The sequence below is a fragment of the Mchenga conophoros genome, linkage group LG3 (assembly GCF_057382185.1).
Source record: "Mchenga conophoros isolate Kocher_MC1m ecotype Shallow Benthic linkage group LG3, M_conophoros_male_GT1.1, whole genome shotgun sequence".
NCBI classification, from domain to species: domain Eukaryota; kingdom Metazoa; phylum Chordata; class Actinopteri; order Cichliformes; family Cichlidae; genus Mchenga; species Mchenga conophoros.
This window is the reverse complement of record NC_140528.1, coordinates 39,699,509-39,771,597: the sequence shown is the minus strand read 5'-3', so window position 1 is coordinate 39,771,597 and position 72,089 is coordinate 39,699,509. Positions and strand designations below refer to the sequence as shown.

The window sequence follows — 72,089 nt, the reverse complement described above, 5'->3', positions numbered from 1 at the left end:
ATCTGTTTAGAACAGCCTACTATGTTGCAAAGAGTGAACTACTACTGGCACGATTTAGCAGTCTTTGCAAACTTCAAAAAAGCAAATGGCCTAGATCTTGGTTCCACTTGCCTCTTACCCGTGACTTCAGTGGAAATTTTAAATTCAGGATCTGACACAGACTGATTCATGTTCTACAGTTCTTACAAGTTCATAGAAATTTCTGTTCAAGTAGAACCAAGTATTTGAGTTGATGATTGTAATTTTTAAACAATGTTGTAATTTGTGTTTCAAAGATTTTTTGATTAATGTTTCTGTTACAATATTATACTTTAATGTATAATATTGTAAAGGAAACAAAACAGGAAACAAAACATCAATCAAAAAATTGCTCTCTTTTTTATTTGGGCTACTTAAATTTGTTTTGGGCTACCAAATACCCTTCCCTGCCCGAAGGGTTACCAGGGATTTTGAGATTTTGCGAGCCCTGCACTGAGGAGTGTAGTAATGTTTATTTGCTCTGCTTCTTTTTGTCAGGGATAAAATATGTCTATATACTTTTTGTGTCCCAGCTGAGTAAAAGGAGGAGAAGAGTCTGGTGGAGCAGCAGAAGGACAATTTCAGCCAGTTGGACTCAGCTCAAACAATGACTTCAACACAGAAGGTGAGAAAAACATCACAGTTACACTGTTATTGAAACTGTGTGCAACTGGTTGGTCTTTAAAACACAATTAACAGCAGCTTTGTCTTTTGCATCCTGGGCTCCTCCATATATACAGAATCTACATTCACAACCAAAAACCACAGAAGTTAGAAGAAAATACAAAGATCATATTTTATCAGCACATATTGAAACAACAATATCATCAGTTGAACTCAAAATATTTTATGAAGTAAAATATTTTCTCCACTTATATATTTCTTCAATAAGGTAATTTTCATTACACCTCTCATTGTGTCACATCATTGTAATGTGACACCATCACCAGAAGGTGGTGGAAACACACCAACAATGTGTTTGTTGACATGTTTGTTTCCACTGACGGAGGGAGTTTCAGTTTGTTCCACGACTGCATTTCACTCACTGCCTCTGTTTGTATCTCTGTCACTGCAGGACCAACATGGAGCAAGAAGTCAGCGCTCTCAGGAGGCCGACAAACGTCAAAGAAGAAAGGGAGAGAAATCCTACAGCTGTGATGAGTGTGGGAAGGATTTTACCCGGAGTGACAGCCTAAAAACACACCAACTCATCCACAGTGGAGTTAAACCTTACAGCTGTGAGTTGTGTGGAAAGTCTTTTACCCTGGCTCGAATCTTAAAAAAACACCAACTCGTCCACAGTGTAGTTAAACCTTACAGCTGTGACTTGTGTGGAAAGTCTTTTACCGAGGCTGGAAAATTAAAAAAACACCAAGTCCTCCACAGTGGAGTTAAAGCTTACAGCTGTGACTTGTGTGGGAAGGATTTTGCCTGGGCTAGAGGCTTAAAAATACACCAAGTCATCCACAGTGGAGTTAAAGCGTACAGCTGTGACTTGTGTGGGAAGGATTTTGCCCGGGCTGAAAGCTTAAAATCACACAAACTCATCCACAGTGGAGTTAAAGCGTACAACTGTCACTTGTGTGGAAAGTCTTTTACCCACGCTCAACCCTTTAAAACACACCAACACGTCCACAGTGGAGTTAAACCTTACAGCTGCAAATTGTGTGGAAAGTCTTTTACCCACGCTGGAAACTTAAAAACACACCAACTCATCCACAGTGGAGTTAAAGCACACAGCTGTGAGTTGTGTGGTAAAGCTTTTGCTCAAAAGCACGACTTACAGAGGCATCTAGTTACCCACTCTGGAATTAAGGCGTATAGCTGCAACTTTTGTGGAAAAAGTTTCAGCGACAAACACTACCGAAATAGACACCTACGGATTCACACTGGAAATGATGTTTCCCGCTGTGATCAGTGTGGGAAACTGTTTATAACAGACGCACAGTTACAACAACACATGTTTACCCACACTGAGGAGAGACCTTATAAATGTGACCTGTGTGAGAAGACTTTTAAATCTCCACATCACGTGAGAAACCACCGACGGATCCACACCAGAAAGTAACTCTACAAGTGCAGTTACTGTGAGGAAGTATTGATTTTTTTATCTTGTAATTGTAACCTGATTGTTTGGAAAAAGTCTGATCAGTAAACTTATGGAGTTATACTGAATGAACTGTTTGGGAAAATTGAAGAGTCATTTTTGTTCAGTAAGCTCAGTCTTATAATGTAAATGGTAAAATGTAATTGGACGTTGGCAGAGATGCTCTTTGTTTCAGGCGACATTCAGGATAAAAATAAAAAAGCAGAGCAACACAGATGGATCCATTTCTCAACCCTGTCGTCACTGTGGTGGTGGGAAAGAGTTTCTTTGTGACCTTTGTAAAAAAAACTTCCTATCATCAATGGGACCTAAAACCACATCAACGTAGACACACTGGAGACGAAATGAACTACTGCAAAGAATGTGGGAGAGGCTTCCACACACAAGTACATTAAAAATACATGAACTCTTCCACAGTGGGGTCAAAAAGCACATCTGTGACCAGTGTGGGTCATCCTTCACCACTGAACGTGAGCTCAATGAAAAAGCATAAGGGAATCCACACAGGAGAGACACCATACAAGTGCAGACACTGTGACAAAAGCTTCTCACAATCAGGTCATCGTAACAAACATGAACGTACACACATGGAAGTGAACTTCAGCTGTGACCAGTGTGACAAAAGCTTCAGGAATCTCAGTTCATACTCCGAACACAAACGATCCCACGCTGTAAATAAACTGTTTCACTGTTACCAATGTGCAAAAACCTTCACTTCATTATCTGCTCTGTGCAAACATCAGCCTGATCATGCAGGACTGAAATCACTGGATCACAATGAATCTGAAGAGAGAGAAAGATCCTCTTCTGGTTTCAGGGTCAGACTTAAAAACCTTGAGATCAGGCTCCACAGAGTTCAGATGGAATCTCCTGTAAAGAGTGTCAGCTGATGTCACACTTGGATCTGATGAGGTAGCTCTGATTTCTGGACCTGCAGTGAATAATCCTGAATATTACATTTAGGAAGCTGCATGTATAGATATGTATATCAAGTTTATTATTTTTCCTTTGAGGGATCTTAATTCTCTAAAATGTTATCCCTGTTACATTTTAACCTTTGTTCCCTTAGGACACAGTAGTGTTTAGTAGTTGTACTATTAAAGTTATAGGAATGTCTTTTTTACCAAACAGACTTTTTATCAAAATTGCAGATATGGATATATATTTCAATTTCTTTCATTTGAACTTAGTGTTTCCAAAATTAACTTCTTTTTTTAAATGTATTCATTTAATGTGTTACCTCAGTTAAATTTCAATTCTTCATTCATATTTAAACTTTTGCTTCTTCTTCTTTTGAACCTTTTCTCCCAAAATTGCAAATATTTTCACAGCAGTTGCTCTTAAAACTTCCAAAATGAACTAAATCTGTCCACCAGCTTTGAAATGACACCTGCTGTGACTTTATGTCCAGAAAAAAGAAACTCAAGCTGAACTGGTTTTGGGCTGTACTTCCATGTAATACCAGTTTGTACCAGAAGATGGAGCAGTGAGTCAGAGTAACCTTTATTCAATTAGGCAAAGACCACATTCATATTCACAGTGGCAGCAAAGAACTGTTACAAGATCAAAAATTCAAATTCTATTAAACCTCTATTTTTGGCTCCTTTAGTGTGTTTACTGTGTTCTTGAACTCCACATGTTGTTTTTTTAATGAATTCATTTCATTTCCACATGTTCTGCAGCTGTTTTCTTGTTGATTTGAAGTTTGTATTATGAAATCGTGATTTGATTTGATCCTATATTTGATGAACTTTGAAAAATAAAGAAATGGTCTCACAACAAGTAGTTTGAGCCCTGATTTCAGATTCAAAGTAATTTAACTGTTTTCAGTCGTACATGTGGAGGTTTATCACAGGAGGAGACTTGGCTGTTCTCCACTCACAGCACAGGGTTCCTGCAGCTCATTAAAAACTCTGAAATGATCTTCAAGGACAAAGATGTTTGATTTTTCTTAAAAACAAGATTGTAATGAACATCTCACACAAGGCAAATGTTCCTGCATTGCAACAGCGGTTTGCAGATGTGTTCTCCCCCCTGCCCGGCTGCATGACTCTCATGGAGCACCACTTTGAAACGCAGCCTGGCGTGAAAGTGCGTTCATGACCTAACATATTGTCTGAGCACAAGAGACCAATTGTGCAAAAGGAATTGGCTGAAATGGTGAAAATGCTGTTATCATAGGATGAAATGAGGATTTGTTCCTCAGTGTTTGGTGTCCTATGTTTACCTTTTCTCCAGATGATTTGTCGCAGCTGTTGAGAGGGGCCGGTTGTCTTTAAGGTGCTTCCAGGTAATTAAGAAGTGAGTGCAGGGTTTTATACGGTTCTGTGATGATTATCACAAAGTGAACAAGGTTTCATGGATTGATGCTTATCCCATGCCCCAGGTTGACCTGGACTGGTTAAGCACTGCTTATTTTTTATCATGTTGGATTTAACCAATGCCTACGGGCAGATTCCCTTGTCTGCAGAGTCCAAAGACAAAAACGAGCTTCTGCACTCTGTATGGTTTGTACCATTCGTCACTCTTCTGTTTGGCTTCTTTGGAACCGCGGCCATTTTTCAGCACGTGCTGGAGCGATAGCTGCGTCCTCACACTGCATATGTTAATTCCTACCTGGATGATGTTGTCATTCATAGTGATACCTCGGTGGATCATGTGCAGTGGTTGGTCACGGAGTCTGTGAGGCAGGCAGGGCTGATGGCAAACCCAAAGAAGTGTGTGGTTGGATGGAGGGAGGTACAGTATGATAAAACTGGCACAGAGCTTCCCCCATGTATTACCAAAGATTCACATCAAACTTATCCCATTCTTGGTTGGTTTAATGAACATTTTTTATTGTCACAGTTTGATACTGATGATTTCTTGTGAACACTCCTTCAGTTTGAACCCAGTGACAGTATCAAGTTATTATGTTTATGTCTTCTCTCACCCCCGTTCTCTGCGGCCCGCTGGAGCGGGGGGGCTAGGAGGAGTTGGCCGTCCGACTGCAGTCTGGAGTGTGGGGCCTCCCTGCTGCTGCGGAGTCGGCCTCTCCCCACCGCAGGGAAAAGGGTAACACCACCTGGGTCTGGGTGCAGTTCCCCCCTCCAGGGGCAAGGGTACCTAGACCCGGTTTGTAGAGTATGCTTGGGGAGTGTGATCGTGTGTACAGCGTCTCTTTATGTCTGTCTCCACGTTGGTTGAGTGTGGAGTAAGTGCATATGAGAGCATGAGGGTGGGAATGGATGTTTGTGTCTGTGTGTGCCTGTATGTCTGTGTCTATATGTCAGGTTGGGTATCAGACGCCACCTCTCTGGGGACACCTCAGGCCCTCCAAGGTTTGGAGGCCTCTCTCCCCCCACCACCACTTCCCCTGCCAGTGGCGGACTCCCTCAGACATCGGTGCGTTGGTGGTTCTTTGTGTCTGGGGATGGGCGTCCAGGTACACACCGGCTCACTCCTTGGCAGCCGCTTGTCGGGGCCTGGAGCCTGGGGCTCGCTCGGGCCACTTCGGGGTGGGGTGGGGTGCCCCCGGCCTCTCGGCCTGGGGCTCGGTCACTCAGGCACGGCTGGCTGCCGGCGGAGCTCACGGGCGCGTCACTGCAACTCCCCCTGGCTTCTGCTCCGCGGCTGCTGAGTGACCCCTCATCTGGGACTCTCCTCAGCTCTTTCTGGGACAGTGGCGCGGCTGCCCCTCTGTTGGTCTTCCTTGGTCTCTTGTGTTCTGGGGGCCTCTGGATGTCTGGAGTTTTGATCTCCTCCATACCTGCTTCATGCCCTGGAGGACGGGGCTGTGGCCCCCCCACACCCTCTAGCAGATCATTACATGAAGGAACCTTTTAAAAAACAAGCGCGTCCATGCTCACAGGTGTACACACGGGTGCTCACACCCACAAACTACACCCTTTTTGGCTCCTACCTCAAAGCACACTGTGTTCTGTTGATCTTATGTGCTGCACAATAATGTTTAATATTTAGTATTTACTGTCATATTCCCATATATCATTGTGATGTTGTTTATTCTATTACTCTTGTTCTCTTCTGCTTGTTTTCTTTTTTCTTTCTCAGCAGGTGATCCAGGTGATTGATAGATGCATTTTTTTTTCTCTGCTCTGTTGGTTTTTGTCTTTTGCCCTTCTCCCCCGTCCCTCTTCTCAGCTGTTTCTCTTTCCCTCTTTCTTTCTCCCCTTCTTTCCCCCAGTCAAGTCTGTCCCGTATTCAGTAAGTGAAAATAAAATAAACAATAAAAGGTGAATCAAATGGACCATAATGGCAAGGCTGGGATGGTCAATTTGGTAAAGTAAATCCGTTGGGCATCTTTCTTTACCTTTAGACAATAATTCTGATGGCAAAAGAGCCAAACGGGACAGGCAAAAAAAAAAAATAGTTATTATGTTTATTTTCATGTTAGTGTTTTCATTTCCAGCCTTAAAGTATCTCCACGTGATGTTCCTCTTTCACGTTTTCTGAAAATAACTGTTCCAATTCAGGATCTGCATCCTTCAAGACCCAATTTGAAGGCTGATTACGTCACGGCAACATGATGAAGCCTGTCCCAATTCGAAATGCAGCCGAAAATGCGCCCTTCATTTCCCCAGATTTGAAGAATAGGTTGGGTGTATCATTTGTGGCCCAACATATCCCAGAATTCATAGCGCAGTGGCTGTGGCCAATTTTTTCTAATAAAAACGGTGGATGGCAGAACTGTGGTGAAGAAACTTTTCAAAAAAAGCATAAAATATTATCTCACTTATTTATGTGCAAATGTTAAATATGGAAGAACATTACAATATTACTGTTGGCCAGTGATGGCCAAATAAAGCTTTCTATCTGGCGACCAAAAATATGAAGCACAGTTTGAATTTTCAAATGAAAGTGTACTGCTTCATTATGACTGCCCACTCTACAGAGTGACGTTCACAATTTTGTTTGACATTGGCCCACTGTTGTGTTGCTTTGAACAGCTTTGAAAATTGTTATGTTTATTTTTTAAATATTTTTTATCAATACTTTCCTTTTTAAAGATTTACCATGGTGTGGTCTTTCTTTGCTTGTGACTTCTTGATGTTGGTAAATGCAATAGATGAAAAATACATTTAATATACATATAATAATGTACAACACACTGTGACGTGCTGTGAGGTCTGGACAGGTATGTTTAATAATATTATATTAGGTCAATTTTCTTGCACATAATTTTGACCTGGGGTTAGAATTGATCGTAAACTGAAAATGGAGAATGCTTATGAACTTGTTAAGTAAAAGCATGGTGCATTTAAGGTAATCCTGTTTCAAATCTATTTTTATTTAAGAAGAGGATTTGTTCCATTCTGTTTCTTTTCTTGGAGATAATTTCTTCTGCCTCAGAAAATCATCTCACATGGAACAGAAGAGGCTGGAGTGCACAGAAACTGCAATGTAAGTTGATACAGACTCTTCCTGGGTACCACAGACTATCAGCTCAAAAATATTAAACAAATTTAATTGCTGCTAATTTTGTAGAATAACATTTTAAGTTCATTTTAAAAATACATATCTTTTGATTAGATTAAATTCAAAGAGTCTAAGTCTTTCTAAAGTTAATAAATGATATTCATATTATGAATATTATGATTTGTTTTGTTCAGACATTTTAAGTTTCTTAAGCAAACAACAAGAACAGAAAGCTGGCAAACCCGCCCGATGTACCAAAATCAAAATACTCCCACACAACAAAACCTCCTGTCTTCCTTGCTGGCTCCATGTCTCTTTATAGAATAATCAGTGGTTTGCTGTCTCTCACCATCAAAACACTCCATAAATCCCACAATTGACTTCCTTATAAATCACTGAATCAGTTACTTTCTAAATGAAGCTTCGGACGTCACTGATCATGTGACTGTGGCCAAACAAATTAAGCCTCGACACAGTGCTTCTGAAACAGTGTGTTCTTTTTTTTCTGACACACACACCGGAGCCTCAGGTTCAAGTGGGCCATCACTACTGTTAGCCACATGTCGGCAAAGTTAGGTGACATTAGTGATGTTTGTACTTTCAGCTTTAACTTGGTTTTAAAGCCTTGACTTTAAAATATACACCGTTAAAAGTTGACCTTAATCTTACAGAGAATGTGATGATTTTATGGATAATTAAAGTCAGTCATATCACCGCACAAGCAGGGTTCACTGCACTGTTAATGTTAGCTACTGTATGTTATATTGTTGCCTCTGTTCGGTGGTGTTGAGCCAAACAAACTTTAACGTGTGTGTTACATCCCCCAGGAGGATGTCTCTTCTCCCTATTAACCCTTTGTTTTGTCCATGCTCCACCTCCTCTGTTCTGATTGGATGTTGCGCAGAGTCCGGCTAATTGGTAATCAGCAGAGCACTATTTAAGGCCTGTGGAGCTGTGCTTCTGTGCCCTATGGCCGTTTTGGTTGCCATACTTGTGCAGGCTTGCATGCCTTTGTAGTTTGTGTGAGCATTGTTGTTTCATGTTCAGACTGCTTGTAGGGGAGAGCTGCCTTTGCAGAGACAACAACACAGTATAAACAGTGTTCTCACGGGTACTGATAAAAATAAATAAATAAATTATATATATATATATATATATATGTGTGTGTATATATATATTATTTATTTATTTATTTATTTTTATATGTAACAGACTGACACGGAGTTACACAGACGAACCGGCAACAGGCAGGAGAACACACAGGGCTTAAATACACACACCAGTAATCAGGGGATGAGAGACAGGAGGGCAACACAGCTGGGAGGAATCTGAGCTGACGGGACAGGGGAACCGTAAACTGAGCACACTCACATATGACACAGACCTTCACAATAAAACAGGAAACTCAGACACATGGAACCAGACAAGACATTGAACTAAACAGACAGATTCACAAACAGATGGGGAGACACCATAGACAGACAGATACAGATGCGGACTCAGAGGCAGACTGAATATAACACATAGAACTTAAACAATCATCATCAAGAAAATGATAACGAACTAAAAGCGCTGGGTCACCGACCCAGGACCATGACAATATATATACTTTTAGCTCTTAATTCTGCTTCAGTTTGTTTTCTGTAACCTTGAACTTCACATGTTAAGTTTGCAGATGGTGAGCTTAAGTTTCCAGAATGTAAATTTACTACAGAAAATATGTGTTTACCTGTGTGAGTGTTTTTACTGAGGAAGCTCAACAAAGCCAGTCCTTCTTTGTATTACTTGACCTGACAAAACCAACAAACCCAGGCGAGAGATAAAGGGTATCACAACAGCAGTTATCTGTTTTCTCTTATTTTGTTTCAAAAACAGGAGACATTAAAGTCACTTTAGCAAAATGTATTTAAATAGTTAAAGGTTATTGGCAATAACCTACAAATACGACTGACCTCTGTTCTAATTTTAGCCCTGCTAGCTGAAAATCACAATATTTTCATCAATCAACAAAATGCAGTGAATGAACAAAAGATGCATCTAAATCAAATCAATACTTGGTTTGAACAACAAGGGAGGAGGAAAAGAGTTCCAATGGATCACAACAGTGAATTCTAAGAAAACAAGATGTATTTAATTTCATCCAATCCAAACCATCTTTATTTATAAAGGACTTTAAAATACCCAGCACAGGACCAAAGTGCTGTACAATAAATGAGTTAAGAACAATAGAATAAAAGAAAACAGTAAAAAAAAAAAAAGCACATAATACATAAAAATGAAAATAGCCTTATATTTAAAACAAGATAAAACAGTACAGAATAATTAAATAAAAACAAAACAAAAAAAGAAAAGAAACAGAAGTGGCCTGTCTTATCTCTAAAGGCAGATTGTTCCACAGTTTTGGAGCTGTTACAGCAAAAGCACTGTCTCCTCTACGTTTACACTCAGTCCTGGGTAGACTCCCAAACAGCTGATCACCTGGTATCTAAATACACATTTTGGGGTACCAAAAACCATCACTGCAGTCAGGTCTGGACTGCGACAAAAAATTGCCCTGGGCATTTTGACTGGATATCGGCCCACCAGGTATTAAAGCCATAAAGTCTTTGAATGAAAACAAACACAGCTGTGACAGTGATTTACACAGTCTTCTTGGTATATGTATGATTTCTATACATTTTACATCAGATAAAACTTTGGTTCAGATAATTATTTATTAAAAGTTACACATTTTAAAAGAGAATAAGAAAGAAAAGTATTTCTTTGTGCCCCCTTTCCCTGTTAATGCCCTACCTGGCCCCCTGGCAAAACTTTGCTAGATCCACCCCTGCACAGTTACCAGCTGTCAGCTACGTAGAAAAGGATCCTGGTGTTATTTGTCTCTCAGAAACCTGTTCAGCTCTGATGATTCAATAAGGACATCTCCTGGTTCCATCTTCACGTTTCCTTCTCACCACATATCAAACCAATATCATCAACAGCAGCTTTTACAGCTGTGGCTCCAGCAAACATCAGCTGATCAAGCTGCTTAAACGTGCTGCTGTTGTTTAGCGCGACATCTGCTGGTTTCCTCTTTCTAGCGCAAAGTGGGCGATAAAAGAATAAGAGAGAAAAGCCGAGGAGAGGGGAGGGGAGAGAATGAGAGAAGAAGAGGCAGCTGACGGCATAAAGATGCAGAATAACTCCAGCTTTGTGTCTTTTTCCATTCTAACTGAAGTCCGGGACAAACTGTTCCGTTTCGCCTCAATACAAAACACGTAATATTTTCTCTGAATACCAGACAATTACGTTTTTTACGGGACAGTTGGCAACTTTACTAACTAGCCTTATGAATAAAATAAAGTTCACTATCAGTAACATCATAGAACCCGCCCAGCCGTATATAAACTCTGTCATGCTAGCTAGTACACAGGACGCGTTATTGTAACTGTAAAAAGTCAGCACAACAAAAATAAACTACACCTAAACTTGGTTTATATCTGACCCAGATCGACTGCAGGTCATAACTTCTTACCTGAAGTTCAGTAAGAAGCGGACCGCGGCTTCCATACAACCCAAAAAAAAGAAGAAAATAATAAATACCCCTTAAAACCCAAGTGTACATATTTAACCCAGTGTGACTCCAATGCAATAAGACAATCCTTAGCAATAATGTTCGTAGAAATTCAGACAAAGACCTGAGAAACATGACAAAATACAACAATGCAACCCATTCAATATTATTGTACTGTGAGATATGATATCAGATATGATAGTTATCTATTTAAGAAAGAGGGGGGGGGGGGGGGCAGGAGGGGGAAGAGAATAAAGATATGATGCACCAATGCAGACCAGTTCATTGCTATTAAGAAGTTGGATATATATCAATATACTTTTCCCCCCCTACACTTTTTACGTAGCCCGGCTGCTCCAGTTTATTTGCTGATGGGTTTACCGCGACTGACAACTCGTTCAATTAAGGTAAATACAACCATGTCACTGTTATGAAAAAGGCACGCAACTTATCATCTCATAGTTCTAAAACATCTAAAATCACTCTGTTATTAATTTGTTTGCTAGATTAGTCGCTAGCATACGCAATGGGTTGGAGCCTTGTTGCTAGCTAGTTAGCGATGCTAGATGCAGATGTGTAGCGATGTAATGCTGTCCTTTGAGATTTTAACATTTAAGACTGTGAGTGTAAAGGATCTAAAGCTGTTTAAAATCTTCAGAGCTGTCTACGTCCTGGTAACATGGAAACTTTAAAAACAGCAGCAGGTTTCAGTGGTGTAGTCTAATTTGTTCTTTTCATTTAATAATAGAGTCCATATTATATCAATAGCTACATTCACGCTGGGGAGAAACTAGTGAGGGAGACTATGAGGACTAAGCTGGGTTTCCTGGGTCCAGAGGTTTGGAGAAACTTCTTCCCTTTCTTTCATCACAGCTGTCCTGTGCCAGATGTTCTGTTGACCCACTGAGAGAGGCTTTATTTAAGAAACACCAGGAACACTGAAGCTCATCGCATGGATCAAGCAGGACTCATGATCTTCACCAGCAGCTCCCTCACAGGGAAATCTTCAGCACTCCCAGGAGATGGATAAACCCAGCATTTCATGAACACTGTGATGATACCTTTGGTCTGTGTAATGCTATAAATACTTAGATACTCCCCAGAGGCTCCGGACTTTTACATACAGATATTATATTCAGTCCTGTAGAAAGTTATATATTTAAAAATATATGATCCTCTCTGGTTACTCTGGTACAAATACCTCTTAATCACTTTATGGTAAATAACAGACTATCTGCAAAAACTGTGAAAGAATTCCAGATCACAAGTTTGTAGTTCGACATACAAGTGACGACCTTTGACCTTCATCAGATTTTATTTAACTGTGTCAGAGAAAATCAGCTTGTGCTCTTCATGCAGCTGAGTACATCAAGTGTTTAAAACAGAAGCTGTGCAGGTCTGAGATCAGCAGCTTTGTGAAAAACCAAACTGAGATCCTGTTAATGCTGATATATAGTGACACAGTTACATGGATGATGAATTCTTTGTCTTTAACTTTATCAATAAAACAGCTGCAGCTTTCACTGCAGCACGTGTGGTACTTTAACCTTTGTACTGTTTTCATCAGTTAATTTTGCTGTTAACATGTGAACATGATGGATGATCTGTCTGCTATCACTGGGTGGTGCTGAGGTCTGAATCTGAGGGCAGCTCCTGTAATCACAAACAGAACAGAATTATCACAAACTGAAATTCAAATCTGAAATAAAGCTGATCCTTCTCTCACCAGAGTTGGGCAGTAATGCGTTACTGTAATCTGATTACTTTTTTCAAGGAACGAGCAAAATAAGGGATTACTATTGCAAAAAAAAGTAATTAGATTACTGTTACTTTCCCTTAAGCATCTACATTACTGCGTTATGAGGAATATTTAGCTGATGTAGAGTTTAGAAATGTGTTATCATAGAATGTAGAACTATTGTAGAGACACTGTCCTTAAAGTAATGAAGGTCTCATTGTGTTGTGAACTTAAGAGTAGATTGTAGAAGGCTTCTCCCCCACTGAGTGGAAATTCCCCAGAGGATGTTTTAGGGTGGGGGTCTCTACATGTGTAACTGGATACCTGTGGTCTGGAAGTGAGAGGGGTTTTATGACCTCTAGGGAGTTACCTACACCCACAGTGTTTTAACGGTCACGCACACACATCCACACGCACACTTACTTACGTGCTCGTGCACATAGACACAGACACAGAGTTTGCAGCACACCGTGGGGGGGTTTATGATGGGGTCGCCCTATAAAACTGTGTTTCACAGACAAAGGGGTGAAGATTTTTGCAGAGGGGCACCGGCCTCGTCTTCCCTTCTAGAAGTGCATGCTTAAATGAAGATGAGTAAATGAAGATGAATAAAGGTGAATAAAAGTTTTGTGAAAATGACTACTGAGTCCGGTGCCATCTCTGGATGCTCGAGGAATAAAAAGAACCGGGGTAAAACTGATTTCCCGACAGTTTTGGTGCCGAAACCCTTGGGAATTCGCTCAAGGCCCAGAGATGAATTGGCAGAGCTGAGATCGTGAAACGAGGCGAACAGAGAGCTAGCTCACATGATTAAAAGGTAAGCACGACCTGTTTATTTTCGAACCGTGCATATTGTTTAAAGCCTAAATTATCTGTTCGCTAAGTTGAACGTATCCCAGTGTAAATTCACTCAGTAGAAAAAAATAAAAGGCGGCTAGCGTCCGTCTCAGTGCGTTAAAGCAAGAGACTTTTGTAAGAACTCCAAGTTGATGTTTAGCGCCCCGTAAGAAAATCTCAGTGCGTTAAAGCAGCAGATTTTTGTTACGGATTAATAGAATCGGTGTTTCATCCGTCTTAGTTATTAGGAAAAAAGTGGCGGTGATCCGTCCTCTTGCGTTAAAGCAGGAAACTTGTGTTACTATTAGTTAGAAAGCGGGGCTGAGAGGCCTCGTCGCCAGCTGAGCGCTGTGCGTGTCACGGGTTTGGTTACCCCACCTAGTCTCGAACGCGGGGCTAGGACCTGAAGGCAGGAGATCCAGGGTGGTGACCTGGGGATTCGTGGCTCCTTAAATAACTAAGTCGGGGAGAGGTCCCTGTCACAGTCTGAAGTATGCATAAAAGCAGGATCGGTTGCTTTCGCCGGTTAGATTCCAAGCTGAGTTGAACCGGTGCCTGATGCAGAAGGAGGACGGTGTAGTGTGTGTGAAAGCGCCGTTAGAGTCGGCGTCTCATCTGAAGTACGGGAGTCAATTAAAGTAACAAAAAGAATTCGTGTCTAAAAGTGTGTGTTTATGGTGTGCAGAAATCGCGGCAGGCGGCCGTGTCGCGAATTGTTGCAAACTGTGAAGTTAATTGGGGGGTTTAATTTGGTTTTATATTTTTTTGGGGGAGAGTAGCTGCGGTATCGAGTCCGTGGCGCAGTTTGAATGATTTGTGAAGTGTACGAGAGCGGACGGCACCCGCTCTATGTGCTGATTGGGGCGTTGTCCTGAATCAGCAGAAGTGTCTCGCAGAAAGTTTGAATGGGACTGCGAGAAGCATGAAGTGTGCCAGCCTCGAGGGGGCGGGTTCACAGGTGGGACAAACGAAGAGTAAAGTGTGAGTGTGTGTGTGAGAGAGAAAGAAAAGATGGGGGCGAATGATCAGCCCGTGAGTGTGTGTGAATTCCTTGATGACAAATGGCCTGCATTTATATAGCGCTTTTCTAGTCCCTAAGGACCCCAAAGCACTTCACACTACATTCAGTCATTCACCCACAGGCGATGGCAAGCTACATTATAGCCACAGCTGCCCTGGGGCGCACTGACAGAGGCGAGGCTGCCGGACACTGGCGCCACCGGGCCCCCTGACCACCACCAGTAGGCAAACACGGGGTTAGTATCTTGCCCAAGGATATTTGGCATGCAGCCAGGAGGCAGCCTGGGATCGAACCACCGACCTTCTGATTAGTGGCTGACCTGCTCTGCCACCTGAGCTACAGCCACCCTTTATCTCCCAAAGAGGGAGATAAAGTAGATTAGTTGATTTTCTGTGAAATAATAAGAGTCAAGAAATCGTAGTGATCAAAGAGGAGAAAATGAATTAAAAGTAAATAAAGCAAATTAAAGAGTGGATTAGTGCTAGAGTAATGATAAATAAGTTCAAAATAATTAACAACAACATCAAGAAGATTTTTGTGTTTGCGGTTAAGAATAAATAAAATTTCATTTTTGGGGTTTAAAGTCAGTAGAGTTCAAAACAAAATAAGCAGAGATGTGTTGCTTTAGGAGTGATGAAAACATATGCAGTCACAGTGAATAATGAAAGTCTCTCAGTCTGTCGTTTACAGGTGGGGAACGGACCTGGATCAATTCTCCACGGGCAGCAGTCGGAAGAAAATTATAGGTTGAAATCATTAGAAAAAATAGAAACACCCAGCCAGAATTTTTTGGCTGAATTGTTTTGCAGTTTCCCGTCCTCATCCTGAACAAGCAAGCTCCAAGGAAGCTCTCCCTGAAGACACAGAGTGCAGTTTCAGAAGCACGAACATCAACAGTGGACAGAAGTCCAAGAGACAATACCAGAGTTCTGAGCAGAGAGGTCCAGCAGCGCTGTGGGCAAACGGCATCAGAAAGAGAAGAACCACCATCTAGATTGAATGGATGGAGATGCGTTTCCAGCAAGCTGCAACCTCACTGTGTGTGAAGGACTTTTGAGAAGACTGTCTGAGTTTGACATTTGCCATGTTTGGAGTGAGATGGCAATGAAAGAGACAGTGGGACAAAGAGAGACACGGGACAAAGCTGAAGAAAACTGACTGCCATTGGACTGAAAAGTGGGAGAGAAGGAAAGGAGCAGAAGAGGACTGAGGCGGCTGTTTTAGTGTGGGGAATCAAATTAGGTTAAGGAATCCGGGGAGACAAGCGACTGCCTGGGAGTGGAGGATTGACACAGTGTCCAGACCACCACAAAAGGGGGAGGAAGACAAGCACTGAGGTATGCAAGTGTACTGTTAGAAAGATGGAAAGGTGACACCACACATGCAGCTAATATGCACCAGAGATAAAAAAAAAAATGATACACAAAGTGTTACACATTAAAAGAGGGCATTTGTAGAAGGGGTTAACAACACACAGTGTGGTTGCCGATGGTAACCTGCAAGCATTTGGGGTTTAGCTGTGCCTGACTATGACAGAGTTTTTCATTTAGATGTTTCTGAAACAAACTTTGGAGTGAACGGAGTTTTGTTTCAGAAAAAAGGGGGAAGGTACATAAAAGGATACATAAAAACAAAATGTATTAACCCTACTAACACACACACACACACACACACACACACACACACACACACACACACACGTAATGAAGATCAAACACAATTTTAAGTAGGTAATACTGTCACCATCATCCTGTCTGGTTTATTGAGTGGGTTGAGAACTGATACATAGACGACTGAATTAGTATTATTTTGGGGAACATGATAGCAGGGGTGAACAGAATCCTGCAGCCAGAGTTTAAATGAGTGAAACTAGCAGATTTTTTTGTTTTTGTTTTGTTTTTTGTTTTGTTTTGTTACTGAACTATGGGTGTTTTCTCACCTATAAGAGAAAGAATATCCTGTGACAAGTCCTAAGACCGGGCTTCTGTATTTTTTCTTTTTATTTTGTTTTTCAGTTTTATTTGTCATTTTTCATTTTATTTTTATTTTTTGAACAGTGCACTGATTTTTGTTTGTGAATTTCTTTTCTTTAAGCAGATCTGCACGTCGGGAATTAAAAGTGCTACACGTCATCGAGAGAATTGTTGCAAGTGAGTTTCTCCACATTAAAATGGGCTCTGGAGAAAGCCACTTATTTGGGACAATTAGAAAATGAGAGTCTCTGCCTAAAAAAGATTCAGCGAGGTAATCCGATCTAAAGTTCTTCTTCTTTTTCTTTTGAAATGACGTCATTTTGCTGAAAGTGGAAACTAAATGCGACGATAGGTTCCACTATCAGCAAAGAAAGGAAGAATGGATGAATGAATGAATGAATGAATGGAAATAAAATAAAAACAAACTGACTGACTGGTAAAAGCTGACAAGACTTAACCACGACTCAAGGTTAAGCTCCACCTAGACAGGACAAAAGGGTGGATGAATTTATGTGTTTCCTTTTACAGGAGCAGAAAGATGACAGCAACATCTGAGGTTGCGTGATGGTTTCACCTTTTAAATGCCATTTTTATGTTTGTGAATCTATCAGGGGTGTGTTATTCATGTTGCTCACAGAAGTTACTGTGAGAAAGTGTGTACACACCTGCGCAGCGCTAATATTTGCATTCTTTTCTACAGCATTACAGTTCTTCATGTGATTTGATGATGTGATTTCTAACAGAACAATTGGTGGATGTTTGTTTCTCTACTACAGGTTATGAGTTGGTGATGCTGTTACACTGTGTTGTTGGGAAAATGTGAAGGCTACTTTGATGATGTGAATAACATGTGAGAAATTTCCTGTGTTGAAAACTAGTGTCACTTCTTTCCACAGCTATGGATGGCTAACTTTATGGTCTTTTTATGGCACCTCTGGAATGTGGATGGCCGACGCCTGCCCACCACATGAGCCATGTGTGTTGCTAATGTTTGTTTTCTTTAAGAGTGCATGTGGAGGATTCAGCAAAAGTGGACAAGTGACATGAGAAAAACAAATAAGGGATGCAGTGTTTATGGAATAGTTGAATATGGGCTCATTAGCCTGCCACTATTGAACTCAAAGTGATAAAATGGGTGGAGTGAAATTGTTTAAGGAAAGTCACAGATTAAATTGTGGAATAAATTGGGATGATTCATGATTTGGGACAAATTATGGTAATAATAGTGATTTCATGATTGGAGAAAACCTGCACATGATACTTGTCTGTTATGCTGAGTACTTTATCACTCTCATGATCTATAGTTGGTTGCAAATGTGAAGTTTGATTTAACAGATTTGTCTTCCAGGTTACAGGCTCCAGGTGGAGCTGGGAGTTAAACAAGCTTAACATGTGACTGCTGATTAATGTTTTTACACAGGGGTACAGGTTGGAGTATGGCTGCTCCAAGTGGGAAACCCTGGAGATTGCTTTAGAGAGAATGTGCAACATTCTTGTACATGTCTCATTGGGGAGTTGACACATGGCGAAAGCCGTGTGACGAGAGGAGTGTCATTTTTGAATTTGTAGATGTCGTGAGGTGCCATGATGAGAAGGAGTGGCTGAGAGGATCGTCCACAAGATGGGAGCTGAGGCCAGGAGAGAGGCTTCAGGAGGATCAGAGATCATCTTCAGCACAGCGGACATCACACAGAGAGCTGTGCTACTGAGCCTCCAGGAGATCAAGAGGAGACTTCCCACAGCAAAATCTTAAATAAAATGAAAGATTCAATGTTGACGCTGAGGAAGACGACTAAGGTGTACGACGTGCTCTGCCTTAAACCTTCAGCAGCGTTGGAACATGAGAACCTGAGGGATGGAGAGAGCGTGCCAAGCTCCAAAAGTGACGGTGCAGAGGAAGTCCAGCGATGGAATTGTGTTTCTGTGTGAGGCACAAATACTAGGAGACTGGGAAATAGTTGACACCACTTTTCCCAAGGATGAAGATCACCTAAAGTGTGTCACTTTGCCATGCAGATTTGATGCTCTGCAGAGAATCCTTCTGTGAGGGAGAGATGTAAACAGACGAGCCTTTTATTTACATTTAAATCATGTTAACTTCTCTAGGCTGGTTGAGGGGGAATTGGAGAGAAACGGTAGTGTTAGGTGTGACTTTTTGAATCAGTTGTTCTGTTAAAACATTTTTGTGGGTGGATGTTAACCAAACTGTAACCATTACAAATGAACTTTTTGCTTTTTACATAAAAAGGCTGAAAATGATTTTTAAAAAGACAGCTAACACTTACTTTTAGTTATTCTTAAGAAATTCTTAAATCCTCACTCTTCTGATCATCAGGATGGAACAAAAATCCATAAAGATAAAAAGTGAGAGTTTCTCTGTCGGTTAAAAGGGGCCCGATTAAGGTTTGTTCAACACAAGCAATTTCTTTTTTGTAAAAGTAATCTGTGGGTGAACTGACCTTTGTACTAAAAAGCTGAACGAACTGATTCCTGTTCCTCTTCAACACCACTGTGTGTGACATCAAAGCTCACATCCTCATTTTTTGACAAAGATCTACTGTATATGCAAAGCAAGTGTCACAGTTACAGCAATTGGATTTGTTTCCAAGGAAACAGGTAGATATGTAAAGACAAAATCTGTCTGTCGCTCAGTGAACTGCAATATACTTGTTCTAATGAATAAAACCACAGCTGTTCTGGAGAACTTTGTCCACCTTTGATTGTCTTTAAGTTGTGTTGGAGCCACAGAGAGCAAATCTTTGTTCTTCATGGAGAACCAGTGAGGCTGTTTGGACTTTCCTATGAAACATCAGTGCAGGAGTCTCTCAGTACATCTGTCCTTGTGCAGTTTTTGTGTGGGTGACTGGCACTCCTGCACTTGGCATGGGGAGCTCCATCTGGGCCCTCCCTCTTTCCCCTGCTGGGATGGACGAACAGTTGTGATTGAGATGTGTGACTCTAGGTCTTCAGCACTCTCGGGGGTCCATGAACAGCCTCAACCTCGTTTCCAAGTTCATTTTCATGACAAATGCTCAACACAGACACTCACATTCTCTCTGTCACTTCTAATATCTTAGCGTTCTTCTCCTGTCTTCTCCCAAAGTGGCTTTCATCCACTTTTTTGCTCTGGAAGTGATAATGAATTAAATAGTAATAAAATAAATAAATAAAACAAAAAGATAAAAAAGAGAGGAGCCTACAGAGAGTCCATAATGCATCTCTTTGTGTTTGGCACAACAAAGCATTCAGACGATGATTCTGCTTCTAAAACTGCCAGACAAAAAAAATATGCTCATCCACAGACTGTATGGGAGCATCACACAGACTCAGATACCTGCTAATTAATGCTCAGTATCATTTAAATCAAATCCCAGGATTTCTCTCACCAAAACTGGGGAATTATATATTGCTAGATTTCTTAAATTTTTTTAAGTGATAGAAAGCAGCTCTGATACCCTTAACAAAACAAAACCGTGACTGACTTCCTCACTGTGACTCAGAGACAGAGATAAATATGACCACATTTTGTGTCTCAGACTTTTGGACCAATCACAAATATGTCTGTCTCGTCTCTTTTCAGTTCCATTTCTTTCAGACAACCAGCTCATTGGTTTGTTATATTATCAGAGGACAATGGTGAGTAAAACTGCATAAGTGTGGTAAAATACATGAAAATATTTATGATAATAATAATAATAATATCAAGCAAATGTATGTAAAGGTTGAACAGTTAGAACCTTTTTCCCACTTGTACCTAATTGAATCCACTCAGTTTTGTCCATTTTCCATTAGAATTCATACCTCCTAATATGTGGGGTTGTTAGAAATGTTGCCCAAAGTCCATTTACGTATCTGACACAAACACAACACAAAAATAGAGGACCCCTGATTGCCTCCGATTGCTTTGAACCCTGTCCAGTATAAAAAAATTACCTGTTATTAGTTACTACCCCCTAATGGAAAACCTTAAAAACAAAGTCAATCTGACCCGAGTAGATACTCGTGAAGCAGGGCTAATAAGAACGAAGGACTAAACTTTGCAGAAGACCTGATTGAATTTCTCTTTGAGCAGATCTAAAACTAATTACAAATGCTAATTCAAACATAATGTCTTTAATTTGGCCTTCAGTGCTACTTTCAGGAACTATCGTTTTTTTGGCTGATTTTTTACTGGTTTTTGCTTTCTGCTTCTTCAGCCAGGTCTCTGCAGCAGGTCAGAGAGTATTCCTCGTGCTCTTTACCAGAGCAACTTTTATCCAGCCAGCCTGTTAGTGGATCGGGTTAAGCTCACAGATGGTTTGTAAGGAATGAAACCATCATTTAGCATGTGTTTAAAATACAAACAAATCCTAACCTTACCTCTAGGGTCACCAGGTGGGCACTGAAAGCTCAAGCTATAAATGACTGCTGTCATTTAGAAAGAAGCTGCTATGCTGTAACACCCAGTATTACCAGTAGATGGCAGCAGATTTCAAATGTTATTCCTGGGATCACTGTTAGTAAGAGGAGCTCTGAGCTGAATCACGAGTCACATGTTCATGAGTCTACTTTCTCTCTTCAGCTCTCCGTTTTCATGTTATGATATTTTTTATTCTCCTGTATCACTAAATAAGTAAAATATTTCCTAAGAATAAATACACAGTGTACTGTTTTCCCCTTTTTTGTCAGCCAGTTAATAAAGAACCTGTGATACATTTATTGGTTAGTTGACCTCGAACAAGTCAAATTTTCCATCTGGCACCTTTTTGAAACTGCAGACAAGCAACAGACAAACCAGGTCCCCAAATGTAGTATCCAACAAAGATAAAGAAAATATAGAAAACAGTAAAACTCCAGAGGACACAGCATTATAATAACAAATGACTTTTTTAATGTAAGACTTTTAAAATGGTGCTTTTACCAAAAGGCAAAAGTAGAAAATCCAAAGGGTTTAATAGAGAAATTAATGAAAGACTGAAGGCTGGTAGAGAAAAGACAACTAATCAACTGAAAGTCGGTGTTAGATTCTATTCAATGGAAACATATTCAATTATATTTTATCTGATTCAGATTTATTTCTAATGTCATGGATTATATGTGGATGTCCTCTGGTCTGAAGTGCTGGGGGGACCAGTTAGAGACCAGCAGCTGGACATCAGTGGTTGGACTGGTGGACTACTTCAGTGAAGAGTAGACGACGTCTGGCTCTGGTTTAAAGTCTGAACACAAACACACACAGTTCAAACAACAGGAAACATAATTACAAGCTTTGTAGTTCAACCAAGACCTTCAATCTCCACCTCTCTGCATCACACACAGTCCCAGTTCAGACTTTACTGGGAACCAGCTCAGGTACAAATCACAGAGCTTCCATACTGCTCACATGTTAACTGCTTCTTCAAATTCAAAATCTCAAATGTGGAGCTCACAAATCTGTAACCGTTAGCTGAAGAAATGCCTGAAAAGTCATTTTTTCCTGCTTCCACCTTCTCTCTCTCTTCTTTCTCACAGTCAGAACAATGTGACTTAAATGTGACTTAAAACAGGAACCATTATTTAGTTTTTATTAAAATCGTTAACAAATGGAAACTGTTACACTGGAAATGATACATTTGTCTTGTGGATTATTTACATAACTCATATTTTGGGTTACAAGCATCAACAAGGAGATATTTTAAATAAACATCAATGTAGAGACCCAGGCCCTGCTGACAGGTACATGAGTCAGGTGTTACATGTTATTATTATTTGCAATGTTGCATCACAATGCCAGTAAGTTTATTTTAAAAGAGCAGCTGGTTTTCTGACAACAGAGAGATGTTGTAACAAACACACACAGCCTCTGTTGTGATCAGAAGCTTCCACTGTGGTTAAAATGTGTTAAATGTTCACTGTGTTGCAGATGTTGAGAAATTAGAGTAGTGTGACAGACACACACTGTGTTTTCACGGCGTAGTTGTTATGTTGTGAAGGTGTTATGCACCATGTTGGTGTTTGACACATTAGCATGAAGGTACTTCACCACAGCTGTGTCACAGCTGTGGTGAAGTACCTTGTGTTTTTCCCAGCTGTCAGCACTTCTGCTGTGAACCAATGAATGACGGACAGAACGGCGAGGTGTTTGTGTGAACAGGAAGGTAGCGTCCACAAAGCTGCCATCTTCTTTCAGTGCAGAGTGAGACGCCTCACCACAAGCTGGAAAAACAGTGAGAACTCTCACCAGCATCAGACTAACTGCGGTCGTCAGCAGGATGTTGCTGCTGTTTAACATGCAGAACTTTAGAAATGATGCTGTAACTAAAGGACCGTTTGAGAGGCTGAAAACACACATTTGATGATCTTGGGTCTCTTTATGTGTCTCAGGCCCAGATCTCGTTCACACTTGTTTGTGAACGACATCTGGGCCTCATATGTGCCGCTACGGTACTTCCAAATACTCTGTGATCCAGATGTGGCCCAAAAATCATGATATTAAAGGTTAATAATTTCAAGTCTATATGACAGCTAGCAAACTACATACAACAGCTGCCATCCGGCATCACAGATGCTAACAGAGTAGCAAAGACACCAAATCTGAACAAAACAGAAGAAAATATTTTCGATTTTTCTTTAAGATAATTTAAGTGCTGTGGTTTAAAGAAACTATCAAGCTAAACTATTTATCTTCTGTCCCCTGTAGTAGGCATAAGAATCTGTCTCATCTTATTGAATTGACCACAACTAAGAGCCAGTAAATTTGGATTCTAGTTTATCTGAATCATGCTGTGAACACATGATCTGAACTTCTAGTTTTTTTCTCTAAAACCTGGTTGCCTATTTTCAGGTTTATGTAAACAGAGGGTCACCTGTTTGGTGGTTTGGGGCAATGTTGTCCTTTTTCTAATACTAAAAAACAATTTCAACCCAGTTTCACTTGGTATTAATGGTACTTCCCTTCAGAGAGGAGAACCACGCTCTGGTTTGTGCCCCCTTTTTTTTTCTGTTTGCTATAACCTGAGGACCACCTGTTTTTTGCATAGTGTTTCTTTTTCACTCAGCATGTGTTTATACACCTCTCTGCATTTAATCCCGAGTTACTATTCATCTCACAGTCTGCTCAATAGCATGTCTTTTATCCTGTCTCCCTGCGCTCACCCTCAACCGGAATGTTTCCTCCTGTTAAAAGAGTTTTTTTCTTCCCACTGTCACCAACTGCTTGCTCATAGGGGTCGTCTGATTATTGGGGTTCATGTTGAATATTGTAGGATCTGTATTGGATGTGCTGATATGCTAACATCCAAATAAATCACTCAAAAAACCTGTGCAGAGCAAAAAACTGATTTGATGGTCTCCTCTGCACAGCAGCAATAATAATAATTATAAGCAGGCTGAAAACACACATTTGATGATCTTGGGTCTCTTTATGTGTCTCAGGCCCAGATCTCGTTCACACTTGTTTGTGAACGACATCTGGGCCTCATATGTGCCGCTACTGTACTTCCAAATACTCTGTGATCCAGATGTGGCCCAAAAATCATGATATTAAAGGTTAATAATTTCAAGTCTATATGACAGCTAGCAAACTACATGCAACAGCTGCCATCCGGCATCACAGATGCTAACAGAGTAGGAAACAAGCTGAAGTTGTCTAGAATGGTTCATAAAAGGTGAATTTCCATCATTGTTCACGACCACATGTGGTTCTAAGAAAATGCAGATGGGCCTCACTTAAATCGAACAATTCTGAGATATTTTACTCCTGCTACAGCAAGTCAGCGAGCTGCACTGTTGAACTGACTCCTTCATCAGCATCAACACAGACCCGTTAATGATGACGTGAGTCTCACCTTAAGGTTTCCTGTCAACATCTTATCTCACCAGAAGAACCAATAACACCAGTAGACTGATCCAACAGATGACAACACAGAGAGAACAGGAGGAGAGAATGATGGAGGAGAGATGGATGTAGGTGTGGTGGTGTGTTTGTCTAAAATAAAGCAAACGCACTCATTAAGTTCTCGTCACATTGTGAATGTTGAAACCTCTTGATACATGCTCAATCATTCAGGTAAGTAAATCTCCAAATATTGATTCTGTTCATCGGCACGTAGCGTTTTTAGTGGGAGAAACGTCATGAGACCGATTGTCTGTATGATCAACTCAGTCACCTATAACATCTCCAAGTCTCTTCACTTGTATCCTAGTCACAGAAGCGTTGGAGGTAGTCCGTAAGAGATTACAGGATGACCCCAACCTCAGCAACAGGACCACTCTCAGCATCGACCGAGTGTGTTTGCTTCTGGAACTGTGTCTTCATTCCACCTACTTCACATACAAGGGTCAGTTCTACAGGCAGAAACGTGGGTGTGCCATGGGCTCCCCAGTTTCACCCATCGTGGCCAATTTGTACATGGAAGAAGTGGAAAAGAGGGCTTTGCTATCCTACCCTGGAACACCACCAAGCCATTGGTTCAGATATGTGGATGACACCTGGGTGAAAATCAAATCTCAGGATGTACCACAATTCACGGATCACATTAACTCGGTGGACCGACACATCAAATTCACCAGGGAGGATATGAAAAGTGTCAGGTTAGCCTTCTTAGACTGTGAGATTTCCATCAGTAATGGGGGACATCTAAAAGCTGACGTGTACCATAAACCTATGCATACGGATCAGTATCTAATGTTTGACTCATCATCCACTGGAGCACAAACTGGTTGTCATCAGGACGCTACAACACAGAGCGAACACCATCCCCACTGACACAGCGGCCAGGGAGGCAGAAGAACATCACATCAAGAAGGCCCTGAGTAAATGTGGTTATCCCAGCTGGACGTTTGTCAAAGCTGGAAAGGCACCTAAAGAAAGTTCCAGCTGATCCAGGAGAGAAGAACAACCGCTGCCTAAGCGAAAACCTGTAGTGATCCCATATGTGTCAGGAGTATCGGAGCAGTTGAGACACATTTTTTCTAAACACCGTGTCTCTGTGGCTTTTAAACCCCAAAACACGCTGCGCCAAAAATTGGTCCACCCCAAGGATCGGGTCCCCCGACACAAACAGAGTAACATAGTGTACGATGTTAAGTGCAGGAGGATTGCCAGGATTTATACATCGGGGGAAAACAAACAACCTCTGGCGAAGCGGATGGCACAGCACAGAAGAGCTACCTCGTCAGACCAGGACTCTGCAGTCTATTTACACCTACAGGCCAGTGGACACTCTTTCAATGATGAGGATGTACACATCCTGGACAGGGAGGAACGCTGGTTTGAGCGCGGAGTCAAGGAGGCCATTTACGTGAAAAGGGAAAGACCATCTCTGAATCGAGGAGGGGGCCTAAGGGGACATCTTTCATCATCTTACAATGCTGTGATTGCAGCCATTCCCCAACTCTCTGTGAATGGTACTCATGGCCATTGATCAGTGGTTGTTGATCAGTGGGTTTTGGTCAGTGGTCATGTGAATTTGCATAATTATGATCAAGGAACTGACCTCCCAGCCCATTGTTCCTTCAGTGGGCTGGTTTCATTCATTATGCAAATGTACTGTTTATAAGTTTGGGGAAACCTGCCGTCAGCTGAGACTGAAGAAGTCACTTGGATGAGTGACGAAACGTTTCTCCCACAAAACGCTACGTCCAGATGAACAGAATCAACTTTTGGAGAATGTTGAAAGCTGCAGAAACACAGACAGGTGAGTGTGTCACCTGTGACAGTGATCCAGCTGGATGGAGACTCTCCATGACCGCTGATGTCACACTTGTAGAGGCCTTCATCAGACCTGGAAACATGCTGGATGGTCATGTGACCTGTAGGCTGCTTCCTGATGAGGGAGCCATCTTTATAGAAAGCAGCTGGGAGGTTGGAGGGAGTGGTCTTTGTTTTACAGAGCAGAGTGACGTCATCTCCCTCCATCACAGGGAGGACAGGACTCTGCAGGATCACTGATCCACCTCAACACAGACAACAACAACAACAACAACAACAATCTTTATTTATAGAGCACATTTAAAAGCCAAGGGCATGCCAAAGTGCTTTACATAAAAGAATAAAAGAATAAAACAATTAACACTATAATATCAGAGTCATATAAGTGTGGAATTATGTTCACAGGTAAAAACCACTAATAAGAGTAAACTATAGCACATAGCTATAGCAAAGTAAAGCTGTACTTCGCCTTATTTCTAAGGCGAAGTACAGCTTCAGAGACAAACTACAGCATTTCATCCATTTACACACAGCTTCATCAACACTAACTCCACACACTCAGCTTACCAGTGACTGTCAGCTTAACCATGTTACTGATGGGACCCTCTCTGGACTCACACCAGTAAACTCCACTGTCATGCTGTTTCGTTATACTGATGGTACAGGAAGAACCAGCTGGTTTTCCCCACCCATCTGTTCCACACTGAGTCCTCTGTCGTCTGCTTGTGTTTCTCCTCAGAGTCCATCCAGCACAGCTGTCGTCCTCCTCACAGCTCAGAGACACAAAGTCTCCTTTAAAGATCTGAGAGCTGCTGGGACTCACAGTCAGACGAGCTGTGAGGGTTACAATGAAAAACTGATGATCACGTCTTTGAGATCTTTACTGAAAGTTTTAATCCAAATGTGTGAAACCTGTCAGAGTTTATCAGGTTTAAACTGTGACAGAAGAAGGTTACTGACCTTGGTTTGTTGTGCAGCTCAGCAGTGAGATCAGAACTAAAGAGAAATGACACTCAGGTTGATTTGACATAAACACACAAAGGTGATCACTCAGAACAACTTTGTATTATTTGATGTTTCCCTCTAAGACAGAAACATCAAACTCTCCATGTCGTGTCGCCTACAGCCCAGTTTGATCTTCCTGTCAGAGGAAACGTGGATCTAAACCAGGTCAGCAAAAAGCTGCTCGTACTAAACCAGAGACTCCAGGATTTCACTTTTCAACTTCTCGTGATCAGAATTATTAAATAAAACTGATCACATCATTTCATGCTTCATGAGCTGCTTCTGGAGTTACTGTAGAACAAGGAAGTCCTTCAAGTTACATTATAGTTACACTGAATACAGACAAACAACTAGTACTGAACTAAGGTCTGTCCTCTGCTCTGTTCATACAAACACCAACATTTTATTTCAGCTTTTCACTCATAAATTCATCAGTAACTCTGTTAAACTTCAGACCTGCAGTTGGTCCTCGTGGTGTTTGAACTTGAATTCAGCCTGATTTGTTTTTCATGTCTTCTCCTCCATCATCAGTTATCAGGAGAGCAGACAGTCAAAGTACAAGAATTCAAACAAACACAGAGATTCTACTTACAGCGCAGACACAGCACAGATGTTTCCTTCATCGTCCTTCTCACTCACTTTTTTTCATTTCTGTCACTGACACCAAGTAAAGCCCGCCCTCTTCCTCTGAGCTCCAGCTTTCTATTGGTTCAAACACAGAGGTGAGAACTATTTCCTTTCCATGTAGTGGACGTCCCCTCAGTGAGAGAGGCAGATATGAGCTGAAACACAGGAATCAAACCAGGGACGCTGCTGTTATGGAGCTGAACTGGAACCATTCAGACACTGAGGCCCTCTGAACACACTGAACACATGCAGAGAAGTGTAGAGGGAGTAGAGCAGTGGCGAGAGGACACATCCCTGAGGTGCTCCTGTGTTGATGTTGATGCTGTTGGAGAAGCACCTGCCCACCCTCACCACCTGAGTTCTGCCAGTGAGGAAGTCCAACACCCATGCACACAGACGGCTGTTAAGTCCCAGATCCCTCAGCTTTGTGAACAGTCTGCAGGGCACTATTGTGTTAAACGCTGAACTGTAATCAACAAACAGCATTCGCACATAGTTACCCTGTTTCTTGTCCACATGGCTGAGAGTAGTGTGTAGGACGTGGGCGATGGCATCCTCTGTGGATCTGTTGGATCTGTAGGCGAACTGCAGCGGATCTGTGGTGTCTGGGATGGAGGAGGAGATGATGTTCTTCAGCAGCCTCTCAAACACCTTCATTACTACCGAGGTCAGTGCAACTGGCCGGTAATCGTTCAGGGATGAGGGTTTGCTGTTCTTGGGCACAGGGATGATGGTGGATCTTTTGAAGCATGTGGGGACCACAGACTTCGCCAGGGACTCGTTGAAGATGTAAGTGAACACACCTGCTAGCTGGTCAGCACAGCAGCGCAGCAGACGGCCGGTGATGCCGTCTGGCCCCGCCGCTTTCCTTGTGTGTGTGTGTGTGTGTGTGTGTGTGTGTGTGTGTGTGTGTGTGTGTGTGTGTGTGACCCCATAAACGACTTCCGTAAACCTGCTGGTCTGGAAGTCCAGCAGTTCATCTAAACAAAAGGCACTTAGACTAAAACTGACATAACTACGTTTATCCTACCACAAAACAATAGGAGAAGGTACGACCTGTCGCATGCTCCCAGGATGTGGGTGTGAATGCTGGAGCACTCTGAAATGCACACGAAGTCTTTGCAGACTATTAGGGATCAAACCTCTACCAACATGACATTGATTATACACTCTAAGCATATATGAGTAGATATTTCTAAGCATAAATGACAATCAACAATACAAATCTAACAGGATGTGAGTGAAAATTTTCTACTTAAAAGCTCGTTAAAAAATCACCTTGCTGCATTTACATATAAAGGATCTTCACATACTTTGCCTCCCCATGTAAAATTTCCTAGATCTTCCGCCAGTCAAATGGTATACCTGGGGTATCATACTGTTGCTATTTGTGTAGCTGTTCCCTCGCTGCCTTGGTTTCATAAATGACAGTGTTAATTTTTGTGAAGGAGATAATAATAATAATAATAATGGATTGCATTTATGTGACCCGTGGTAGGTATAGTAGGCCACTCACACTGAACCCCAGCTGGGCAAAACACAGGCAAATCTTCAGTGGTGTCTTCACTCAGGCGGTGCATGCAAAAAGCGGCAAGACCAAAGAAAAAAGGATTTGTATTTCACGCAGCGTCTTCACTGTCTGCAACGATATATATATATATATATATATATATATATATATATATATATATATATATATATATATATATACATATATATATATATATATATATATATGTATATATATATATATATATATATATATATATATAAAGGTGTTTTCATGTAAAAAACTAAAAGACAATCAATATCTGCTGTGTCTACTGATACAGAAAAATAAAACAAGAAGCAAACACAATCGACAGCCACAGCAGTCACAGTCCATCGATTTACACCACGTTAAAACAAATTAAAACACACTGATGTGTCGGGTCCTTTGCCGGCAGCCAGAAATCCACTTGGCAAAGCAGCAGCTCGGTACTCTGTAAATGAAAGCAGGAGATGACTTACGCTGGACAGTAAAACACAGGAATATCCCTCCAACTGTATTGTTTTCCTTACCTGTCCACAAGTTCCCGTCACACCCTAATAAATATTGGTCAGTGGCGGTGGAGTCCACTACACATTTCTCACAAGAACGCAATGTTTCCCACCTACAAGGGTGCAAATAACTTTAAATCTCTGCTAAACAGCCAGAACTCATCTCATGACTCATGAGATGCCACTGACAGCCAGTTGGTGGAAAATAGTCTGCTCATGTCACATTTTCAGATTGCTTAGAGCCCCAACAAAGTAGGTACTACAGAAGTACCCGGTGCCAGGAACTACCACCTAATGAAAAACTTAATTGGAACTTCAGTGGAGCAAAGTTTCAGGTCAGACTCAGTGACACTCAGTGACATATCACAGCACTTCCACACTCCACAAACGTTAGCTGTGAGACATGGATGAAATAAACAAAACCCAAACCTTTAACCCACAGAGACCATCAGCTTGTGTCTCTCTTGTCTCCCCCTCAACAGGCCGAGCTGTGAGACTTAAACACAGGAACCACCAGCAGAGTCTGCAGCCTCTCTGTCCAGAGCAGCTTTGCAGAATTCATAGTTCACAATAATTTAATCTGATATTGGTGCAGCTCCTCAGTCCATCCTCAGTCTGACAGAAGCAGCTTTAGCTGTGTGGAAACTTCTCATCTGGGTTTTATCTTAAATATTTTGCATTCAGACGAAGAAGAAGATGTCTTGTTCACACATTTTTATACACTAACTGCATGTTACAGCTGTGTTTAAACAGTATTTATAATGATGCATCGGTGGGTGAGTGCAGATATTTTTCCAAAGAGCCAGTGGTTCCACCTCTGGGCGGAGTCACCGCAATCCAGCGTGCAGTCCACACCTGTTGGCAATCAAGCTGTTGGTACTTAAAACCAGCGATGGTCCTTTGCCAGATCTTCCTCTAACCTCTGTTAGTGTGGGCCGCCACAGCGCTCGTGAAACTTTGCTCATCTTGTGCTCTCTCTGTTTACAGTAATCCACCTGGTCACCTCGCTGAAACATGACTCACCTTCAACACTCACCTTCAGTAGGATGCTGGTCTTCTTGGCAGCTTCTTGGTCACTCCTTATGCTCACTTCACTCACCTAACTCGACTACTTGATTCCTCTAGATTTATCTCTGCTCACCTGGTTCACTTACCCTCTCCACGCCATCAATCCACCTGCAATAAGTGAGACATTTCACGACCTCGTTTTCACTCACCTGAACTGCATCCAAACACCTTTTGAACCTCGTCTCCTCTCATTACTGTAACTCTGAGCCTCCTGGTCCAACCCCTCAGTCTAACTACCCCTTTGCCCGAAAGTCACAGTGTTCAAGTGAAAACTGCTTCATAGTATTTCCTGTTTATTTCATAGCTCACGTTTGCATCATAATTCACAGTTCATGGTTTGAGTCTCAAGTTGTATATTTTGTTATCATGTTTATCAGTGCCTCCATCTGTGTCTGTGAGTCCGTTCTCCTGGTTTGGCCTCCCAGCTGTGACGCCATCTTCTTTCAGTGCAGAACGACACACTAACCACAAGGAAGAAAGCCGACACGTTCTCGTCAGTGTCCTCAGATTCAGTCTGACTGCAGCCAACAACAGGAAGCTTCTGCTGTCGTTTCACTGAACTCAGTTTGCAGAAGTTAAAAGACGTAAAAGGTTTTAAAATGTTTCACTGCGTTATTGGACAGTTCAGGAGGCTGAGAACACTTTGTTTTGTTCAGCCTTCTTCTTCTTCATATAACTCATATTAACAACTAACTCATCTTTTTTAGAACTTATGTGTGAGCTGAAGTTGTGCGACATCTGAAACACACTCGAACACAGACGGATAAAAACCACATGAACATCCTCAGGACCTTTTTATGCAGAAGTGAAGAAGAGCAGCTTTACCTCTCGTCTGTGATCGTTTGTTCTTGTCTGTGATGATTTTTCCATAAGTGACGTCTTCAGTTCTCACTGCTGAGTAAACTGCAGCTGGATCAGTGTCTGCACAGTAAAACACACAGAGGACGTCACTGCAGACAAAACAGCTGATAACAGACATGAAACTGCTGCCACTCACAAATCTTTTTATAAAACACTCCGAGTGTTTTCATTTACTGCTCAGGTTATTTTAGAAATTTAAAATAGTTTAACATGAAGTCAAATGTGAGGTAAACACACCTGATAAAGGAGGAACTGAATGATCTGCATTCAGTTCCTCACAAAAGCTGAATGTTGGTTATTTACACTAACAGGATATTAAAGTCAGCTCACACGTTAGCCAATCAGACTAACAGGCCGTCACTATTAAAATATTAACTTTATCAGAGGTAGGCTCAGAATTTAGATACTGAGACAGAAGGAATGTAAGATGCTGGTGTCATAAATATGAAAGACTAAATGTTAAAAGGAAAACTGTGAATAATACAGCAGGAAATGTGCTTAATTTACACCAATAATAAAATATATTTTCATGTTTAGTAAATATGATAACAGTGTCTGACCTGTGTGAGTTTACAGAAATGCTCTTACAAATAACTCACGTGTTTCTTCCTCTATTTAAAATTAACACCTCTGTGTTGAAGCACACGTAGATGAAGCTTTTTTTCCTCAGAAACAGTCGCAGACTCGTTAGTGTTAACCACAGACGACAAACACACAGAACTTAACATGGTGTGAAAATCTACAGGCAGACTGATATATATTTGACTGATACCATCATGCTGTTAAATGTAAAATCATTTACTCATAATCCAAACTGGGTTTATTTTACACATCGTCACAGGCTTCCAGTTTCTTAAATTCAGCTACTTTTGCTTCTATGACATAATTAATCTTAATCTAATTTAATGTTAACCTAATTTAACATTAAATCTTAATTCCGTCCAGCTCTGTGTCTCTGACTCCTCCCACTACAACACTGAACAAACCAAGAGCACCAAATGCTGCAGTTCCTCTAATGTCCACATGAGATTTGTAAAGTCAGTCACTCTCCATAGACACTCATGTGAACATGTTCAACTTTACAGCAGAAATAAAAATTTATACAACCTGCTATTAAAAATATATTTGGTCTCTATAGCTAACCCTCTCCTTCATACGAAGTATGCATGAGTTGAATGCCTTCATAACGCAGCTGTTCAAATGTTAATGAGCCTGAAAGTTTGCATTATTAGGGGCGTGGCCTCTTTGAGAGGTCGATGGACACAGGCTGCTGTAACTGCCAACTGTCTGTTAGGCTTCACCTCAGCCAATTGGACCTCTGGACCATGTTTGTGCTTTGGGGGTATTTTTAATGCAAATGTGTAACCAATACTATGTGGCTTATTGCATAAACAAACATTACCAGTTCTGGTAAGTTTAAATCTAGGATCTTGTTTTTATGTTACAAAGCTCTATTTAGCAGCTATCAGTGCCTTTCTGTTGACTCCTTACAGTCTATGGAAGCAGCTTGATAACCAAGCTATCTGACACTAGCTAATAAATTAGCACTGCACCCTTTCATCAAAGCTAAATCGCTCTTGGCAATAAAGACAAACATGATGTTGGTAAAAATGTTAAGGCTGGAAAAAGCAGTGGAGATTTAAAACAGAGAGATTCAAATCTCCATGTTTGAATGAAGTGAACATACAGTTCACACCTCACCCTGGGGCCCCCAAATTACTTCTGCTTTGTTTGACTGTCTGCTGTTGGTATGTGATACTTTGATATCAGTGTATGTGAATCATCTTCAGCAGCTTTGTCTGAATATGCTGAAATTCCACAGTGATATAATCATAATTAAATCATAACGAAACCAGATATATCAGGAAGCATCAATGTTTAAAACAAATGAGAACAAACCCTCAGAAGCAAGGCGTTTGCCATGGGAATAAGTGCTAAGAAATCAAAAAAAGAAATACAAATCACATTTTTATTTTCTTACTGCAGATTTGCTGCAAAATGCATTTTTTAAAATTCCAGTTAAAATGTGTTGTATGTAATTTTTTGAGTTGTTTAACTCATTTCACTTCTACAAAAGAGGCACATAAAAAACACATAAAAAGCATAATTTTTAAGACATGAAACATTTTTATAGAACCATGAAGCTGTGATTCCTTATTAAAGGACACTTTAAAAAATCCATGATGCAATTTTTGAGTCCTATGGGTCTATGGGTTTTCTCAGTGAGAAAAAAAAGACTTAAGACATTTAAAAATCTGTGGATGTCCTCTGGTCTGAAGTGCTCGGGAGACCAGTTAGAGACCAGCAACTGGATGTCAGTGGTTGGACTGGTGGACTACTTCAGTGAAGAGTAGACGACGCCTGGCTCTGGTTTAAAGTCTGAACACAAACACACACAGTTCAAACACATGATTACAAGCTTTGTAGTTCAATCAAGACCTCCAGTCTCCACCTCTCTGCATCACACACAGTCCCAGTTCAGACATTACTGGGAACCAGCTCAGATACACATCACAGAGCTTCCATATGAATAACATTGTAGTCTAATTCAGATGTTGGTTGGGGTTGACGTTCTGATATAAGATATTCACAGCAATTGACCTTATTTTTACCAACTCAGAGACCTTGTTGTACGACCTTCTCTACTCCGTTAGTACATTTCCCCCAGAAAAGGCCAAGAAAGTCATTTATATCATTTATGGAGTCTTTTGGCTCTTGTGCAGGTTGTCTTCAGACTGTTGATGGCCTACCTCATTTGTACTGATTCCTAAACAATGAATGCAATAGTAAAGTTGAAAGTTTGCACTTCAATCACATCTTGATTAATTGATTTTAAACCTGCTGTGTTTGTGCATCGATGCAAAACTACAAAAATTATATCCAATAAATTTTGAACATCACTGTAAGTTAGGGTATCTTTAATCTGATATTACATAACATGCTGTATTTTACATTTGAGGTGGACATTTTCTGCCAATTTCCAGCTGCATGTTTTTCTTTTCTACTACAGTAGCTTTGCATGATTCACAGTTCAGTATAATCCGTCTTTACATGGGGCCTTTGTGCAGCCTCTGTCTGATGCCAGCTGTGTTCCCTCCTGTCCCTTTAATCAAAACTCTCTTCTGATTGGTTGATTAAACAGCATGTGGGTGGGGCTTTAATGGTTGAGATGGACATATTGATACCCTGCCTCTGTGACATCATTCACACACAAAGACAAATAAAAATAGACTGTGGTAGAGTGTTTGGAGCACTCTGCTTTCTGAGCTTTTGGCTCACAGAGATTATTATTATTATTATTATTATTATTATTATTATTGTGATGATATTTGTTGTATAAAAATGTATTAAAACTTAAAACATAATATCATAGTTATTGTTCAGCATTGTTTCAAGGCCAACAGGGGTGGATTTAACAAAGCTCACATCTTGCTGCTCATGTTTCTTTAAATGAACTAGACAACTTAACAGGAAATCATTTGTCACGGAGAGCTCACAAGTCTGAGCTCGAAGACTGAGCAATGATGTGGTTAGCTTAGCTTAGCATGATGTGTGGAAACAGGTTGTGCGGTTGGGTTTTCTCTGTTAGAGAGCAGTTGTACCTTGGACTCCTCTTTCTGATGGTTTTGTCTCCAATACTGACGTCTTCAGCTCTCACTGCTGAGTAAACCACAGTTGTATAAATCTCTGCAAAATAAAACACATTTAAATTACAGCAGGAATGAAATCTGCACATTTTCTTTATTATTTGTCTAAAAAAAATCACTCATTTTTTACAGAGAGCAGCAGGTTTTTGCTTTTTCCTCATTTTAACACCTCTGAATAAAAGAAACCGCCGGCTTTTGTGTGAAAAAAGAACCTGGTGTCCACAAAGCTGCCATCTTCTTTCAATACAATCAGACACACTTCATCATGAAGCAAATATGTTGTCCCAACATGAAAACTGTTATTAGACAAAGTAGCACACGCGGCAGTGACAAATCTAACCAGAACAACAAAACTCTCTCTGAGACTGGAAACCACCTAAGATCCCAGATACAGTGTTTCCAGTTAATCTATGTTACATTTTTTCCTGTGTTGCAAGTGTCACTCTGCATTTAACTTTCAGCAACAGGAAGTTGCTGCTGTGGTTTTACACGCAGGAGGTAATAAAAATATATTTACAAATATATAGACAAATCATCACATTAAGACCCAGTCTGAAAGAATGAAAGAAAAACACATAGTGATATTTTTCTCTCCATACCTTTGACATTACAATTTCTTGACAACTTGTGTGTCACCAAAACCAAAATCAAACACATCTGAGCAGTTACAGCTTCGACACCTGTTCTCTGGGCCAGTTAAAATACAGACGAGCCACATTTGAATCAAACTATTCAAATGTGCTTTTTTTAAATTCGAAACAACTGATCATCTCAATGCAGTGCAGGTAATACAAACTGACAACAACCCACCTTCAGGTTTCAGGTCAACATCTCTTCTCACCAGTAGAGCCAGTAACACCAGTAGAACCACAACACAGACTGACCCAACAGAGATTAACACAGGAAGAACAAGATGCAGAGGAGAGGCTGATGTAGGGATAGAGGTGGATGTAGATACAGGTGTGGGAGTAGATGGAGATGTGTTTGTAGGTTTCCCTGAAATAAACAACATGTAATCATTAGTTTATTGTGAATGTTGAACCTGCAGAAACACAGACAGGTGAGTGTGTCACCTGTGACAGTGATCCAGCTGGATGGAGACTCTCCATGACCGCTGATGTCACACTTGTAGAGGCCTTCATCAGACCTGGAAACATGCTGGATGGTCATGTGACCTGTAGGCTGCTTCCTGATGAGGGAGCCATCTTTATAGAAAGCAGCTGGGAGGTTGGAGGGAGTGGTCTTTGTTTTACAGAGCAGAGTGACGTCATCTCCCTCCATCACAGGGAGGACAGGACTCTGCAGGATCACTGATCCACCTCAACACAGAGACAAACTACAGCATGTCATCCATTTACACACAGCTTCATCAACACTAACTCCACACACTCAGCTTACCAGTGACTGTCAGGTTAACCATGTTACTGATGGGACCCTCTCTGGACTCACACCAGTAAACTCCACTTTCATGAGGGAAAACAGTGATGTTACAGGAAGAATTAGCTGGTTTTCCCCACCCATCTCCACACTGAGTCCTCTGTTGTTTGCTTGTGTTTCTCCTCAGAGTCCATCCAGCAGAGCTGTCGTCCTCCTCACAGCTCAGAGACACAAAGTCATATTCAAAGAACTGAGAGCTGCTGGGACTCACAGTCAGACGAGCTGTTAAAATGAAAAAACTGATGATCACGTCTTTGAGATCTTTACTGAAAGTTTTAATCCAAATGTGTGAAACCTGTCAGAGTTTATCAGGTTTAAACTGTGACAGAAGAAGGTTACTGACCTTGGTTTGTTGTGCAGCTCAGCAGTGAGATCAGAACTAAAGAGAAATGACACTCATGTTGATTTGAGGTGAACATAAAGAACAACTTTGTAATATTTGATAATAATGAATTCTAAAATAAAACTGATCACATCATTTCATATTTCATGCTCTAATGTAGTTACTGTTACACAAGGAATCAAATACAGTTATGTTATAATAATATGTAACTGTATGTATTAGTAAATACAAAAGACTAGCACTAAACTGAGGTCCACGTAAGGTTCAACGGTCTGCTCTGTTCACACAAACACCAACATTTTATTTCAGCTTTTCACTCATAAATTCATCAGTAACTCTGTTAAACTTCAGACCTGCAGTTGGTCCTCGTGGTGTTTGAACTTGAATTCAGCCTGATTTGTTTTTCATGTCTTCTCCTCCATCATCAGTTATCAGGAGAGCAGACAGTCAAAGTACAAGAATTCAAACAAACACAGAGATTCTACTTACAGAGCAGACACAGCACAGATGTTTCCTTCATCGTCCTTCTCACTCATTTGAGCTTTTTTTCATTTCTGTCACTGACACCAAGTAAAGCCCGCCCTCTTCCTCTGAGCACGTATTCTTCCTCTATTTGAGAGTTATTGGTGGATTTCTAACCTCTTAATGATTCATGTGATAAATTTATTCCAGAATATGAACTTAGACACTCTGCAGTTCCTCTTTTGTTGCAAAACTAAAATTAAGTTGTTTTTTTAAGTGTAACACACAGAAATACGTAAAACCTTTTGTGCTTTCAAAAGTTAAGAAACCAGCAACGTTGTTTTGACATAATTTCAGGTTAACTGAGATGATTACATGATATTTGAGTTTCTCTGTGATAATCGATAAAGCACATCCTGACATTATGACTTCATTCACAACAAATCAATTAAAAATATCATTTAAAACGTCGACTCTACTTCAGTCTGCTGTCAGTGTTGTAGCTTAGTTAATGAAACAAACTACAACCATTATAACCATTTAGTGGACGTCCCCCTGAGGCAGCATGGTGATGCTGTTGTCTGACTGGAAGAAGGTGCTGGGTTTGAATCCAGCCTCCATCTTTCTGTGTGAGCCAATCACATTCTCTCACAGTTTCTCCTCTCAGCACCTTTGCTGTGAGCCAATCGGTGAAAGGATAGAACTGTGACGCCTTTGTGCTAAAAGCAAAGCCGCCATCTTCTCTCAGTGCAGACTGACACACTAACCACAAGCAAGAAAGCCGACATGTTCTCATCAGTGTTGTCAGGCTCATACCATAACACCTTTACTGATAAAGCACTTTAACATAAACCAGGGTTCACAAATGTATGTTGTTCATATATAAATAACATAAACAGAAAATAAAATCATATAAAATAGAGTCACCCTCTTAAAAGAGTGCCAAAGGCATCAGCACATAAACGTGCTTTAAGAAGCGTTTTAAATTCAGAAAGCAATGAGGCCAACATGGCTAACATGGAAGGATCATTGCACAACTTCGGAGCAGCTACAGCAAAAACGTGGTCACCTCTAAATTTGTGCTTAGTTTTTGGCACCATAGGCAGAGTTTCAGGCTGAGAGCAGCCAACAACAGGAAGTTTCTGCTGCGGTTTTACTGAATTCTGTTTGCAGAAATTAAAATAAAAGGTTTTAAAATTGTGTTAAAGAACAGTTTGAGAGGCTGAAAACACTGTTTGGTCTGTTCAGCCTTCTTTATACGACGCATTAACAACAAATTCATCCTTTTAGTTGTGCAACCTTTAAGGCACAAATAAAAGAGAAAGAGCTGCTCCAGTGTTACAGATCACATGACCATCCTCAGGATGCTTTAATCCAGAAGTGAAGAAGAGCAGCTTTACCTCTTATCTGTGATCGTTTGTTCTTGTCTGTGATGATTTTTCCATAAGTGACGTCTTCAGTTCTCACTGCTGAGTAAACTGCAGCTGGATCAGTGTCTGCACAGTAAAACACACACAGAGGACGTCACTGCAGACAGAACAGCTGAGAACAGACATGAAACTGCTGCCACTCACAAATCTTTATATGAAACACTCCGAGTGTTTTCACTTACTGCTCAGGTTATTCTAACTTCATGTTAAAATAGTTTAACATGAAGTCAAATGTGAGATAAAGGAGAAACTGAATGGTTAACATTCAGTTCCTCAGAGCAGCTGAATGAAGCTGTGAGGAACCGAATGTTAGTTAATTGCACAGAATATTAAAGAAGTGAGTTATTAAGTATATTTTCATATTTAGTAAATATAGCAGTCTTTGATCTGTCAGAGTTTAAAGAAATGCTCTTGATGATAATAAAAGATTGCATGTATATAGCGCTTTCTAGGCACCCAAAGCGCTTTACAATTCGTTCACTCTAACATTCACACACTGGTGAAGGCAAGTTACTGTGGTAGTCACAGCTGGAGCAGACTGACAGAAGCGAGGCTGCCATATCGCACCATCGGCCCCTCTGGCCAACACCAGTAGGGTGCTGCAGCCACTGAAGGAGCTGCTCAGGGATGACAGCTTAGCCACCATTCTCCCTCACTCACCACACTGGAAGTCTACCACCAGCTCCTTGGTTTTATTAGTGCTGATCTGGAGGTAGTTCCGCTGGCACCAGTCCACAAAGTCTCTGTACTCCTTGTCGTCCCCATCAGTGACGAGGCCGACTATTGCAGAGTCATCAGAGAACTTCTGCAGGAAGCACTGGGTGGAATTGTGGGAGAAGTCTGCAGTGTAGATGGTGAAGAGGAACGGAGCCAGAACCGTTCCCTGTGGGGCCCCCGTACTGCAGACGACCCTGTCTGACACACAGCCCTGAGTTCTCACATACTGTGGTCGGTCGGTGAGGTAGTCCAGAATCCAGGTAGTGCGCTGATGGTCCACTCCTGCTTGTCCTTCAGGACTGTGGGAAGAATGGTGTTGAAGGCACTGGAGAAATCAAAGACCATGATTCTCACAGTGCTCCCAGCAGTCTCCAGGTGAGCGAGGGAACCATGTAGGAGGTGAATGACGGCATCATCCAGTCCAGTGCCAAGTGAAGCCGTCTTCCTCTGAGCACTAGCTTTTCTATTGGTTCAAACACAGAGGTGGAGGGCTACGTTTTTTCTTTGTGAAAAGACAACTTAAAAAAAACGAAAAAAATGAAGCTTTTTTTTTATAGACAGTGGCAGAGAAAAGGACATTAAAGAAACTGCTGGACATTATGAACAATGCCAGGCATCCTCTGCACACGGCCATTAACAACCAGAAGAGTCTGTTCAGTGACAGGTTGCTTCTCCCCAAGACAAGAACTAACAGACTTAAAAACTCCTTTGTCCCACACGCCATCAAACTGTTTAACTCCTCTCTGGAGGGGAGAGGGAGGGGAGACAGGAGGACAAAGGAGGGGGGAACAACTAAGCTGTAGTGCCTCTTCACCTCACTGTGCAATACTTTTTGTAAATAGTCAACAGTGCAATAGACCTCAATACTTGAAATGTGCAATTCACTTGTATTTTTATTTTTATTCCTATTTATTCTATTTATTTATTATTTATTTATTATATCTATTTATTTATTTCTATATCCCCTTTGTATATTTTATTTATATTTGTCTCTGTATTTATATATGTGTGTGTGTGTATGTGTGTGTGTGTGTATATATATATATATAATATTCTGTAACTCTGTAACTTCTGTCGGTGCTGTGCGTTTTTTGGAAATCGAATTTCCCAGAGGAACCCACCCGAGGGATTAATAAAGTTCTATCTTATCTTATCTTTTATCTAGAAAAGCTAAAAAATGTATCATTGAGTAGTTTTTCAACATAATTTGAGTTTTTGTGGTAAATTTTTATATGTACTTATATGCCACAATTTTACTCTCTTAAGTGCTTTCTTAAGTGGCCTGTATTTATATAGCGCTTTACTAGCCCCTAAGGACCCCAAAGCGCTTTACATATCCGGTCATCCACCCATTCACACACACATTCACACACTGGTGATGGCAAGCTACATGTTGTCCAAGGATATTTGGCATGCAGACTGGAGCATCAAGGGATCAGTTCACAAGCTTTATAATTAGTGGGTGATCTGCTCTACCTCCTGAGATGAAGCCACTCCAGGAATGCCAACAATTATCCATCTGTTTAATGGAGACATCAATTGCCCCCTTGTGTCAACATCTTGTAGTTTGGTTAATGAATAAATGTATTTGCTCCCACATGGTTTATTTATGGCCACTAGAGGGAGATGTTGGACTTTAAAGACTAACATGGATATAAACAGATCATCAACATGTCGTTAATATTTTGTCAATAATAAAATGACAGTAATGTGATTACAGTAACAGTAATGTGATTACACTCACCAGTGTTAGTAATGAACAAAATCACATTAAAAAAAAATTAACCACCATCTGGACACTTATTTATTTGATGGACTTTATTGTTACCAAACAGAACTGTTCTGGACTCACACGTCCAAGTTAATAGCACCAACATGTACAGATAAAGAGCAACAAATCAGAAGTTCATCTACTGCACTGATTCTTTTATGTGCAGCAGGTTTTAAGCATGACAGAGATTCTCTGCTTTGTTAAGCCGCACACTAGACAACACTATATACCACTAAACAAAGCTCCAACTGTGGGTCTTAATGTTATGGACATGTGCATATGTTATTTGGAGAATGTATAAATATTGTTGTACTTGATTCTAATCTGCTGTCAAGTCTCATATGCACAAAAAATGCAGTTACCAGAACACAGAACAAACACCAGGTAAAGCTGTTCAATCAATAAAACTAATTTCACCTGAGACAGACTGAAGTGATTTACACATCTCTGTTATCAGGCTGTGGGACATAAAGTTTAATGTTTAAAGGGGTCCAGTGTAAAGATCCACAGCTCTAATGTGCAGCCGTCACCTTAGAAATAAACAGCAGCACCGAGAGTGTGCTAAGTGGTTAAAATATTTCTCATCACCATCTGATAACAACTGTTGTTGTGTGGAGGAAGGGTCACATGACTTGCAAAACACTCCTTTTAATGTGAATGCAGGCAGGAGTGTGAGCAGAAAGCCCAGCTGAACAGACATCGATAACCACATTTCTGAAACCAGTTATCTGCAGCCAGCTAATGATTGACTGTGTGTTGAACTACACCCACAGTGTACACTGCAGGTTTCTCTAAGTTTCATCTCTGTGAGACTTGAATGTGTTTTAATATGAGTTATATAGGAATATATAAAGGAACTCACAAACTGAATATTTTGTGTTCACAGGCTGAAGTTACTTTTTTTTATCTCTATCAACAGAAAAAAAAAATGTTTGAAAATACAAATCCTGTAATTTCCAAATACAGGACATAAATAGGAAAACCTATGCTACAGAAAAGTACAATAAGATGAGCAGCTGGAAGCCAAAAAAATTCCCATCAACAAATCGCATGAAAACTGTGAAGATGAACAAACACTGTAGTTCACAGAGTCTCTGACAGACAGCACAGAGACACACTGACACAGTCTGAACAGGTTTGATGATAATCAGGGAAATTTAACGTCAAACCAACTCTGGACATGTTTGATGTCTGTCTGCTGGATGATCAGAACATCTGTCTGTATCTGAATGTTCAGTGACAACACTGAGAGTCTGAACAGCAGCAGGAGAAAAACTCTGAGACATTTCAAACAGGCTGCAATTCAACAGGAGGCTGGTCTGAATCCTGATTCTGCTTCTTTTTATGTTTTCTGTAGATCAGAAAAACAACAAAATCAGTAACAAGAAGCACAGCAAAAATTGACAGACCAACAATTAGTACTAGAGATCCATTCTCTGTGTGTCCTCCGTGGTGAGCCGTGGTGGGTTTTTGATCTAAAAGACAAAACAACACAGAGCAGAGAGGTTAAAGGTTGGAGACTAGGAGATGGTGAACTACAGAGACCACAGAGCTTTATTTATTTGTAAAACAAACTTCCTGAAATTCTTAGGTTTTAATATCAACACTTTTGACTACTGCAAGTCATTATCATCAGGATTATTAAATCTTATGATTTAATAAAGAAATTTGCAGACTTGCACAGAGATGGTAAAATTATGATGACGGACAATGGAGATGAAGACAACAGACGACGAGGACAGAGAGGAACAGGGGTTTACACCAAGGAGGCAGTCAGAGGGAACTCGGGACAACTGGAGACATTTAAGGATGCAGGGACTGACAGAGACAGGGAAGACGTCTCATTGGGACGAGTAAAGTTTACCTTGACTGGATGGGCAGCTCTCTGGGTGCTCAGCAACCCCAAATCTAATCTAATCTGATCTAAGATGTGATATTGATGAGCCCGTTAACTTTCCAGGCTTCAAACAGGTTAAACTTTATTGATATAGCAGCTCTTCTCCCATCTTACTGGCATAAACATTTAAAGCACTCACAGCTGATCTGTCTACAGCAGGGGTTTTAGTTTCAGTCTTCATTGTGTGTTTAACCTCTTCATATTTTTCTGATATTGTAATTTTATCTTCCTTTGTAACATCTGCCGCCATGGCTGTGGTTGGTCAGATGTTGCCATCAACGGGGAAAATCCAGGATTAACTTAGCGAGTTGCTAATCAGGTTCGTGTGATTGTTTTTCTCCTGACTGATGATGTTAGTGTGAATCCAGATAACAGAAAGATCCTGTAGCCCTACAGAGACAGATTAAACCTCCCCGAGTGGGTTTAGGACCAACAGTGAAACATGACAGACTGCTGTGGTTGACCTCTGACCTCTAACTGATCCTGTTTGATCTGTGAAAGGATGAGCTCAGATGAAATCAGGTGTGTGAGGCAGAGAAATAAGAACAAGGACTTTGGCTACGTCCACACTAATGCATTTTCGTTTGAAAACACCGTTTTCTCTCTGTTTTGGCTCTCGAAAACGCATACATTTGAAAACGGTGCTTTCACATCGCAGTGTGCACAGCTAAAATGGAGACTTTTTGAAAACAATGACACATTTTAGTCATGTGATGCAGTCAAGTGACCTATTAAACTTAGAGAGCAGAGGGCATCATACAGCAGTTGTTTTGTTTGCTCTCAATTTTGACAGCCCTATCAGTTTGTGCATGCTTCAGATAGCTTTTCTTCCAATTCTCTAATTCTCACTCGCTTTTGCCACTTTGTACTGTTGTGTTACTCGCAGCAACAACTCCATCTCATTGTTAGTCCATTTAAAAACCTCGGTGCTTTTCCTCAACATTTTCCCGCAACGTTTCAAAGAGCCGAGGCAGCTGAGGCAGGCCTTGCATTTCATACTTGTGCTCAATGTGGATGCACAACTCTGTTAAAATGAAACCGATGGTGGAGACGCCGAGGATTTTCAGACAAAAACGCTGTTTTCAGATCTCTCCGGGGTAGTGTGGACGTAGCCTTAGTTTAGGTGTGGTTTCTATTAAGGAAGGGTCTTAAGTAAACATGCAAATCGTGACTATTTTTTAACATTTGACACATTTATAATTCTTTGTATTGCTTTTGTCCTTCAGCTCCGGGACTGTTCATTGTTTTGGGATGTTTATCTTCCTGACCGGGTTGGAAGGATGGACAAATTTTATTGCTCTGAGTCATTTTGTAGGCCACACTTAAGTTATAGTATGTTAATTCCCAGATTGAATAGAATTTTTTATAATTTTGTCACAGATCGTAAAACAACCTGTAGCTGTGATCCATGCAGAGAAGGGCGAGGACCATGGTTGGTTGGTTCAAGGATCTGCTTCCTTTGGTCGGCTGTCAGTCTGAGAACTGCCTTGTTTTAAACGTAGGTCAGGTTTTATAGAGGTCCGACTGTCTGACTTATCTGAACATGTAGAGAGCGTCGCTGCAGCTTCCTGTTTGGCCCCTGATGAAAACACCAGAACAAACGTGCTTATCACAGGAAAAAAAATCTGTACGAGAGCTTTTCCTCTTTGATAAAGTTTTTGTGAGAGCTGGACCGGAGGGGTTTGAGGTTTACAATCAAGAATCAAAAGTATGTTAATTGAAATAAAAGGAGAATAAAAGCAGTGTGACCGTTGTCTGTTAACTCCCAGTGCTCATCAATGGGACCAATGACAGGAAGGTAAAAAGATAAGATTACAGCCAAACATCCAAGTGCTTGATGATAGTTTGGAAAACTTATGAACAATGTGAGTCCTGAGCCTCTCCTCCTGTCTTTATATTTTGTGGAAAATGAGAAATAAAAGCAGTGATGGAAACGTGTCCAAACATTAATGAAAAAGCATAAAAGGCAAAACCAGAGTCAGGTTAAGAGTCCATATTTGGTGTGCCCACCTTTGTTCTACAGCACAACCTGAACTCTCTTAATCAGATCTCTTGTCATTTCTTTAAGTCGTCTTTAGGAATAGTTCTCCAGGTGTTTTGAGTGCTTTTTGCTTTTTGTTCTGTTCTCTGTGAAGATGATCCCACACTGCTTCAATAAAGCTGAGGTCCGCGTTCCGGGGAGGCCAGTCCATGACCGATAGTGTCCAGGTATTTTATTGCATTGTTAGTATGTTTAGGTTCATTGTCATGCTGAAAAATAAAGCTGTTTCTTTGCAGAAGGTATTACATGGTGGCTCAAACAACGCCCGTATGTTTATTCATTTATAATTCTATCAATTTTAACACGGCCTCCAACCCCTCTGGCTAAAATGCAACCATGCAAACCATGACGGAGCCTCTACCATGTTTTACTTGTGTAGTTTGGCGTGCCTCAGCCTTTTCCTTGACAACTTCTTGGCAGACATTTTTCTACTGAGACCATTTCTGATGAGGCTTCAGTATACAGTCAGGTCCTGTGTCAGCTGTTTGCTGGATCTTTGCCTACTTCCTTATAACGTGACTTTCAGACACTCCTCAGCACTGGTTCATTGCTTGTGTTCGGAGCTGTTTTTATGCTTTAATGATTCATGGGACTGGATTCTAGGATTTAAGGACTAGACAGGATGTTACACCCCGGCCTAGGCAACCGGGGTGCAACGCAGGAAAATAAAAATAAGGAAAATAAAACCACGAAGGCCCTCCACCAAAATCCCAAAACGAAGGTGTCTCAAACGAAAATATTAACAAACCCATTCACAACTATTTACAACAGACTATTTATTTACAACAAACACACCAAACTATTTACAACACGGGGGAGATCGCGACCATGACATACTGAAACACAAGGCTTAAATACATAGAAGGAGCAATCAGGGAATGGACCACAGGAGGGAAACACAGCTGGGGCAAATTAGAACTGACGAGACAGGGAAAATGTAAACTGAACACACTAAGATAACACAGACTTTCAAAGTAAAGCAGGAAATACATAACAGTCACGCAAAAACAAAACACTGACACACCGAAACGTAACATTTCCCCCTACCCAAAAATCAAACATGTAACCCCAAGTGAAAAGTTTGATTCAGACAAACGAAGGCTGAAGTGAAGGCAGACGAAGCTGATGGAGGCTGGAGCGGTCCCACGGACCCTCCAGCAGACGACGAAGGCTGGGGCGGTCCCACGGACCCTCCAGCGAAGGCGGATGAAGGCTGGAGCGGTCCCACGGACCCTCCAGCGAAGGCAGACGAGCAGCCCACCAGCTGCACACACGGACACGCAGCCCACCAGCTGCACACACGGACACGCAGCCCACCAGCTGCAGAAGGCTGGAGCGGTCCCTCGGATCCTCCAGCGAAGGCGGATGAAGGCTGGAGCGGTCCCACGGACCCTCCAGCAGACGACAAAGGCTGGGGCGGTCCCCGGACCCCCCAGCGAAGGCAATCCCGGACGAGGCCCCATATGTTACACCCCGGCCTAGGCAACCGGGGTGCAACGCAGGAAAATAAAAATAAGGAAAATAAAACCACGAAGGCCCTCCACCAAAATCCCAAAACGAAGGTGTCTCAAACGAAAATATTAACAAACCCATTCACAACTATTTACAACAGACTATTTATTTACAACAAACACACCAAACTATTTACAACACGGGGGAGATCGCGACCATGACATACTGAAACACAAGGCTTAAATACATAGAAGGAGCAATCAGGGAATGGACCACAGGAGGGAAACACAGCTGGGGCAAATTAGAACTGACGAGACAGGGAAAATGTAAACTGAACACACTAAGATAACACAGACTTTCAAAGTAAAGCAGGAAATACATAACAGTCACGCAAAAACAAAACACTGACACACCGAAACGTAACACAGGAAATGAAACAAAAAGCAGCCAATGTAAAAAAAATAAAACAAAACAAATAACACTACTGCTCAGAATAAAGGCAAGAAAGAAATTTACAAGAAAGCCTCCAAAGAGATTTCAGGCTTTGCTGAAGAATAAAATACTGACATTGTAGCTTGTTATAACTGTACAAACTCTCTTTTTGCCGTACAAGCTGTATTCCCACATGTTTCAATGAATCAGTGCACCTTTTTTCCATTTTCCTAATGAAATATAAAAACATGAGGAGAGGTTTGAGACTTTGGGGCATCTCTGTAATTACACAGAATGTTCTCCGGCCCATTTTCTTTTTCTCACTTCCTTTTCCATTCTTTATTAAGCCCTCATCCCAACTTTTGTTTTAGATGTGTGGCTGCCATCAAACTTAAAATTAAGTTTGTGCATTTTATGTTCAATATAGGTATTTGTTGTGCCTGGAAATGAACAAATAAATGAATGAATGAATGAATGAAGTAATACGTTTCCTAAAATGATACTGTTCTCAGTTTGTACGTTTGATATTGTCAAGTCCGGCAGGAGCAGGACAAAAAGCTAAACTAAGTGCGGCAGCTTTATTGCTGTAGCTTGAAAACTCAAGTCAGGCAAGGGGGGAAAAGCCTGAGTGAACGACACAACAAGGAATCGAGGGAAACTGAGGACATAAATGCACACAGGCTCAGGAGAGGATGGCCAACAAGTGGGACTCATTACAGAGTAAAGTGACACAGGAAGCAAAACTGATGCCGGATGAGAGATTATCAAAATGAAATGAATGAATGAAACTGGAATTAACAAACACAGAGACGAGGACAAAGACATGTGAACTTGACCCTGGGGCTAAGGATAGACAGACAGAAGACAAGTGGGATGACAATGGGACAAGAAGGGAGAAAACACAGGGAATACAAACATAAACCTAACCTGAGACAGGAAATGCAGAAAGACACTAACATTATGAGGAACCAAAGGACTAGAAGCAAAGATAAACTCAGAAGCACAAAGAAAAAAATATTATACTAAATAATACAAACTGAACATAAATCATCACTTTAATCCAGAAAAAGTCAAAACAAAAAACTAATTACTGGGTCAGACGACCATGACAACAATGCTTTTATATGTTTTTATTTATATGTTAGTCAGCATGCCAACTAGTTATTCTTCATAACTACTTCCCTGAATCGGCAGTGGGTGATTTATGCACCTGCAGCTTTCCTCACATGTGGTAGTCATTTCTCACGGTCAAGAAGAAGAGAGAGAGCCCACGGCCCTCATAGGAGTCGTCCTTGAATAACACCACTACTGTTAGTCAAACACGTTTATAATTTTGCTGCTTAGTAAATTAGTTGGACTCAAAATACAGAAGAAAGAGGAAGAGACATTATTACAATCAAAGGGATGTTTAATTTTGTGTAACTCCTCCTGTGTAACTTATGAAATTACACAGATTCTGTATTTTTTTAACTAAATTAGAAGAAATATTTTTTTCTACCAATTTAAATATATTTGGTATTCATTCAGGTGTTGGGGTTTTTTTTCCGGGAGAAATATCACACTGTGGATGTGGAGGTGAGGATGACTGAGTTGTGTGACGTTTTTCTCTAAGATGCCTTCAGTTACAGGTAATTTTCAGAGTGGATTTCTGGTTAATCCTTCACTCGGTCATGTAAACAGTTTGGTGCTTTCCCCTAACTAAAATGCATTTCCACTTTTAGAATTGGATTTCAGTTAAAAACTGGACCCACACAGGTGGGGAGCTGTAAACAGGAAGCAGCTTTAAATGTAAGTGAGTCTATATTTGTCGGCAGATTCATAAGAAGTCATGAAAATAAGCGTTGTGTGTTGGCTCTCTGCCCAGACTGTAAATGTGTGTGTGTGTGTGTGTGTGTGTACACGCCTACTTCCAACTAAAACCACACGACACACCCACAAACTCAGCGACTTGGAGAGCGGTACAGTGCAGCTGTGAACACACACTACAGGACAGACGGGTAAACGGATGAGCCTGTGACGAGATGAGCGGTGAGTGAAAATGTTCAGTTAATTAATGGAGAAAATAAAAAGCTGGAAGCAGCGAAGGGTTAAAGAAACTCTTTACCCAACAGGCTCAGATTGTGCTTTTCCTTCACAGCCTTACATGGACTGCAGTAGCGTTAGAAACTGACGGCTCTGTGTTCTGTTTACTGACACATCAGCTGCTGTCTTTGAACTTCTGCCTTTAATTTTAACTGGATCAGGTGGAAACCTGTGTCATCTCTGTGTCTTAAGTTTGTACTTTATGTTTTTAAGACATTAAAGAAATGACAGAAAAATGTAAACTGGAGCTCAAAGATGTAAAATAAGAAGAAGAAGAAGAAGGAAAATAACTGTGAAAAAAACTTTTCTATAAGAAGAAACCTTTGAAATGTAGTAAGTCTCTGTGATTTGAAAACCTCCTTTCTCCTTGTCATTACGGTTAAACAGAGCTTAAGCTTTTGAACAATGAGTGATGCTGAAGTAGGTGAACCTGATCTGAAATCCTCAGGTGCAGCTATGTGAAACTTGATGCGACAGAGAATAAACGGGAAATAAAGCAACATCAAACATAGAGTGCTTCCAGATGGGCTCTTTCATAACATTGAAAAAGTGGCATCCTGGATCCATTAGAGGGGCCGTAAAGGTGGGCAAGGTTTAAAAAAGCATTTTATAGTCTAAAAAAAATAACTCAGCACCTACAGACAAGCAAACAGAAGAGCCAAAGGACTTCAGGGAGATGCTAAATAACATGAAGGAGACACAAAACGACCACATGAAATACTACAACGAGGTTTTATGTGACTGCAAACTCAAAGTGACGACAGTGAGAAACACAACAGGTTGAAAGCAGCCAGGAGACAATAAAATCATAACATGGCGGGATCACAGAGCTGTGTTCTTAATCACAAATCACTGCTTTTTTACTATTGAATAAGGTTTGCTAAAAAGGGTAAAAATACGCTATAAAAATAAGACACAATAAAACATGTTTGCCTAAAAACGTCTTCATTATTAAACAAGTTGTAATGAAAATATTTACTCCACTGCTCTCCAACCTGGTTGTGAAAACAAGTCTGGGTGTATGGGAACCTGTGGGTGCGGTTGAATATTCAGTCTTGCTTGGGAAGTTTCCCAGCTAAGACAAGTGGCCTGTTATTAGTTGGGTGGCAGCCATAATGAGACCTGTTTGAATTGTCCCAATACCACAGAAAGGTGCTTCAGTGCTTATGTCATCCTTCAGCAGAGGAAACACTGCTTCATCCTTTTTGACGGAACAGGAGGCAACTGCATCCTATGATTCATAGCTGTGCACCATTTTTTTTAATGATTGCATGTATATTAGTAATAAGTTTTGTGCTGTAACCTGTAGATCAGTTTAGAATTTTTGACAACAACTGAAAATCATACTGCATGAAGAATGTAGATCGTATATAAGCTCTCTAAATTATTACGACTTTAATAAAGTGGAAAAAAAAATTTAAATTGATTCATGTTTACTTCAGGTATGCTGGGATAAGTGATGGATGGTGAGAATTTTTCATCAGCCATAAAAACCTCAAACAAAGAGCAGCAAAAAAATCAATAATTTAACGGTTATTTGTTTCTTTGTTTCTAAAACTCCAGCCTTTATAATGAACTGATCTTTTTCACTGGTTTTACTCATTTATACAACCCAATTAAAACAGCTGGGGTGAGATGAACATTTTGTACTCCATGTGGAAGAGAGCTGGAGATTAATAATAAGTAATATAAAAGTATATAATAATATATAATAATAATAATTAAATACACAGTGAGTGAAAAAGAAACACTGACTGTATCATATCACAGTGTGAGAGCGAAGTGCTCTAATAGGGTGATATGGTACTACAAGGTCATTGAGATAAGATGGGGCCTGATTATTTAAGACCTTGTATGTGAGGAGCAGGATTTTGAATTCAATTCTGGATTTAACAGGAAGCCAATGAAGGGAAGCCAAAACAGGAGAAATATGCTCTCTCTTTCTAGTCCCTGTCAGGACTCTTGCTGCAGCATTTTGGATCAGCTGAAGGCTTTTCAGCGAGTTTTTAGGACATCCTGATAATAATGAATTACAGTCGTCCAGCCTGGAAGTAATAAATGCATGAACTAGTTTTTAGCGTCACTCTGAGATATTCACAAAAAGTTAAGTCAGTGTCTTATATATAAATTATATAAAAATATACTGTTCAGCTGAGACTGGAGAAATAACTTGGATGAGTGGCAAAGCATTTCTCCCACTGAAAAACCTACATCCAGATGAACAAAATCTCTTTACCTATATGATTGAGCATGCATCAAGGCATCTGAGACAGGATGTTTCTAATTTTAGAGACACAAGAAAGCAGTCATCCATTTCTGTTTAAAACCAGTTAAGCCTCAAATGGCTTGCTGAGCTTCCTGCTTGAAAATGACATGCACAAAATGAATAGAGTATTTCTCTGCAACAACAAACTCTGTGTAAACAGTCTTGGCATAAAAATGAAGCTAACACTTGTGAAATTTCATCAGAAGTATAAATATTAAGATGAGATGAAATTTTACTTTGTTACTGAACTTAGAATACAAAAAAAGTAAGTAAATTTTTTCCTTGGCTAAACTTTTTTTTAGCATATAATATTAGCCTACATTATTGGTACATGCTTTAGTTCACATTTTAATACAAGAATTCAATAATCAACATAGAAACATAATCTGTCCAAAGATTTATGCTAGCAGAAAGTTAGCGGCCATCCAGGTCTTTATGTCTTTAAGACATTCCTGCAGTTTAACTAATTGGTGTGTGTTATCTGGCTTCATGGACAGATAGAGCTGGGTGTCATCTGCATAGCAGTGAAAATGTATGCTATGTCTTCTAATGATGCTGCCTAAGGGAAGCATGTATAATGTAAACAGAATTGGTCCTAGCACTGAACCCTGTGGAACTCCATAATTAACCTCAGTGTGTGAAGAGGACTCTCCATTTACATGCACAAACTGGAGTCTATTAGATAGATATGATACAAACCACTGCAGCACAGTACCTGTAATACCTCCAGCATGTTCTAATCGCTCTAATAGGATATTATGGTCAACAGTATCGAATACTGCACTAAGGTCTAGCAGGACAAGCACAGAGATGAGTCCACTGTCAGAGGCCATAAGAAGATCATTTGTAACCTTCACTAAAGCTGTTTCTGTCCTGTGATGAGCTCTGAAACCTGACTGAAACTCTTCAAGTAAACCATTCCTCTGCAGATGATCTGTTAGCTGTTTGACAACTACTCTTATCTTTCTTGGATAGTTTGATCATAGTGGCTTATTGTGTATATTTGGTGCATGTGCTGCTATGTCATAATGACCAGAGAGATCTCTATCATACACAGATGGAGCTACGCCTTTAGCCCTAATGTTTCCTCAGTTGAGATTATCATCAGATACAGAATGACCACACAACAAAATCATTTGAGGGAGCAACTGCAGAGCTTTACAAGTAACAGAGATAATTTTACTGTTGTTTTGTTGTTGTTGTTGTTGTTGTTGTTGTTCTTTTTTTGTTTTTTAGCAGAGTGCAAATGAAAGCAACTGTGAGACCTTCTATCTGTAGCCAGTCACTGTGGGCCAAATGCAGTAAACTATTTTCCAAAGAGTCAAAGTTTGCAGCAGCCAGGCCGAGCAGTGCTCCAGTATTTGTATTCAGTGGATTAAATATATATGGGGAGATCAAAAGTAAACAATGTTCAGAGTTGATGCTGAGAAGAGAAAAGTCAGAGGACAAACTGTTTCATTGTTTAGGTGCTAAATGATGCTGAAGTAATGAAAACTAAACTGTATGTAAATTATAGATATTTCACAGACACAGAGAACAGAGTGAGTGGGAAACACCAACGCTTACTTTAGCGGAGGTTTTTTTTATTCAAACCAATGCTATGTGCATGCTTTGGAAAGGATTGCTGGCTTTTAACCTTTATTATAAATGTGTCAGTTTATATTTAATGGTTTTTTGCAAAGCTCATATAAAAACGATGTACTTGTCTTTTGATGAAAGGTCATAAGTACGTTAGCTGCCAGCTCTGTTAGCATGTTCACTTAGAATGTTACATCCATAAAGTCTGCAGATAATATGGATGTGAGGTTGAAATTTTAATGATAAATTCCATCTAAATACAACAGGCGAGGGAATACTTCTCTGTTGACTTTCATTGAAGTTATAAAATAAGATCACAGCTTTTAAATCCTGAGGTCTCTACATTGGCCTTAATTTCTTCTCATTCATTCTCGCATTTAACATCAAAACACTTGATTGGAATTATTAATCTTTTTAAAGACTTTATATTGACTCTCATCCATTTTCAGCCCCAAAACACAAAACCACTCATTTTCATTCAACATAACCTCTTAGCACCAAAATTATCAATGAAATCTCTATTTGTATGAGATCTCTGCATGAGTTTTAAGGTATAACATCTGAAGCTTTCTGAAACTATGCGTGTTTAGCATGTGGCTAAAGGGCAATTGTTGGGTTTCAGTTTTATTTGAGATGAATAAAATCTTTAGTTTTTTACTGATAGAATAATTACTTAGAAAGCTGTAGACATATCAGTAAAAAAGAATTTGTGGGGGCAGCTGGAGACACGATAACTGGCGCCTGATAACGGTCATAGCCACCTCTTAGCTCAGTACCTGCAAAACAAGCAGCTTGTCCCCTCCAGTTTTAACTGATTAGATAGATGCACATTCTCTACCTGCTACTTTCATTTTTAAAAAAGCATAACTCAAACTGTTGTTGTTCATCTTTTTATATATATTGTCAAAGCTGCTGGCTTTTACTCTAAAAGCATACTAAAGTTCACCAAGACACAGGTCTGTCTTAGCCAAGTAGAGCTTTTCTGTTTTGTCCAAACCTCAAAAGGGATTAACTGTTTTTTTTAGTGGACATTGTAGGCTTTCTCGCACAGTTAACCCTGCTTGTGTAAGTCAGCTATTCTCCACCTCAACACATGTTAGCCTACAACATTCTTCTTTTCCATTGGTATTTTCTTGAATGTAGTCACTGATCGTTAAAGTGCTGCTTGTTTCTGTTTTTGTGGACACACCTTAAAAGGCTGGTATAAATGCAGTGCAAAATGCAAAGGTTATATTGCAGTAGGGAAATGCTCTGGGAAACCTTCATCTTTTTTACTTTTCATGAGAGAGGTTTTATTATAAACTCCAGAACATGTTTCAGCTCTATAAGGCTACAAAGTCACACATTCACCCCATCATAAGCAGATCTCTGCCAAACTTTGAGTTAAATTTAAAAGGATGAAATATAATCGTTTATGCCGCCTCCTCACAAACAGTGGATTTCATAAGCTATTTAAGTCCATGATTATCATTTTGCATTCAACAATTTACATTTCATGAGATAAGCATCCAGCTGGACAGCCTGAATTCAAATATAGAGTGCAGGAACAAACAGCGCTTTTCTCACCTGCTGGACCTATTAATAAAAGCAGCTTTATTTAAAACAGGCTGGCTGTTTTGGTTTTGTATACCTCATATAGATGCACAAGAGTGAACAGTTTCCTGGTTGTGCTTTTTTTGTTTAGGCTCATTCAGACATCTCAGCTCTTATCACAAAATTATCTTCAGTTGATTGGCATCTGCAGTCTGACCCAAACTTCACCCATGTGCTTTAGCCCTGAGATAACAGCTGCACGAGGAGGAAATAAAGCAGTATTTTCCTTTTAGCTGAATTTTAATAGAAGCAAACATTAGACTAAAAAGTCCCTCTTCTGTGACCTGAAACTTAAAGGTAAAAGAAATGCATAATGTCCCCATCACCAAAGTGTTACTAACTAATTGTTTCTATTAACCAAAGCTTTTGCTCTGAGGGCTGCTGACTAAAAGCGAACCAAATATTGTTTTCGTTCATTTACAGAGCCACTAAATATTTATCCTGCATAAAAGGAGACTGTACATAAGCCCCCTCCTTCTGAATTTTTGGAGTCTCATTATTAGCATTTTGCCACAACAATATTAGTGTTGTGAAGCTGGATTTGAACCTATTTCGATAAGATATTACATACCAGCTAAAACAAACTAGCTTAGTTAGCTAAAAATGGGTATTCCAGTATTTAGTCACATCCTGTCCATTACCATCAAACTTGACAACAATACTAATTTAAATAGCGTTTCCAAAGAAAAAAAAACTTTATTCAGTTCTACAATCTTTTAAAGACACTTAGCTGGGCCTCAGTCATGCTGAGCTTTGCCCTGTTATTTTAATACACTAATGGTATGTATAACACTTCTGATATATTTTGCATTAAATGGTGCGTTAAAAATTTAATTCTATTGAGATTACAGATGATTGTAATCTCAACATTCACATTTCTGACACAAAAAATCATCTTCTACTAAAAATATTTGTGTGTTTCACCAGCACGACAGATGAGCATGACTGTTGCCACGAACAACAACACTGCAAAGTCCCACTTGGAATGCTTCCACGAAGATGATGCCTTCAAGTACAGCGCGTACAGATACACATATCTGCTCGTGTTCCCTGTGGCGTTTATCTGCAACATCGGGGCGCTGGCGGTGTTCTTCAGGCAGAGCAGCCGCAGGTCAGGACACGCAAACACAGAAACATGTGCCTCTCTTTTCTTGGTTCTATGCATTGACTTATATTCAATTTACTTTATTCATATATGTTTTAATGTATTTCATATATATATATATATATATATATATATATATATATATGTATATATATATATTACATAATTGTTACTATGCAAACCCACAAACACACATCAAGTTTCTCCTGTTCTCATTGTTTACCATTACAATAGGCAATTAGCAAACAAAAAGCATGTCTCTATCTCCTGAGTACTCTGAGATTATTGTAATTTGTTCTCATTATATAAAACTACTATGAACATCCCTGTGGTGAGGTGTGCGCACACCCAAATACAAATCCCAGAGGCCAACTTAAACATAAAAAAATCCCTTTACTGAGGTGTTACAGGCCATCTGGAAGGCAGTAAATAATCATACATCTAGGGGGGGCTCATACTAGGGAGCGCAACAAGTATGCAAAAAAAATAGATGCAAATTGAGGCTCTAATAGACACACAAGTTAAACAGGGAAAGAACAGCTAGGTGGGGAGGTGGATAGGACCATCGTCTCACAGCAGAAGACCAGGATTTGAATCTAGTGTGGGGCCTTCCTGGCATGTTTTCTATCTGGTTATGTTCCCCAGTCCAATTGCATGCATGGGGTTAGTTTAACTGGTTATTGTCTCGGTGTCTTAGCCCTGCAGTAGATTGACAACCAGTCCAGGCTGTAACAGGTCTGATGCACTATGACAGCAGGGATAGGCTCCAGCCCAACCACAACCCTTAGTCTGACAAGTGGAAGAAAATGGATGAATGAGTAATCAGGGACAGTGAAAATACCAAGTTGACAGCTCAAACTAAGAAATTAACAAAAGAAGTAAAAGTAATAAGCACCAAAAGACAAACGGCTCTAAGAAAATAAACAAAAATCAACATAAAGAGGATCATTTCAAAGATGAAGACATCCAATGAGATCCGAGAAAACATTAAGGAGGTTAGGCTAACTGGTAGTCTCAACACTAAAGAAAACCACACTGTAGCAGAACCAGTTCTTGCTAGAAAAGTAGCAATGACTAATAGTCTGGACCGTAAACAGAAACTGGAAATGATAAGTGCAACCATAATACGTTTACATTAAATATAAACTTAGAAGTTCCCACAGAAAACTGAAAATAACCCCACAGATCCCCACAGGCTGCGACACTATGACTTACAGCCATCGTCAGAGCGTTGTGTCAAAGGGGGTAAACAAGAATCAAAGGTTCTTCTCCACTGACATCCATCCAACTCCAGTCTTCATATTCAAAACACACAAACATGTGTCTGTAACTGAGATCTAAGCGTCGGCTGTAATCCGCTGAGGCCATTGTTGCTGTTTATCATTAAAAGAAGTAAATATTTCTGTTATCTGCACTTTTGCTCTGAGTTCAACTTTTTTTCACCCAGCAACATCAGAAAACTCAAGCATGCTTATCTTTGAGGACTTCAGTGACTTTCATCAACTGCTAAAATTTTAAAACATGAGAATTTTACTGTTTAGTATTAAAATATTTTGTATTTATTCAGAGCAGAGTATAGAAGTCTGATACTGGCATTGGGAGACGGTTGCAGTTCCAGCCAATCCCAGAGGAGCACTTTGGTGTCGTACAGTGAACCATTGTCTAAAAACCCCAAGAATCTGAACCAGAAAGACGTCCTTTTTTATCTAATGATTCATTTCAGGAGCTTGAAGTTCTTTTTCCTCGATGTTGGCGGAGGACTTTCTGTTTACTCCTGCTGCTGTTTAACTGATGGGCTTTCATTTTTTTTATGGATGTGGAAGAATGTCGTTGAACTTTCACGGCTTGATGGTATGTGGGTGGTTCTTTGTCTCGTACTGCTCAGCAGTGCGTTGAAGAAAAACACGTTTTTTGTCAACAGGTTTATTCCTATTTCACAGTACTGAAATATTTCACACAGCAGCTTTTGCTTTTTAAACAAAGATACACCAGTAATAAAGTAAGCTTAAACCTGTAGTTCCTGTTTCATTACATCAGAATTCCAAGTGCAGAAAACAAACTGGTGGCTTTAATAACAACGACATACTGGAACTGGCATTTTTCCATTATTTTATGGGCAAACGTGATGAGTTTGTTTTTCCAGCTCACATCAGGTTTACTGTAAGGTAACCAACCTGCTGCTCTTCTTCTAACAACTCACTGCATGTGCTTTTTCACATCCCTCAATTTCTCATGCAGATCCTCTCTCGATAAAGGGTCCAAGCAAGACAGATATTTACATATTTTCATATTATATTGTTACAGCTCTGCTCACAAGCTGCAGCAAGTAAAGGGACCTTCTTTATTTGAAAATAATTAATCATTCAGATTTAAAACAAAACAGCAGATGGCAGAGAGCAAGAAGTGTTGCCTTCATCCACACTTGATATATTATGTAGACAGTTAACAATTAAACCCAGGCAACACCCGGAGAAACTTGCACTGCCACTGCATGACCAACTTCTAGAGCAGAGCTGTGCATGCTAGTGTAACAGAGAAACACCAATAAGTTCCTATAAATACTTCATCATAAAATAAAATAATGAATGAAATGAACAAACGAAGCCCATATGTTGCAACGCTGCAATACTTCATCGGTAACATCATGTTGGACCTTGATAGACTTTTATTGAATCCTTGTGTGGTGTTCAGGTCTGTTGGACCTGTTTTCATAGTTTATCAAAAGAAAAGTATCCAATTATTTATTATTTGAAACTCTGATTTCTTTCTTTTGAATTATTTCTTACATAAATAACACATTCATGTTATACTTCAGGTGCTTGGGTCTTTGTGTATATGTGTGCTGTGTCTTTCTACTCCAGCCTTTCCTACACACAGTTGCAGTACCGTTACATTTCCTTGCATTAAATTTATTGCTCCCACATCCATACACATTTCTTCTGGTACACAACGGACAAGAATTCCTTGTGTGGATGTGCAGGGGCGTAATTTCCAGGGTGGTATATATATAACCCCCCCCCCAATAAAATTATGAACTATCTTGCATAAATAGGCTCTTGATTGTCTTTACTGATTTCAGGTATTACCAGCAAAATAGCATGTTTTACCCAGATTTATTTATTTATTTATACAGTGATCTTGACACCCCCCCCCCCCCCCCCCCCCCAATTTTCAGCACAAAGTTACGCCGGTGTAGTTGTGTATCGCTCAAGATGGGGTAAAGATTCCCCGCTCAAGAGGGAAGATGATGAAGAGCTTCAGAGCATGAGACCTTTTGACATCACCAGAAAAGATCTAAATCTCTAAAAAGTTAAAGAGTTATTAATATCTAACAGTCTGTGATTGGGCTTCCCTGACCCGTGTCAGCGTGCATGCTGTACTGAAGGCCGACCTCATACGACTGCGTGAAATGTCTGTTTACTTTTTGTTCATTTCGTGCTCGTGGGGTTAATTTGCTTATCAAATTGCATACAAATTAGGGGCAATATTATGGCTACCAGCTTGTTTATGCACCATGCAAACTTGATCTCATGATAAGATCCAAACTTGGGATAACCGTCACGCTCTGTAATTATGTGCAGGTGCGTTCACAATAAGAGTTCTATGTAGTTAACAGTGACCTCCATGCAGCCTTGCTGTGCCTGTGACTGACACCTGACATATGTGAGTGATGAAGCCCACATAAAGGCTCAGATCTCACCAACAAGGTCATTATGCAATGTGTGAAACTTTACAGAGTCACAATAAACACAAAGATATCAGTAAAATACATGTGTCTGCTGGTGAGATCAGCCTGGAGTCTCAGTGGATTATGATGTTTGTGAGCAATGCTGTGATCTATAAGGAGTAGGGAACAGGTGGAGGAGAGCCTGGAGAGGTGGAGGCATGCTTCAGAGAGAAAATGACTGAAGGTCAGACAGAATACATGTGAGTGAATGAGACAGGTGGAAATGTGAAGATGCAAGGAGTAAAGATACCAAATCAACCAAAGCAACAGCAAGAGTGCAGTCAGGGTGGAGGGGGTGGAGATGAGTGTCAGGGGTGACATGTGACAGAAGGACAGCAGCAAGAGTGAAAGGGAAGGTTTATGAGATGGTAATGACCTACTGTCAGGGTTGGTTTGGAGACAGTGGCACTGACAGAAAGAAAGGAGGTAGCAAAGCGGAAGATGTTCACCTCTTCATTGGAAGAGAGCAGGATGGACAAGTTAGAAATAATGCATCAGACGAACAGCTGATTTACTCATTTCCCCTTAGAGAGCCCCTCTCCTGTTCTCTGTTAATCTACTGGCCTACAAAGCTGTGAGGTAACACACGCCTAGTTGCCTAAAACTGAACCTCTTATTAAAATCCACATTCGGTTGCTCTTCAGCTGTAAGTTCTTCAATAATTAAGTGAAAATGTCAAAAAACAAAACAAAAAATGACTTTTTTTTGTCCCTTTAAGAGACTTTAAATCATCCATCTTTTTCCTTGTCCCCTCAGGAGGTCGGCCTCCTGTGTGATCATGATGAACCTCGCCATATCAGACGGCAGCTTCTCCCTGACCCTCCCGCTGCGATTGGCTTATTACTTTAATGAAGGGAAGTGGTTCTTCCCAGACTGGATGTGCCGACTGTGCGTCTTTGGCTTCTACGTCAACCTGTACACCAGGTAATTCACATTCACTGATCATCACATCCCTTTAGGGAGCATAATTAAGTTTATTTGTAGTCCCCCAAAATATGTGTGAAATCATTATGTTCAGAATATGAGTATATATAAAAGTAATAAAGTAAAATAAAAGTAAAAAACAATCAGTTAGTGACATCAAACAAACAAACAAAAGCAAGTATTGGAATTAAGCATTTGCATTATGGGGACGTTACGTCCTCAAACAGGACGAGTCCATGTGTAAGACCTCACATCACCAGCTATACCAGTAGACAAGCACACATACACACACTTAAAACAAACGACAGACATTTACTAAAATAACCCTCTTCCACCCATCAGCATCCTCTTCCTCACTCTGCTGAGCGTGCTGCGCTGGTTGGCTGTTGCTCAGCCGCTCCGTCACCGCTCTTTAGCTACGCCTGCTCGAACCTTATGGATCTGCCTGGGAGTTTGGGTGTTTGTGGGCGGATCCTCTGTGCCCTTCCTGTCCAATGGGGTTGTACATAGGTGAGACATCCCGCAGCATGTTTTGTTTTCTTCTTTGTTTGTTTTCTTTTTTACGAGACAGAATCTAATAGTTTAACAAATACTTTATTTCATGATAATATCTATTAATTGTTTTTTTCATTAATTTTTTTAAATTGGATTTAAAAAAAATGTTTAGTGAAGGTTCATTTCAAATGTTTGGATTTGATATTCTGACTTTTTTTTTTTTTAATTTTACATATGTAGATCCTTTTCAGGTTTTAAATTAAGGGCTCAGGGCTGAAAAATGTTTATTGTGATAAAGCCAGTTGAAGGTGTTTTTCCTTTTTGGCATGTCGTTGTTCATTGGATTCACTGGACGTTTTAGAGAGATATAAAAAGTTGCGTCCATGTGGTTTTATCCTTGATTTGGCTTTAATGCTTTCGCACAAACTCAGGAGGAACCTTGTTGGAGTGTAATCAGATTAGCTGCTGACTGATCCCGTGCTTCCTGCTTTGTCTCATTTTTTTCAATGACAAAATTAACTCACTCTTGAACAAGTTGTACAAGGTCTGAAAACCTTTCCCTGACAAATGAAACCCCCCCAGGTGTTTTCATGTGTTACAGTTCTCTCTCACATGTGAAATGAATAAGAGAGCAGATTTAAGCACATCCCAAGGCCTTAAAACCATTAAACTGGTTTCCGTGTGGTTTATTAGTAGGCATTGTGTCTTGTGTTTGGATTTCCAGTTAAATTAACAGTGATTTCACGCCTGTGATCAGTTTGTGTATACTTATCATGATAAATTTCGCCTGATATTGTCACGGTTACTGGAAGAACTTAAACAAACAAGGAGGCAATGTTTAGCATTAACAACAGTACAGCAAACCTTCCTCACATATTTTCCAACTGAAAAAAACAACATTGTCATTAGTTACTATCTCTCCTCTGCACAGCCTTTTCATAGACTCTGGAAAAGACAGACTAAGCTTTCCTATCTGACAAGGGCTGAATATACAGAAGTGTTTTAAAATGCCTGCATTGTGCTGTCTGATAGCATCAGAGACTCAGAGCAAAAGAGCCTCACTCCATCTTCTTTTTATAATATGAATGCAAATAAATACAGATTCTTTTTGGATCATTAATCACATAAAACTGCTTTAGTAGAGCCCTAAATTATAAGTGTATAACTGGAAATGAACAAAATCGGCCCACTTTCCCTGACAGTGGTCTTTGTAAAATTGGTCCGAGGAGCAGGAAATGTATGTCTTCCTGTGTACAGGAAAACTAACAACTCTGTCCTGATGTTGAGGGGAGATGATAAAAGCATCAGGGAAATGTCTCCTCTGGGAGGTGATGATAGAACCGAGTCTTGCATGTTTTGGCCTACTGAGCAGAATTAAAGTTGTTTTTTGGCTCCATTTGTTATGGAGTTCTTGTCCACCTGAAGATGCAAGATTCCCAAATAAAACAACAGTCTCTTTAGACAAATGCCCCCCAAAAACTGACTGAAGATCTTTTTTATCTTTACAGTATTGTAGTATGTCATAAATTTCTAATCTGTAAAGTAAATTTGCCTTTGAAAAATAACTGAAAAAAGTATGAAGAAAAATTATTTAATCAGCATATTTACCAACTGTTGGTTCTCATCACTTGTCAGGCAGTCAGACCATTTCCCCAATACTGGAAACCTTAAGTCTTAGCACTATTTAAACGAGTGAAAATGTAAAAAAAAATACTTCTTTTTTTACCATCAGTGACGGCTGATGGCAAAAATTCTTTCTGGGGTGGGGGCACCATTGGGTCTGTCGACTTTTCATTCTTGTCTTTGACTGAGTGCCTTAAATATGTTGCAGTAAATAAACAATCAAATTTTACTTTTACCGTTTCAGCGCTTGAAGTTGCCATCCTCAGTCAAAAACTAGCTAATGAGTTAGTCCTTGTTCTTCTCCAGGACAAGAGTCCCTGTGCTGTGGCGATGTGTGAATGTGTGAATGATGCTAAATTGTCCAATCAAATTCTTAAACAAGGCAGATTTTTAAGGCAAGTGATCAAGGACACATAAACCAACTCCAGACTTCCATTTTGCGGCTTCCATGGAAGGAAGTCGATATATATGAACTTAATGCATAATCTAATGAAGTTTGACCACTACACACACAGTCAGCCTCAAATAGACACCTGAGCTATGGCTTTTTTTTCAGCCACTGCACACATGGTGTCAAATCAAATCAAATCAAATCACTTTTATTGTCACATCACATGTGCAGGTACATTGGTACAGCACATGTGAGTGAAATTCTTGTGTGCGAGCTTCACAAGCAACAGAGTTGTGCAAAATACAAGAATGGCTACATCTGGAACTAATAAATATATGTACAATATATAATAGTATATGCTAGTATATGTCACAGCTCTAAAAAGCTAGCTTAAGTGTTTAAGCAGTTTAACATTAAACAGCATCACAACACCAATATGCTTATTATTATTTTTAATGAGCAGAGTTGTAATACTTTATTTATTCATTGTCAAGCTTCCCTGCAGGACTCTTAACTTAACAGTTGAATGTTTCTAGTTCAATGGATGGTGGCTTATGTTGGAAATCTTTGTGCCAGTTTATAATTTTCTAACCATTTGTGAGGTGGTTCTGTTGGATTTCAACACATTAGCTTTATCTGGTAATTCTGAAATATATAAAAAAATATTGATATGCACTAACGCCTATAACACTGCACTGCCGTAGAGTGATTGAATAAATAAAGTTCAAAAAGGTGGCGGCTGGGCTGTGGGGTTTTTATTTATGCCTTTCCTCCTGTCCTCTTGATTGTATTTGGAAACAGTCGGACATGCTGCAACATGCTCAAAGAAAACATGTTCAATACTCATGCCAATGTTAAAAGTCTGTGAAGGTTCTCAGTCATCCAGGTCATCGTAGTCAAAGGAGCTTGCAAAGAAATGTTAAAACAACAAAAACAAATATAGGTTATGGTGCTTCTAAAAGGTGCTTCCTTAAACCATAACATATGTCAAGATAATCCAAAGTTAATAATCTACAAATTTAATAAAATGTCACAGAAACACAGCTGAATCTATTTAATTAATTTAATCAAACAGTTATGTAGGTATGATGGATAAAACAACATTTCTTTGCTTGTCTCGCTCTCTCTCAGGAACAATGCAACTCGCTGCTTTGAGCCAGAAACCCCAAGGTCCTGGTCGATTATCCTGGTGTTAAACTACGTGGCGGTGACTTTTGGTTTCCTCATACCTTTCCTCACCATCATCATCTGCTACAGCAAAATCATTCGACAGCTAACGGCCGACTCGAGCCCTAGCGGCACCAACCTGGCCAGCAAGAATCGCACTCGCAACCGGAGGCGCTCGGTGCATTTGGTCAGCATGGTGACAGCGACCTTCCTGCTCTGCTTTCTGCCCTATCACCTGGTCCGCTCGCTCCACCTGCACGCTGTGTGCAACCGCTGGAACTGCAACATCTTGCTGGCCCTGCAGCGAGGGGTGGTGGTGACCCTGTGTCTGGCAGCGTCGAACAGCATGGTCAACCCGCTGCTGTATTACTACTCTACAAGGACGTTCAGGGAAAACATGAGGGAAGCCCACTCCTCACTGCTGTCCAGCAGAGGAGGGTCCATCAAAGCATCAAGCATGAAACGGAGGAACACCAGCTGAGGAGGCTGTCAAAGTGAGGCTGCTAACAATGTTCCTCATAAAAGCTTTGAGTTAGACTTTGTTTTATCTACTCCAGTGGAAATATAGATGACATTCCACTAAAGCTCTTCTTTCCTAATATGGAGTGAAAAGCCGGTGGAACTACATGACTGACCTTTTCACTAGGACTAAGAGTCCCTAAAGGGACAAACAGACCAAAAAGCTACCAGGAAGGACCTGAAGGACTGTGAGGAGTTGAGAATGGTTCATGAGTTTTAATGGACTCCTAAACCCTTCTCAAATGACTTTAATGGGTGGTTCTGAAGAGTTCTGGGGTCTTTGAGTTCAAGGGTTACCCAAGAGTCTGAGAGGTTGTGAAGTTTCAGGAGTTGTTGAGAAATTCATATCAGATTGATAAGAATAATTCTGTTCAAATGTTGCTTTTGCCAAACTGTAAAGTACTTCTAGACGCAAATCTTGCCACTCTTCACATTCCTCTGAGCACTTATTTCACTAGTTATTTTGAAGCAAATTCCGTTTTAATTTTAGTAAAGGTGGGTCCATAAAAACTGCATGTAAAACTCACCTGTCAGATCAGGTAAAATTCAGCTTCTTTCTTTTGATTTTCCTGTCATGTGTTTGGTATAAAAACCAGAACATGGAAAAGTTGCAGAGTAAAAGCAGCCCCATTTCTTGCAGAGTAACAGCGCCCTCTTCAGGCTTTAGTGAAGTGTTTGGAGAAGTTACTGAGTCCTTTTCTTAATTATATGCAGCAGGAGACTGCAGACCATAATAAGCAACTCTGAGCAATTTTGACTTAAGGAGAGGCAATTAATTCGATTTTGATTTAAATTACGAGGTTGGGTTCATTTGATCATTTTCATTGGAACATTATTAGAATAAGATAACTGGCATGAATGCATTTATTTTTTCTTTGCGATATAAATCAAGTGGACCATTTTGCTTTCCAGTGGTGCATTTTTGTTCCCTGCTAAGCTCAGTCGCTTTTTAGTTCAGCTCTACAAATATCTCGTCTAGGGGTCTTGAACCCACAACTATTTTGGCAACGAGTAAACTCGATCAATTACAAAATTATCTTATACATTTTTCATGGAGAAAAATAGATAAGTTTATGAAGTCCATCACAGGCAACCAAAAGTCTGAAAATCTTTTTAATTACAGCAGCAGGTGAAATGTCAAGTTAAACACCACAAATGTAGCTTAAAAACAGGATATTATCATAGCAAGACTTGTTTGTGGCTATTTCGTGGGATTCCTTTGGTCTAGAATTGCTTAAAATATATTTTTTGATAATGAAGGTGAACCAGTGGAAAGACATATATATATATATATATATGGAGAGAGAGAGAGGGTTAAAAATGCACTTTTCATAAGTTTAATGAAAATCTATGGAAGGTTTCAAACTGTGAAACAGCTTATACTGAAACACTGTTGTTGATTACTTCTTCCACCTCTGACTTCATCTTTTTGAGGACTTTGGATGACATGATATGTACTAACACTGCGCTTTGTTCCCGAGTGTGAGATATTTGTGTCCGTGTGTCATTATTGTTGAAACATATGATGCTGTTTCCAGTGAAGAGTTGTTGTTTACATGTTTATTTATTTGCAAATAAAAACTTCAGGGACATTTCACATGAAATGGAAACATCTCCGTTCCCTCCTTTCCCCCAAATTCATCTTCCTGTTTATTTTCCACAGAACAGAATTTTTTTTCTTTGGATTTACTACATTATATATTTATTTATTATTGAAGGTCAAATATGATTGTCTCATCCCTGTAGGGGTCGCAGTGGGACCCTGTGTGCACTGAGCAGCAGTGAATGATGATGTGTTTATTTGATGAAAATACACTGGCCCTGAAGTTAAACAATAACGATAATGCACAATAAAATGTGTGCTCGCTTTCAGTTTTAAGGTTTTAGATATCAGAACATAATGCAAAGTCTGTTCATCACCTCAGATTAATAAAAACATCCATATTCCCCCATGTCCTTGTTTATTTAACACGAATTAAGCCAAAGCAGTGAAAACCTAAGCTTATATAGGAATTGAGAAAAAAAAGAGCTGCTAATCAAATGCAGTTGATTAACTGATGATCAGTAAGATGATGATCAGATAACCACCTGCATACAACCAGAGTCACAATATTTATTGTCATTGTACAAAAGCTAAAACCTAATTGTATCAAGTCCCACTGAGTGCAAAGAGAGCTGGGTGGGATGCGTCCTTTGGGAGACTGTGGGCTTTACTGTGGCAACTGTGATGATCTTCTGTGCATTCAAAAGAGCATTTGTAGAAGAACAAGCAGCACCTCAGCTAGGGTGTTGTTTTACCTTCTTGACTAGTGATGTGATTTTAGTTTTCCAGAATAGATCATCATCCAGGTGCAGGCCCAGAAATCTGAAGTCAGAGACCCTCTCCACAAAACTGCTATTCATGTATATAGGCTGAGCGTCACATCTGTTTCTCCTGAAGTATTTCCATAGTTTTTTGTGGCATTGAGGACCAAGTTGGTATTACTAAAGAGTGTACAGTAAGGATTCAGCATCTGTGGGGAGCCAATGTGTAAGCTGAGTGTTGGGATGAGGTAGGGCCCTACTCTGACACTCTGGGTGGTCGCTGAGGACCTCGTCAATTCAGAAGCAGATGTGTAGCCAAGGTTCATCATTTTTGTAGGCAGTTTGTTATGGCTGCGTTAAACATCTGGCTAGAGTCAGTGTAAAGAAACTCAGTATAATTGTATTCCAGATGGGTAAAAGCAGTTTTGGGTTGATGAACCTTTCAGTGTGTTAACACAACGCCAAAAGGAAAGATATAATCTCGAGAGAAGCAGCTATTGTTGCCCGTCAGTCTCAGAATAGTTATAAGGCCATTTCCAAATAATCTACGGTCCATCATCTTGCAGTGAGATAGATTATTCTCATGTGGAAAACATCCAGAAAAGTTATCAGGACTCCCAGGAGTGGACATTCCAGGATTTAATCCCATGGTCATAGCGTGCAATGCTCAGAGAACATGCAAAAGCCCAAGAGCTACAACTCAGACTCTGCAGACCTTGATTAGCATGATAGAGGTTAAAGTTCATGACAACACAATAAGAACAACACTGAATACGTTTGGGTTGTTTGGAAGGGTTGCTAGGAGATTGGCTCTCCAAGAAAATTGGTTCTGTTCATATGGACGTAGCGTTTCGTGGGAGAAACTTTTCGTCGCTCATCCAAGTGACTTCTTCAGTCTCAGCTGACTGCAGGTTTCCCCAATCTTATAAACAGTCATGTGCATGGCTGTGCCGTGGTGGCAGTTTGATGATTTAGCTTGTTCAACAGTCACAAGACCTGGACACCTTCAAGCCATTCAGTGGACCATGAACTCCTCTGTATGCAAAGGAGTTCATGGTCTAGAGTCAAACATGAAGCCATTTGTACAACACCTATTGGCTCATGCTACAGGACAATGATCCCAAATGCAGCAGCAAATCTACAATTTGATGGCAGAAAAAGAAAAGGATCAAGGTGCTGCAACGAGCCAAATTCCAGACTTCAGTCTGATTGAAGTCCTGTGCCAGGACCTTCAGAGCTGTGCATAAACAGATGACTGCAAACTGCAATAAACTGAAGCAAAGTTGTAAAAGTGAGAGGGCAAAGATTCCTGCATCATGATGTAGTGACTGCTAAATTTATCCTGGACAAACTTTAGGTTGCTGCTGCTAAAGGTGGTTCTACAAGCTAATGAATCATGAGCTATTCTCAGATTTTCCACACACACTTCTTCATTTTGTCTTAATTTTAGAACCTTTTAAAGAGCAGAATGTTTTTCTAATATGTCCTAAAACACCGAAACCTTTTCCACTGCTGTATTGTTGACTGGATGATTGAAACAGCTCAGTTAGTTTGAAGCATTACTTCAATTAATATTACTTTCAGGGATCATAGGGAAATGAAAACTGTGTGTAAACAATCAGCTGTCAGGGCTGGTGAAGTTCGGTGCTTACTGTCGTGTGGCTACGACATGGAGCAGATGAGACGCTGCAGAGTGAACGCTGCTCTTTTTCCTGCAGAGTAAGAGCGCCCTCTTCAGGCACTACACTCAAAAACAAACAGTCTGATTTCCTTTGCTGCCTGTTAATCTGGTTTTATTTGAGGCTTTTAGCTTTATGAAAAAATGTCAACATCAAGAAAATATTAAAAACACCTCTGTCAGTACTTTATTATTATTATGAATATTATCATTGTTGTTGTTGCTTTTGAACTGTTTGATCCTATACTTGTATGGATATGTTGTGTCTTAAAAGCAGAACCAGGGGCAAGACCTACAACTTAGCTTTGGCTAGAAATCCTGTATGCACTGCATCAGCTATATACGTGTTTAAATGCTGCAATGTTAATATGTGCCATCAAATAAACACAAATACAAAGCTATATGAGTCTCTGTGGTGGCTCTGAGGTTGGAAAACAGCAACAAAAATGAGGGGAAAAACAGTAAAACCTTTTAAAACATAGTTTAAAGTTTGTGTAATGATAATATTTCACTTTGTGAAAATGTTAGGGGCCAGGTTTTGTTTTTGTTTTGGGCAAATGCATGATTTTTTCACATAAAGAATAGTTGAAGCAGGACTCTAAGGAGCAATCCTGAAATACCTGTACTGAGGAAGTGGCCATGAACTGGATTTTGATTTAAGCCATTTGAGTTTCCCTGTGATCATTAAAACAAGATAATTAGGATTTTTAATAAAAGTATTTTTGCTCTGGTTCCTTTTGTCTTGTGTTAAATGAAGAGCACTTATTTACTTTCCAAAGATGCATTTTCGTGCCATCCTAAAAATTCACTCACTGTTTAGTTCAGCTGCAGCCACAAACATCTAGAACATCTCAAACCTCCAGGTCCATGTGTTTTTTATATCGATAAGAACAAAATTTAATATGTCATATCTGAGGCCATTTTTAAATAATGTAATTATATAATGTAATTATATAATTTAACGAATAATTTAATTCAAATAATTGTAACCCCTCATTATAAAACATGAAATCCAGAGAGTAGGAGTTCTATAAAGTTTCATGTTTTGATTTTGACTGCCTATCAGTAGTGATGCAGACACTGTGCTGTAATGTTCAGTGGTGTCCAGCAGAGGGCGCAGCAGCTGTGGGGATTTTCCCTTTAACTCGGCAAAGTGTTGACCTTTGACCTCTGAGCTCCACCTCAAATTTATGACATCACAGGACAATCCCAGGCCTTCCTGAAGGAGGCAAAATGTGGACCAATCCACTTTCAACTATGCTATGAGTCACAAGGAGGTCAAAGGTCAGGCACAATCAGCAGCATGTTGACAGAAACTCTGTAATGTATATGTGTGTGTGTGTGTGTGTGTGTGTGTGTGTGTGTGTGTGTGTGTGTGTGTGTGTGTGTGTGTGTGTGTGTGTGTTTCCTGACTTCCAGGTGTTTCCTGACTCCACCTTCTCTTGTTTTATAGACACGCACACACTCAAGCTCGTACTGCTATCTTTGTGAGGACCCTCCCTGAGATAATAGAGTCACATGTCCTTGAAAACCAGAACTGACCCCTCCAGCAGTCCTTTAAAGGTCCCAAAGGAGGACTGCCCACAGTCCTCACAAAGACAGAGAAACAATAGACACACAAAGTAGTTTTTTTTTGTTTTTTTTTTCATTTCAGAGGACGTCACACAACTTCCAACCTTTCCCGGGACTCCCACCCTAAAGTCCTCACCCAGAAACGGAATAACCTGTCTTATGGGGATGTGCTTTTTGTCCGTTAAAGGAAGTCAAGTCGCCACAGCATGACTGTGTAAACAGCATAAAACACACACAGGCACACTTGTGATGTTTTACCTTAAACACGCATACAAAAAGACACAAGATAAGAACGTGTTTACTCATCAAACAGAGAAGTTAATTTACTTTAATCACACTGTGGTGCTGTTCAGTTTTAAGCATTACACAGAGATGCATTTCTTATATCGGCGATTGTGGCTCAAGAGTTGGGAGTTCGCCTTGTAATCAGAAGGTTGCCGGTTCGAGCCCCGGCTTGGACAGTCTCGGTCGTTGTGTCCTTGGGCAAGACACTTCACCCGTTGCCTACTGGTGGTGGTCAGAGGGCCCGGTGGCGCCAGTGTCCGGCAGCCTCGCCTCTGTCAGTGCGCCCCAGGGTGGCTGTGGCTACATTGTAGCTTGCCATCACGTGTGTGTGAATGGGTGGATGACTGGATATGTAAAGCGCTTTGGGGTCCTTAGGGACTAGAAAAGCGCTATACAAATACAGGCCATTTACCATTTATATTTTGCTCTACCCATTAACACAAATACAGTCGTGTATTTTTCAGATTTTTCCAGTTGTTAAGAATAGCTAAATTAACTATCAGTAGCTCCTGTGTGCAGTAAACCCATGAATGTGCACACAGCTCCCACTACTATACTCTGAACCTGAAAACTGACAGATTCTTAATGAAGTTCTGCAACATCTGCTGAATCTAATGTAATTTATGAATTTTTATTATAGTGGACATCAAAAGCGATGGTTTCTGTAAAAAATGAAGATCACATCGATCTTATCTTTGCCGGAGGCATGATGCTGCACGTTTCCCACAAAACACTAATATTTGACATGACTCTGTTCAAGTGTGGCTGGAATTTACTATCTTGATTAAAATGATAAGAGAGCAGTTTTCCTACAGTCTCTGGAGCGTTGCTCAGAAGTCCATCTTAGATTGAATCACTCAGTTTGGATTGCATCAGTTACAACAGCTGATCAACCCTCAGGGTGACTGTGGTCTGGGAAACAGACGGACTGCTCCTTTAACTCCTCCACCATCAGGGACGACATGGCGCCAGAGATCGTCTCGGAGTGAGATGATTCACTCCACCAGGCCTTCAGTTAGCGATCCTGTAGACTCAGAGTTCATTAGCGGCTCATGCCTGTACGTTCCCCACTGATCCCAGAGCAAGTCACCACTGTCACGGCAGCACTGGACGATTTTCAGCTTTTAATTAAATTATGTATGTATTCTGAATTATGTGCGTTATTTATTAAACATAAAGGTTTTTAGTTGAGCACAAAGAGAAGCATGTTTAAAATGT

At 40.3% G+C, this 72,089-nt stretch overlaps 4 protein-coding genes across 4 annotated transcripts in view; 2 read left to right on the top strand and 2 right to left on the bottom strand.

Annotated features, from left to right (window-relative positions):
* LOC146578592 (uncharacterized) overlaps window positions 1-3,852 on the top strand; it is a 10,200-nt gene extending 6,348 nt beyond the window's left edge. The window contains exons 2-3 of the mRNA XM_085269445.1: window positions 552-643; window positions 1,094-3,852. Coding sequence (XP_085125571.1) covers window positions 626-643; window positions 1,094-2,086 — 1,011 coding nt within the window. The 5' untranslated portion in view covers window positions 552-625 and the 3' untranslated portion in view covers window positions 2,087-3,852. The remainder of the gene's footprint in view (window positions 1-551; window positions 644-1,093) is intronic.
* A 17,928-nt stretch (window positions 3,853-21,780) lies between these two features.
* On the bottom strand, window positions 21,781-26,997 carry LOC146578591 (sialoadhesin-like). The gene is made up of 4 exons (XM_085269444.1): window positions 26,900-26,997; window positions 26,332-26,577; window positions 24,468-24,607; window positions 21,781-21,860 (listed from the first exon to the last, which is right to left on the bottom strand). The coding sequence occupies exons 1-3, from the start codon at window positions 26,919-26,921 to the stop codon at window positions 24,495-24,497; spliced, it is 381 nt and encodes a 126-aa protein (XP_085125570.1). The 5' UTR covers window positions 26,922-26,997; the 3' UTR covers window positions 21,781-21,860; window positions 24,468-24,494.
* Window positions 26,981-37,942, bottom strand: LOC146578590 (uncharacterized). The gene is made up of 10 exons (XM_085267825.1): window positions 37,850-37,942; window positions 37,361-37,396; window positions 36,979-37,239; window positions 36,654-36,899; window positions 36,391-36,576; window positions 35,536-35,620; window positions 31,898-32,073; window positions 27,293-27,328; window positions 27,035-27,166; window positions 26,981-26,985 (listed from the first exon to the last, which is right to left on the bottom strand). Exons 1-10 carry the CDS (start codon window positions 37,878-37,880, stop codon window positions 26,981-26,983), a joined length of 1,194 nt encoding a protein of 397 aa, XP_085123951.1. The 5' UTR covers window positions 37,881-37,942.
* An 11,595-nt stretch (window positions 37,943-49,537) lies between these two features.
* cysltr3 (cysteinyl leukotriene receptor 3) lies at window positions 49,538-66,923 on the top strand. Its single transcript, XM_085269443.1, has 5 exons — window positions 49,538-49,590; window positions 56,009-56,192; window positions 60,670-60,837; window positions 61,180-61,347; window positions 64,478-66,923. The coding sequence occupies exons 1-5, from the start codon at window positions 49,584-49,586 to the stop codon at window positions 64,992-64,994; spliced, it is 1,044 nt and encodes a 347-aa protein (XP_085125569.1). The 5' UTR covers window positions 49,538-49,583; the 3' UTR covers window positions 64,995-66,923.
* The last annotated feature ends 5,166 nt before the right edge of the window (window positions 66,924-72,089 follow it).

Coding starts and splice junctions, on each gene's coding strand:
- cysltr3 (XM_085269443.1), top strand. Junction 56,193..60,669: donor TTCAGGCAGAGCAGCCGCAG/GTCAGGACACGC, acceptor TTGTCCCCTCAG/GAGGTCGGCCTCCTGTGTGA. Junction 61,348..64,477: donor TCCAATGGGGTTGTACATAG/GTGAGACATCCC, acceptor GCTCTCTCTCAG/GAACAATGCAACTCGCTGCT.
- LOC146578590 (XM_085267825.1), bottom strand. CDS start 37,880: ATGAAGGAAACATCTGTGCTGTGTCTGCTCT. Junction 37,397..37,849: donor ATCTGTGCTGTGTCTGCTCT/GTAAGTAGAATC, acceptor ATTTCTCTTTAG/TTCTGATCTCACTGCTGAGC. Junction 35,621..36,390: donor TGTTGACCTGAAACCTGAAG/GTGGGTTGTTGT, acceptor TTTATTTTGCAG/AGATTTATACAACTGTGGTT.
- LOC146578591 (XM_085269444.1), bottom strand. CDS start 26,921: ATGGTTAAGCTGACAGTCACTG. Junction 26,578..26,899: donor GGTTAAGCTGACAGTCACTG/GTAAGCTGAGTG, acceptor GTCTGTGTTGAG/GTGGATCAGTGATCCTGCAG. Junction 24,608..26,331: donor CAGCTGGATCACTGTCACAG/GTGACACACTCA, acceptor GCTTTATTTTAG/ACAAACACACCACCACACCT.